Genomic DNA, 72089 nt, shown 5'->3' with positions numbered 1-72089 from the left:
CCACTTTGTAACATTTCCTCCTGCTGCCTGGATGAATGCTCTTCTCCTGGCAAGTTTCCCTTCACTAATTCCACTAATATTTTTATTCCTCCATTATTTAGATGTGAACTATTCAGGATCACTCAGGAGTTGAGGTCTCAAGCAAGGACTAATCCCATCTAGGTGATATTTTAACTATTTACAAGTTAGTATCCTTTCTTTCTAATGATTTCACATAAAACATTATCAATAAAGAGTGGGATTACTTAGTGCACCCACTGCTCAAATAACTTTCAAGTGATTTCCTCTGTAAAAATGTCCAAAGATTTCCTTTCCTAAATTATAGTAATCAGTACTTGCCTGAATACAGAGGTTCATTGGCACAAACTGGTATATGAATGCTTTGTTAAGATTCTTATTTTTTCCCCACTCGGTGTTTTAGCATAGCTAGACTGATTACTTTCTAGCCCAGGTATGCAATTCTTTCCTTTCTACATGGCTGCTTTTGTTTCATTTTTACATCTGTATAATAAGTACTTCTTATAGCTGAAAGGTTAGATCACTAATCCAAAGTCAACAACACCAAATCCTCTGTATTTCTTTAAATAGAAACCTTATTCTTCAGAAACTGAATTTATTTCTTTTTAAAACAATGAAATTAGTGGATTGGAATCACATTGCCCTTATTTATTTATTTATTTCCAGATCTACAATGATACAGATAATTAAATGAGGTTGGGAAATTTGATTCACATCACTTCTTCTCCTCCCCTAAATTCATTGACACAACTGTGGGAATAATTGTATTGAAATTATTAAATGTGGTACAAGGCATTGTTAGACCTCATTTTTATAAGTAATGTAGGATCTTCTCATTCATTAGTTTTCCCTGGAATAGGGATGTGTATGAATCAAGAATTCATGTAGCATGGCCAATGAACAAACCTTCCATGAAAAACGGTACAAACATGGAACTCAGTACCTCCCTGCATGAAACTACTCAGTTAGAAACACAGTAAGCACAGAAAATGGAATTGTATTAGAAGATAAAGAATCAACAATAATTTAGGACAGTGATGGAGAAAATCTACCAGAGTGAATTTATTATTTATTTATTTATTTATTTATTAAATAAGAGTCAAATAAAGCGGGTAGAAGAGCATTCATTAAAGACTGAGGTGAGACCTAGTGTAGAGAGTCATTACCTGCCAGGCAGTTCATATTTTAGGTACACTAAAATGAAAAGTTACTTGGAAATCTACCTTTTACATGACAATAATGTTCAGAGTCTAATAAATGCTAATCAATGGGCCAGTTGAAATGTGGATCCAGAAGTATTGTATGCTAAAGCCTGACTTTTGCTTGCTACACCATGATTTCAAAATACTGTAGGCAAAGGTTGGAGAGATGGCACAGAGTTTAAGAGTGATTGTTTCAGATCCAGAGAACTGTAGTTCAGTATTAGCACCCATAACTGCCTGTAACTCCAGCTGGGAAGGATGCCACACCCTCTCCTGACCTCTTAGAGCATGCCTCTTCAATGCACATATATTCACACTGATAAAATATATGCACAGAAGGTAAAATAATCTTTAAGAATTTGATAGGCAATAGGTAATTGGATCTTATATACTTTCATTTGTTTGTTTGCTTGCTTGCTTGTTTTCAAGACAGGGCTTCTTTGTGTAATCTTGGCTGTCATTGAACTTTCTCTGTAGACCAGATTGGCCTCAAACTCACAGAGATCTGCCTGTCTCTGTCTCCCGATTGCTGAGATTGAAGGCATGTACCACCACTGACTGCTAGATGAATCTTATATTTTCACAAAAGAAAATGGTAGATAGAAGATGTAGGAGGTGTGACATAGAATTCTAAGGGTACATAAAGAGGAGAGGCTATTTTAGACTACAAAAAAATGTTATCCATATATAAGAGACAATTCCTGATTAATAGTAATCATGTTACCGAAAATTTGAGGGAGTTCCACCTAGAATATCACATGTCACCACATAAAGGGAGTTCATTATTTGTGTTTGTAGTCTTACTTAAAAACAATTGAAAAGAAGCTCAAATGAACTTAAGAACTCTTGGGTTAGTAATTGTGGGGAAAAAAGCAGGGAAGGCATAATGTAAATCTCAGCAGTTGCTTGATAAGCCATAATGAAGAGCCATACTCCTTTGAGTTAAGACCCAAGAAATCAGAAAATGGGATTCAGAGCAAGATTGAAAAAGGACAAATTGTCAGGCCATTATTTCAAAAACAGAAAGAAAGGAAGGGGAAGGGAACACTTTTTGAGTTTAAATTGAGAACAGGCTTAGCGGTCAAGTTATATAGATAACTACACTAGAGGAGGGACTTCTGTGTTAGTATATTATCTTATTAAGGGTATAATTATTCCTCCCATTTTCCTTGTATCTTTTCAGTTGGTCAGTCTTCCTGAGGGAGATCTCCTGGTCAGATTATTAAGAAGGCCTACTGAGTTAACTCTCAATACAGAAGATAATGCTATGTGCTAGTCTTTGGGATAGATCAGATTGTCCACAGAGGATTGGAGGTATAATTTGGATTCCATTCCTTTGACCTGAACAACATAGATTTCCCTTAATGGGGCTCAATAAACCCCACAAACCTTTATCTCTTTATATAGCAACTTTTATTTTAATGACAAAATAATGATGTTTCCCTTTTTAGGACTACCAGAAAAGCAGAAAGGAGTCTCCAAAACCAATAATTAGAGATAGATCCATCCTCAGGGGCCTCAGAGCCTCCTAACATCTTTCTATCTATCAGCCCTCCATTTGGCAGATGACATCACATAAACTACTGGACTTGGGATGCTAGTTACGTGAACATGCTTGTTGCGTAAATTTCACTAAGATATACAATGGTGTACACGGTGCTGTAGCTGTGTTAGATGCCAATTAGACTTCTTTGTGAAAGGAGCTAATGTATGTGTAAGTCTTCACTGAGTGTTGATTTACTATCCCTGCATTCAGAATATTGAAATATTTTATAAGCCTTTTTGTGCTAGTAAAATAAAAGATGGTACAGAAGATATCATATTCACTTACTGTTTACAAAGGTGAGAGGGGTTGTCTGGGAAGGAAGTCAAGATTGTAGAATAATCTGTCTATTCACAGTATTATGGGAGAAACTGACTGGGGAAGTACTATCAAGGAGGTTGATTTTAAATCATTTGGGTTCAAATGTCAGCATCTCATTGGCAGCTGCAAGTGACAGTCACCAAAGGAGGACATCATTCATAAAGTAGATTATAATTTGTAAGACCCAGTCTATAGCTACATAAAATGTAAATTGCAAAGTACAATGAAAAAGAAATCCCCCTGGTTGTTGAAAATATTATTCTGAGTAGGGTTATCTTGATATTTAATAGTTCTATTTCTTAGCCTGATAAGTATGTCATATTTCTCTCCAAATAAACTTAATTATTCAGATAAAGGGATCTTACTAAACTACTTAAATGTATAAATTTCTTTATCTAGTACAACTTTAGTTTCAGAAGTTACACTTGAATAATCATAATGGATAGATTTTTAAATTAAATAGACGACACACTTCAAATCCGAGTACATCTGTTTGCAGCCTCCATAAATCCTTTCCTTCCAATGATATTTATTGTTTCTTTGATTTGATTTTATGACTTGATAAAATAAAAAAATTGTAGTTAGAAATGTGATAATGCACATTTGATCCCAGAACTTAGAAGGTAGAAATTGGTGGATCTCTGAGTTCATGACCAGCCTGCTCTACAGAGTGAGTTTAAGGATAAGCAGGCCTATAAAAAGAAATTCTATCTTGAAAGAAGAAAAGAAAACCAAAAATTATATATGATGATGTTAACATTCTTATATACCCACCAAATATGATTCAGCAATATTGTACTGAAAATATTTATTCATCATTCAAAAGATTTCTAGATAGAATGCTCACGCAATACCTCACTAATAGCACTGTCCTACTCTAGAACTAAAATGGAATAAAATAAAGTAGGGGTAAGTGTTCAACTTTAGAACCCAGGGACATTGTGTGTATGAGAGAGAAAGAGAGAAGTGAGGGCTATGAATATTTGCATTCACAAAGATATGAAGGAATCAGGAGAAGGTGCAAAATAAATTCATTAGCAATAGAATTGATTTTGCAATTAAACACTTAGAAAAATTATTAATGTTATATTTTGAGATAAGATATATTACATACATCTGTGTTAAAAATAGTTATTTAAAAATATTTCTGTTGCTCAAATGGTGCTTTCTTTTTTCCTGATTCAAGCATTAGCATGCTCATGTTAAGGTATGTAAGGAAACATAATGGATACAGTCATCCAAAAATAATAATGATGATCTTTTAGAAAATGCTTTGTCGGTTGTGCAATAAAATGTCTAAAGTAACTTAGATTGTTAGTGAGTATGCATTTGAAAGTCAATGCCCTCCAAATTCCCCCTCTTTCCCTCTGCCCAGACAAAATGCCTGTCATTCACTACTGATTACATCAATGTAATTTCCCAATTGCCCCCAAGGTCCATAGTCCTGCTGAGCAGTATACAAAATATAGATCATTTTAAGTTATACTCCTTGTCCTCAAACCCATGCTTTCTATCCATACAGACATATGTAAGGAAAACTAACAATATAAATCACTGACTAGAGGCTGTTGTGGCATAAAAAAATTGCACGATATAATAGTTTGGAAGCTAAAGAAGAAGCCAGTTCTGTTAAACCACCTTGTACTACACATCAGAGAGCATCATTTGTTCTCGACTGCTGTTTCTCAGTGTAGCACACTCAGCACCTGAGACAGCCCTTGGTTTGTAATCATTTAGTAAACACTTGATGAAGAAGGGAAGGAATGATTCTCTCAAATGACATTCTCTGTGCAGCTGACATTTATTTGTTTTCCATTTAAAAGTAATACAGTTTAAATCACATAGTGGCACGAGATGAGATTTAAACTCAGATCTGCCTGTTACCAAAGATTTCAGTTATGTTACTGAGAGTTGGTAGAAGTTGTAAGAAATGATCCACTTTGGTGCCAATTTGGACTAAAATAAGTAGCCTAAGAAAACTGCCCAGAATTCTGTTCAGTTTTTAATTATTTTTAAATTTGTAATTGGCTCCATTAAGTCTTATAATTGTTGAAACATGTGTACCTCTGCTGTAAGCTAGTAGACCATCACCACATCAGTACTCTATTGCCATGTGCTACAAGCATCACTAATAAAGGAATATTAGCACTTTCTTCTTGTTGAGACTGAACAGAAGAAAGAAATAATCCTCAACATTCTCCAGAATTTTACATCCAACAGTAGAAAGTGCAACATGTAATAGTCACGCTTGACTAGTGCCAACTGTAGCCCTAACAACATATAAAAATACTGACATAAAACATGGTAAACAGCACCATAAAATTTATGTGAAAATGTATCACTGAAAGAGCAACTTATGCATATTGTGAACTTGCACTCTTAGATTGTAATAACTTTCCCCTTCAGAAAATATTTATGCTATTTTTTGTGCATAGCCTAGCACAGATGATATTTTTAAAAATCAAGATCAACAAGAGAACTGCAAAGTTATAAAATAATATCATGTATTCAAAAGCAAGTCTTATTGTCCTATAATTGCAATGAAATTAGATGTCTCATTTGCTTATATAAAGACACATTTTTCAATGTTGCATATTTAGCACAATGTTTGCAGTATAATCAATACTGAGCAGAGGAGACACAACATCAGACATCTATTTATTCTCAAAAGTATGGATTTGGAGGACTCAGAATTAATATGGATTTAGTTCCACAATAGAAAATTGGAGAGCTTTCAAACAATTGTCAATGTGCATTTTGTCAAATCGCATCAGGGAAGACAAATGCGTGATGACATGCATGTGTTCCCTTTTCTTCTTCAAATGCCCTTGGACCTATGAACAGTGTCACTGCTCTCTACTGAAACAGTAGAGATATACAAGCCATGCCATGATATGAGTAGTGCTTTGCTAAGTTGTTTATGAATTTGTCTTTTATTATTTGCTCAACAGAAAATGAAATTGAAGCTTACAGGTGAACTCAGAAGATGAATAGAATACACATACTTAATGAGTAAATGAAGGAATCATTTTCTCAAACAACACTCTCTGTGCAGTAAATACTAGTTTCTCATTTAAAAATGTATTCAAACTGAGACTTGAAAAGTAACATGCTCTCTCTCTCTCTCTCTCTCTGTCTCTCTCTCTCTCTCTCTCTCTCTCTATATATATATATATATATATATAGATCTAGATATAGATAGATAGATATATAGATAGAGATAGATAGATGTAAATATAAATAGATATTCTATAAATAGTATAAATACTATAAATAGACTACTTGATATTAACAATATATACATATATAATTGATGTTTATTGACAATTTGGCAACATCTAAAGTCATCTAGGAGACAAAACCTGGATATGTGTGGTAGTTTGAATAAGTAGGCTCATATATTTGAATACTTAATCACCATAATGAAACTGATAGGATTGGATTTGGAGGTCTGGGCTTTTTGAAGAATGTATGTTACTAGGATTGGTCTCTGAGGAATCAAAAGCTCAAGCTTTTCCATTATCTAACTACAGATCAAAATGTAGCTCTCAGCTATGATCCAGCAACTGCCATCAAGCTGCCATGCTCCCATAGTGTTGATAATGGACTAAACCTCTAAATCTATAAGCAAGCCCCAATTACATGCTTTCTTTCATATGACTTGTTTGGGTCATGTTGTCTCTTCACAGTAATGTAACAGTGATTAAGACAGAAGTTGGTACCAGAGACTGTGTTATTTCTGTGACAGACCTAATCATGATTTTTGTTGGAGGACTATGAAATATTTTGGAACTTTAGACTAGAAAAGTGGTTGTATGCTTTAAGTAGGGATTAATGGACCACCAAATTACCATGTAACCTGAGACTCTCATTGTGAGCTAAGTGTTGCCTAGCCCACAAAGTCATAAATTGGTATGTTCACAGCATCTACCAATTATCAAATGGAACTAGTACATACATAATCAGGTCTAAGCAGGTCCTGAGGCACATACAAAGATACATAAAGAAGTTTCCCAAATCCTATGGTTTTTACTCCTGTTGCAATGTCATCTGCTGTCCAACATGCCCCTACACTCTCATGGAGTGTGCCCTATTACCAGTTGATTGGGGAGAAGAAGACTAGTGTCTGGTTTATTGAAGGTTCTTCAAGTTATGCAGGCACTACTCAGACATGGACAGCTATAGCATTATCTCAGGCAATCCTAAAAGATACCAGCAAAGGGAAATCTTCACAGTGAGCAGAACTATGGGAAGAATACATGATCACATATTTTGTTTAGAAGAAGAAATGGCCAAATGTGCAATTGTTTAATGATTCTTGGGTTGTAGCCCATGAACTGGCTGACTGGTCAAGGACTTGGACAAAAGCTTAATTGGAAAATTAGTAAGAAAGACATCTGGGTAAAAAATATGTGGAGTTTTCTCTCAAAATGGGTGAAGGAAGTGAAGATATTTGTGCCCCATGTAAATGTGCATCAAAATACAACTTCAGCTGAGTATGAGTTCAATAATCAAGTATATCAGATAACATACTGTGTGGATAGTAAGTCTCTTTGTCTAGTCATCTCTATCATTGGCCAGTAGGCCCACGAACAAAGTAAACATGGTGGCAGAGATGGGGGTTATGTATGCACTCATCAATGTGGTTGACATGGCTATAGCTACTGCTAAGTGCCAGAACTGCCAAAACCAGAGGCCAACACTGAGCCCTAGGTATGGTACATTCCTCAGGGAGAGGAGACAATGACATGGTGACAGGTTGGCTACATTGACTATATTGGACTACTTCTTCCATGGGAAGAACAATGCTTTGTTTTTAATGGAGTAGATAGTTATTCTAGATAAGGATCTGCCTTTCCTGCACATAATGTTTTACCAAAAACACCATATATGAACTTGAGGATGTCTTATCCACCATCATAGTATTCCATGCAGTATTGCTCTGGCCAAAGAACTCACTTCACAGCCAGAGTTATGGGATACCTACCAAGAAGATATGGAACCAACCTAAGAGAGAGAATTGTGTTGCAGTTAACAAAAACTGAAAGGAATTGGAGTTTTGAAGAAATCTTTGACATCAAACATGAAGATGAAGAATTTGAAGATTGCCCATGGGTTTTTGGTCTTGCATTGGTCCAGTATTATGGGGTCAGAATAAGAATGACCCTGTTACTAGTCTTTCTTGTTATATTTTTTGGGGGGGCCTGCCAGCTTCCCAATAATGACACAGAGACTTACTACTAATTATGACAACTTGTTATTATCTTAGGCTTGTCACACTAGCTGTTATAACTTAAATTAACCGACTTCGATTCATTTATGTTCTACCATGTGGCTTTTTAACCTCACCTCCATTCTGTAGGTCTGACTTCCTCCATGTCTTGCTGGCTAATTCTTTTTTTTTTAAATTTTTTTTAATTAAAAATTTCCTCCTCCTCCCCGCCTCCTATTTCCCTCCAGTCTGAAGAGCAGTCAGGGTTCCCTGCCCTGTGGGAAGTCCAAGGACCTCCCCCCTCCATCCAAGTGTAGGTAGGTGAGCATCCAAATAGGCTAGGCTCCCACAAAGTCAGTATAAGCAGTAGGATCAAAACCCCTGCCATTGTCCTTGGCTTCTCAGCAGCCCTCATTGTCTGCCATGTTCAGAGAGTCCAGTTTTATCCCATGTTTTTTCAGTCCCAGTTCAGATGGCCTTGGTGAGCTCCCATTAGATCAGCCACACTGTCTCAGTGGGTGGGTGCACCCCTCGCGGTCCTGACTTCTTGTTGGCTAATTCTGCATGCCTAGATTCTAACCCCAAGTTCCTATCTATGCCCATAAGTTCTAACTAACCTCTCCTGCCTAGCTATTGGTCACTAACCTCTTTAATAAGCAAATCAAATGCCTTAAATAGGTAATGCAAAACACTGACCCATCACAGAGTGCAAACAAATATTCTGAAATAAGTCCCTATAAGCTCATAGATTTGAATACATAATCATTAGGGAGTTGCACAATTTGAAAGGATTAACATGTTTACCCTTGTTGGAGAAAATGTGTCACTCGAGATGGGTTCTGAGCTTTTTCAAAAACCCAAGTCAGCAGCAATGTTTTGATAGAGGTTTCTGCCCCACCTAGTTCCATAGCCATTCAGTCTCAAAGAAACACACAGAAACATTAATTATAAAATGGTTGGCCTATTATCCCAGGCTTCTTATTAACTTTTATAACGTATGTTAACCCACAATTCTTGTCTGTGTTAGCCACATGGCTTGGTACCTTTTATCAGTAAGGCATTCTCATCTTGCTTTCTCTGTGTCTGGGTAATGACAGCAGATTGAGCCTTTTCCCAGATTCTCCTATTCTGGTTGCCCTGCCTACCCTTCCTGCCTGGCTACTAGCCAATCAACATTTTATTAAACAAGTAAAAGAGACAGATCTTTACAGGGTACAAGACCATTGTCCTATAGCACTTCTTTGTTTGAAACAAGAACTGTGAATCTAATCTCCTTTGTTTAGCTTTCTTCCTGATCATTATCCATAACAACTTGTAACCAACATTCTAAACAAAGACAAACATCCATAATATGTTTTTTTTAGGAATGTGGGTATAGTTTTCTAGGCTACTTCCTGATGATTGAGGGTGCTGATAATCATATGGGAAGCTAAAGAAAATTTAGAATTATGGTCAAGTCCTTACCAGAATATTCTGTGAGGTTTGATAATTTCAGTCAGCAGTCTTGAAGCTGTTCTGTATTTAGAACTCCATACAGAACATTTGGACCATCCACTTCTATAGGAGATTTCTTGGGGTGGGACATCTTCCTTGATCAAACATGATTTTTCTTAATCCTAAATGAATCCACAGCCTCTCATTTCCTGTGTAAATAAAAGCAAAACCTCTTCTCCAAAGTGACAAATCTTTTTGACTTAAATTTGACGCCAAGGCATTTTCAAAATACATATGTTGAATTAATCCAATAGCATTGATAATCAAATATCTATTACCAGTTGTTATTCTTTCCTTGGCCATCAAACAATTCAAAGACAACACAATAACATACAGTATTTAGATTCTCTGTATTTTCCCTCTTTCTGTGGCTCAATTTTAAACTCTATTTCTTTTATTTTAATTTTTAATTTTTAGTTTTTTTGAGCAGGGATTCTCTGTGTATCCTTGCCTGTCCAGGAACTTACTCTGTAGACCAGACTCTCCTTGAATCTCTATGAAGAGATCTTTCTGCCTCTGCCTCTGTTTCTGCCTCCCAAGTACTGGGATTAAAGGTGTATGCCACAACACCTGACTAATCTTTCTTTTTTAAAGGACTTTATCCTTTTTCTGTTCTTTCCCAAGCCTACATATATTTTTAACACATTCTAAAACATTTAGAGGTTTTTTTTTCCTATTTTTACTGCATACCTTTCTTTTTCTGACCAAATGAGGCTTTAATTTTCTAAGCAATATGGCTAGGATTAAAGTGATGGCTTTGACAGCTGGATCCACCCCATTTCTTAGCTTTCTAAAAGTCTAGCTTCGTGATGTAGGTACTGGCAAGAGCCATGTTTATTGCCACAACTCTATGGAGTTTTAAGGTCACTGCCACTACCAAGAAGCATGCTGTAGCTATTCATAAACATCATTTACGTATTTGGTGGTGAGGCCTCTTAAAAGAGTTGTAAGGTTTTTGCATCCAAAGCTGAGTCAGGAAGTCTCTCTTAAATGAAACACATTTGCCTCTACAAAACAGAGCCCATATGAGAAAATGCTGCTACCAAGAAGCCATGCTTAACTCTGTTCTTTTTGTGTCTAGAATTTCTTCCCTAACTCTCTCAGGTTTTAAGTGGATTTAGATGTCTACGTTGGCACCATTTGTTGACAATGCTTTCTTTCTCTCTTTTGCCTGCAGATCCTGATGTAGAACTCTCATCTACTTAGTCAACATTATGTCTGCCTACATGCTGCCATGCTTTTGACCATGATGATAATGGACTAAACCTCTTAAACAGTAAGCCAACCCCAACTAAATGCTTTCTTTTTTAACACTTGCCATGGTCATTGTATATCTTCATGGCAATAGAATAGTGACCCAGACAAGAATTTCCTACATTCCCTTTTCTCCCTATTGGAATAGTAATGTATATTCTGTGCTCTCATATAGTAAAAGTATGTAATCTGACCTGCTTTTTTTAATTTTGATTTTACAGTTAAAAAATTCCCATAAGTCTCAAATGTGACTTTGAACTTTTGGACTTTTAAACAATGGTGACACTGTAATAGACTCTGGGATATTTTAAAGGTGGACTGAATGTATTTTTTTATATTATGGTATGCCTACAAGCTTATGGTGGCCAGGGAGTGGAATGTGGTGGTTTGTATAAGAATGGCCACCATAGGCTCATCTATTTCAATGTTTAGTCACTAGGGAGTGGAAGTCTTAGATAGGATCAGAATATTTATTAGGAGGTGGAGCCTTGGTGGAGGAAGTATATCATTGCAAGTGGGCTTTATGGCTTCAAAAGCCTAGCCAGGCCCAGTATCTCCTTCTCTGCCTAAGGATCAGGATGTAGCTCTCATCTACTGTTCCAGCAGCTACCTGCTAGCCCCCATGCTTCCTACCCTGATAATAATGGACTAAACCTATGAAACTCTAAGCAAGGCCCCAGTTAAATAATTTATTTCATAAGAATTGCCTGGGTCATAGAGACGCTGCATAGCAATAGAACGGTGGCTAAAACAGCGTGTCTATAAGGGAACTTCTAGATTAAGTTAAACGATATGGGAAGACCCACCTGAACTGTTTTTTTTTTTTTTAAATCAGGCATTTAGTACACAGTAGAAGTGCAAGTAATACAGATAAATTGATGATTATAAATAGATTTATATGTGTATCTATATATCCTTACATATTAAATGTTCTGATACCATGCTATCAGCATTCTTTGTGCATCATGAGGAATTGGACTGCACTGAGAGATTCTGAACATCAATCCATGGTGTCTGGACACTAGAATTCTAGACTAAGCACTTGAGCCCCAACATTAGTCTGGAAACTCGAGAATCAGGAGCAACAATAATGAGAGTTTCATTTTTAAGATTATATAAGTTCCATTTCCAGTGCCAATGCTTGAAAACCAGGAAACCCTATAGTATACATTTCAAGTCCTAATGCCATGACTTATGTCCCAGCTTACAACTAGTCAAAGAGAATGAATCTTCTCTTACTTCTGCTTGTTCTGTGTATGCTTCTAACAAATAATATGACACTCCACACAGGAGAGCACCATAGGTTTCATTCCATCTACTAATTCAGATGTTAATGGTATTAATCAACACCTTACCTAAGTGTGATAATGTTTAATCAAATATCTGTATGTCCTGTGGCCCAGTCTCATTGACACACAGCATAACCATCATGGATAGTAATCTAGATGGCAAAGGGAAAGTGAAGCATGGGTAGCCTAGAAGAGAGTGTGGGAGAGCAGCCCTGCCCCATGTTGTTCTGCTTCTACTCCTGGGTTCTAACGACCGTTCTCTGAAAAGCCCCATTATGGAACTCTGGAGGATAATCACAAGTGTCAAGAAGCATACTAGAACAAATCATATTGCCCATCCCTGAACCTTATGGCCTACTCTGTATTTCAAGAAATAATACATAATAATTGTCAAGAGAGCTAAAAACATACAACTTACTTTAACAGACTAAAAGATAAGTAGAATAATTTGGAATCTCAGTGGAAGTCTGGAGAACAAGATTACCAACCTGTCCCTGAGTCGCCTAAAATCTCCTCATTTAACAAAAAGAAGTTTAATATCTTAGGAGTCTACCTGCTCCCTAATAAATGATAATGGTGACTTTACTGATGTGAGCAACATGTCTCAAATTATCTGTGGTAGCAATCAATTTTCATTTCCTGATTGATCAAATACCTATACTTGTGTCAACTATAATAATTGATTACTAGAAGAATGAAATAAAAAGGCATATAAAATACAAGGCTACAATTTCATGGCAAATTCAGCACTTATAAATTTCTCTAATAAATAATTACAACCATTATTAATGTGATTATTCTTGTGGGGAATAAGTTGCACATAGTTTGAGACTGACCTTGGCCACAGAACACACTGATGCAGGATGAAGACATGTTTCAGACTGAGGAAGGAAGAGGCAGCATGAGCACAGTGATTCGGACATGATAGATTGGACCTTTTCTAAAAGGACTCCAATTAGGATAACATCATGGTAATAGAAAACTACTATGGCAAAGACTGGTAGAAAAATGGTACACAAATAAAAAGAAGGCCAGTGTCATGGGTGTAGATATTGAAGAAATGGAAACAGGGTTGTATTGGTGAATTTTGTACCACTCTGACAAAATAAATTATATGTGCAGCTTAAGGGAAGGAAGATTTATTTTGTTTATAGTTTCAAAGTATTTGTTCCATAGTAGCTTTGTTTTTTTAATTTGACAGAGAATCACTAAAGTGGCAATATGTGGAGGAGGAAGCTTTCTTCTTCCTTTGGCCAGGAAGCACAGAACAAGAAAAGAGCCTCAGCAAGATGTACCCTTCACGGGCACGTCTTCAGCAACTCATTTCTTTCTTCTGTGTACTACTTCTGACATTTTCTTTCAGTTCCTAAGACAGGGACACTATCTGGGGACCAAACATTAAACACAGGAGCCTGGAGTGAACATTACATACTCGAACCACAATAAGGGATAACTTGTAACAAGTAAAATCTTTAACCTTAAAAGTTAAAAACAAGTGTATATTGAAGATAATAAAGCAAAAAGGAGTTGTAAATGCAAGAATAGTGGGCTTTGACTGTAAACTACTTTTTGTCACTAAGATACTACAATCTCCTATAAGAGTTAATTAGCTAGAACCATGATTAACCACTAACCATTTCAGTTATTTTGTCTGTATTGTGGCATTTCTAAAACTATCTGTTCCATAGAGTTTTCATATATATATATATATGCATATATGTATACAATATTTTAAATGTATTACTTATATATAATGCATATTGGTGTACATTTAGTATGTGATCCATGACTCTATCTATATATCCAAATGTGAAGATATATGCCTATCATTTAGTACCATAATTAACACACAATTATTGGTTATTTGTTGTTAACTGTAGCTATTAACTTTCTCAGCAATAATCAATTCAACCTCAAAACTTTTGAGCAATGTGTATCTTTAACTTGATGATGATTGGCAGTAAGATATGGAAAAGTGTGATTCCTTGTTTATATTGAAAGCATTCCTTCCACAAGCTGTAATCATTTTTAGGACTTCTCAAGAGTGTATGTGCTGCTTTCATGCTGGACTTGTCCACAACGATTTTATTCCATCCATAAGAATACATGCTGCTTGAAAGAAGAGCCTTTTGTCCGTAGTGACCAAATTACATTTATTTGTCTTGTGGGTATTTGGACTCTTCTTTATCATCCTTTCCAAAGCAGTTACTTAACTGTTCCACAACGTTGTTTCTATTTTTCCTTTAGTGTCTTCTCTATATTTTTCATTTCATTCTGTAGATGCTTGTTTATATCTTCTATTCAGGAATAAGACTATGAGCCTTGATTGATAGTCCTATTCCTTCTCTGTATTACTATCACTTTGTCTTTGTACCTGCTCAATGTAAACGGAGTCACATCTGTCACAGTTACCAAACAATGGACTCTGCTGTATTTGAGATCTATCAAGAGGAAGAAGCGACCAAAAGGGGCTGGAGAAAGGGGCATTGGTGTCCATTGAAGTCCAAAAATAGACAGATGGTCAGAGAAGGGAACCCATGGATCATGTCAAGGAATTCAAGGTAATTAACTTTGATGGAATTCATTTGTAAGAGTGAGCAGAACATGATATTACTTAATTAACTCATTTAGAAGACCATTCTGGCTGCTGTGTGTATAAAGTATTGTACACGAGCACATGAGTGAAAACCAGGACTGAAAAGCATTCTGTTTCTAGCGCCATTGGGTGTTCGTTATCAACCCAAAGGACTGTCAAGATTTTAGCCAAAAGAAAAAATATTTTACTCAAGTTTTCTGTAAACCATTTGCACTAAGAGGCAATGTAAGTCCACATATAGGTCAGCAACCGATATGAGAACCAGGTGCCCTGCATACACCTTTAATCCCATTACTCAGAGGACAAAAGCAGGCAAAGTCCTGTGTGCTCAATGCCAGTCTGGTCTACATGCAAGGTCCAGGCTAGCCAGGGCTGAGAGTGGTATCTTATCTCAATAAATAAAAATTTTAAAAAATAATATTAGAAACGTGAAGAGATAACTAAGAAGAAACTTGGTGAACACTTGATTTTGTTCCAGGGTCTACCTTGATGAGACTCAGATGTTGTTAGGTGTGATACAATGACCTTCTTAGAAAAGGAAAATAAATAAAAAAGAATAAAAGAATGAATAAAAGGAAGAATAAAATATTAAACCATACTTTGCTGAAAATAACCCCTGTTGTCAATTTCAGACAACCAGTTGTATCAGACATAGAACTAGGATATGACTCCAGAATACTAATGGTATATGTGTTAGATGTGAATGCTGCCAACGGATTTCTTACGTTATTAACCTCTTTGAGTGGCTGCAAGACCTTGGTCACTGACCCCATTTTACCTCTTTGGGCCCTTAATTTTCCTTTTCCAAAATTCCCCCAGTCTTCTCATCTTTCCCTTGCTTTCCACTTATCAGAAACCCAGGATATCTGCCAACACAATATATTTTTGATTCTCAGAATACTTGAAGTAGATCATGAGGGTTCAATGATGCTTTATTAATTAACCTGTAAAATCATTCCATTTTTTAGCCTGAACTCGCACTATTATGCTAGTAGATTCTTAAATAGATGCAACTATTCATGGAGAAGGAAAATAGAATCCTGTTCAGGACATGGCATTTATGGCACCAGTCAAATTACCTTTAATTAAAACATTATTAAACAACCCACACTGTCTATAAGTCAGAGTGTTTTTCCTGGAATCATTGGCTTTGCAGACACAAAAACACTGTATATTAAAAAGATTCTTTCCTATCCAGTTATTTCCTAGAAGTAGATGGAGAATAGCAGGTCTGTGGGGGAGCTGTTAAAATTAACTTCTCCCACCACACCACTAAAACTCTCACCTGTGAACAAGGGAACCGATCTAGCAAATGAGAAATGTACCATGAACTATCCATTACTCTTGCCAAACTAAATTATAGTCTTTCTTCGCTACTGAAGAATAAATGATTTCCTCTGGTTTCAGATGTGATCAGTAAGAATGACAGCAAAGGGGGAAAAAGGGGGAGAAGAGAGCCTGGACTGGACTGATACCTTTGCATGGCTAATACCATCAAGTCATTAAGTCATAGACAGGGTTGTGCGAAGCCTAGTGTTGTTTGCAGCAAGCAATATTTTACGTAGTCAAGGCTATCTGAGCTTGCAGCCCAGCTGCCTATGATGAGCTAAAATGCATAAATTCACACACCTCCAACTGTCAGCTCTTTTCACAAGCAGTGATTACTAAAAGTGCGTTCTTAATTGGCAAAAGAATCTTTGCTCATATACCTGCTAATTAAATTACTAATCATTTAACAATTCCTCATGTTACATTACCTGGAAAATAAAAAGACAAGGTCATAATCACCCTCAGTATTACTTTAAAAGATTTGGGGAGAGATGGTAAGTAAGCTATGGCTGGCTGAAGGGGTGAGATGATATGAGAACATTCAAGTGGGCATAGTTCATTAAGCTACCTTCCCGGACTGTTCAGAAAATTGTGTGCAATAGTATCTAGCTCATTTAATACCTGGAGTCTACCATTCAGATGGTTAAACAAATGAGATTCATACAAGCTTCGTCACCCCGTAATTCACACCTCATTTGCTCTTTCCTTTGTACTAACATCTGCTACATCACTCCGACTGTTTGAAGAACTCTTGTAAGTGCCCCTAGGAAGAAGTTGTGCAGCTGTGTTCAGACCCCTTGACATGATATATGTCCTGTCTTCTCTTTGAAATGGAAATGTAGGCACCTTTAAAATGTTAGGTAGTGCTAAAACTTCAGAGAACACCTTTGCAATTTGAAAATATTAAACCAAAAGACGACCTAATACCACTTTCCCAAACCTGAAGTCATATTCCTGCATCTCATATTATAGAAATCCGATTCAGCTGCATTCGTCTTCACACCCGCTGAACACTCACAGTGAAGAAGCATCTGGTATTTCAGATAAGCCAATATGCTGACTTTACAAACCATCGCAGATCTCTAAACAAGCTCATAGGTAAACACTGAGCAGTATTATTGTTCAGGGGAGTTGCTGACACTGAACACGGCTGAGTCTCAGCCCTTTACTTCCACTCAAAACCTATGTGGGTGTGTCTGATAAGCTGCCATATTTTACCAGCTAATAGAGACTACAGATCTTCTTGTGTAAGTTATAATTAAGTTCCCCATTTTCAACAAACAAATTTTAGAGCTGTAGCACCTGTTGCACTGCAGAATAACAAAGATGAATAATATCTACATAATGATAGCAATTGCCCTAATGTACTAAAGGATTCTGATTGTGGTATTTCTGGACAACCTAGATGTGATCAGATTTTTTTCCAAGTCGGTCTTCCTTTAACATGTTTCTCTTCAAATCCTCCTCAAGACTTTCCTCAAATACTAATGGAAATTTCGCCTAACTTTTAAAGCTATTTTTTTATTTGTATGTCTGCTGTGTATTGGTATTTGTGCACATATGTGTGAGTGTACATGCACAGAGACCAATGCTGCATATTTTCCTCTATCACTTTCCACCTTGTTTTTTGAGATAGAATCTTTCACTGAAGCTAGAGTTTAATGACTCAGCTAGATTGGCTTGTCTCAGTGAGCCCCAAGATCGACCTGTCTCCACTCTCAGTGCTAGAATTACAGGCAAGCATCAGTGTGTCCAGCTCTTTGGATGGAGGCATTGGGAGATACTGACTCGGGTTCTCAAATGTGTGTAGCAAGAATTTTTCTCACTAAGCCACCTCTGCAGCCCTCCAACTCCTAATAGTTACAGTCTTCTTTTGTGAAAATTTTATATTTTAGATCAAAATGATGAGTACCTATTCCAAGATGAAGGATCAGAGGTAATTATTAAGATGCTAATACTAATAATATAAAGGAGTGTGTTTGAGAAAACAGATACAAAAGCATATGTCCCTCTCATGTAGCAAATCCTTCGATATCACTGAAGAATGAGAAATACTTTGTTTCATTCTGCAAGTAGTTTCTAATTCTTATGAAAATACCCATGGACAAGGATTGCTTTGTTACAAATTAGGGGAGGAAGAAAGAATAGAAGAAGTATGTAGTTGTGGAATAAGACAAGAGCATTTTACTCAAATGCAAATGAAAATGCAAAAAAAGCTTCACAAAAGGCTTTATACCTGTGTAAATTCTTACAATAAAGCTAATCTGTTTTTCTGAATGAAGGAAATACTATGAACATGTAATCATGAGACAACAAAGTTGTCTAGAAATAGTTGTTTTTTATTGATTTTTATTGAGCTCTACATTTTTCTCTGCTCCCTTCCCCGCCTCTCCCCTTCATATGTCCCTCTGTCTCTGTCTCTCTCTCTCTGTCTCTCTGTCTCTCTCTCTCTCTTTCTCTCTCTCTCTCTCTCTCTCTCTCTCTCTCTCTCTCTGTGTGTGTGTGTGTGTGTGTGTGTGTGTGTGTGTGTGTGTACAGGCATGTCATGGTATACCTACGGAGGTCAGCATTTTCCTTCTACAACGTGGGTTCTAGGGACTAAACACTGGTTGTTAAACTTGGGGGCAAGTGCCTTTACTTGCTGAGCTACCTCACCAATCTAAGAAATAGTGTCTTCTATCTGAAAAGTGGAACTAGTTTGGTTTTGTCACAGAGTGTGAGAGGAAAGAGATGAAAGAGGGATGCTGAACCGAGAATGGTTGTCAGAGCAGCCTGCCTATTTGAAGAAACATGGAGTGCCTTTACAAAGTTCTCCCTTGCCTGTGTCTGCTTTGTGACAGTTCTCAGTGGAATATATCAACCCATAGGAGAAATGCAAGACTTCAAAGCATCAATATCAATTATAAATCTGTCTTAAGAGTCCCAGAGAGTTGTCAGGGACAAGAATGTGGGTTGTAATTACAGGCATGGGATAGAGAAAAATTGATAAATATTTCGGAGATTTGTGTGGGACTTTCTAATGAATGAAGAATGCTTATACAGGAAGGATGTATCCACCAATGACTAAGTTTGAGAAAATAAAGGGACTAGAGCTAAAAGGGAAGGTGATATATTGATGTTTGGTCATTTCTACTTGGTGGGTTTCCAATTTTCCTACAGCATGCTAAGCATACAATATTCTTGAAAGAGGTTAGATCTATATATAATAATTAGAATAAAGTAGTACCTCAATAAAAAGTTGAAGTCATGGGATGTTGTGTGAAGTAAGAAAAGACAAGTCCTAGCAGCATGGCTAGCACGGTAATAAAAGAAGATGGTAGGGAAGGAGGAAAAGGAAGAGGATATGTTCAAGGTGTTTCTTTTACATCTTGTCTAGTTTAAAACGGTCCTCTATACCTAGAGTGTTAAATGTCTTGGTCCTACATGAGGCTCACTCATCTATATGTTAAATAGTTTCCAAAAATTAGACCCATCTCTAATAGAACTTGGGAATCAGCGAAGATAGGCCCTTCTAAAAGTAAAGAATACTCAATTATCAACTCTTACAGAGAAGGTTATAAATTGGCATGGTCTCTTTGGAAGACTCTGGTAATCTCTGTTAAAGCTTTTATTTTGGCCCAATTCCAATTTCTAGAAATTCATCTCAGAAAAATTACACTCATGTATGCTCAGAGTAAACCTTAAGGGACCTTCACAGCAACATTGTTTATTTTTTGTGGTAAATATGAATTATCTAAACATCTATAAGGACCATAGTCCTTAAAATAGACATAGTATCGATAGAGTTATAGGAGAAAAATATCTAGATAGAAGTGTGATACGGGCTGTTATGGCATCTGAATGGAATTGGAAACACTAAGTGTAGAATGTTCTTCTGAATGCTTTGCCTAGATGCAGAAGGCACAGAAGACAGCAGCAGCCAAAAGAACTTACAGGTGGACTTCATGGAAAGTGGAAGGTTCAGGTATTGTGTCAACAGATCCAAAAAGAGATAAACAGAAAATACCAAACATGAACTGAAAGTGTTGAAACCATTGTGTTCATGCAATTCTATGTCCTGACGACAGTCTGAAGAGATCTGATATTGCTCTGAGTGGCTGCTCCATGCTCTGCCATAAAGGGAAGTACGTGTTCAACAAATAAGTTCATTCTCAGTCCCACTGACCACACAAACTCATGTAATTCACTTTTCTAGTAATCAGCTAAAAAGGGAAAACAAAAGATAGAATATCTATATTTTCACTTAAAGCTTTCAAAGTACCAATCTGTTGAGTTCTGAGAGTCACATACAAGGAACTATTTATACTGTGAATTCATGTGCCATGTGTTACCTTACATACATAAATGTCAGAAGAGACAGTTGCTCTGCCTTCTGGTATGACTGCACATCACACCAGGAAGCCCTGAAGACAATCAACCTCAGGCATCCCTGAACAAGATTCCTAGAAAATGTATGTTTTATGAGGTATGGTTATAAATGAGATTTTGTTTGCCATAAAAATAATGATCTCACAAATTGCTTTTCTGGTCATATACAGATATCATAAAAATAAGTATATAACACTATGCATCTCTGTAGTCAATCAAATTATTAACTTTTTATGGTACTATAAAATCATGACCATAATAACACATGATTACACTGTATAAGAACAGACACATATGCTTTCCTAATTCCCTTTCTTTTTAAAAATAAATAATATAGTATTCTCTTCAATTAAAATATATATTAATTTGTTTGTTTGTTTATTCTTCTCTCATGTATTGCATCCTGACAAGTTTCTCCTCGCTCTTCTCCTACCACATTCCATCTCTCCTAGATCAATTTGTCCTCTATTTCCACTCAAAAAAGAGCAGACCTCTCAGGGTGTGCGGGTGTGTGTGTGTGTGTGTGTGTGTGTGGGTACAAGTTGAAGAAATTTTTTATTCTGCTAAAATATACATTGGTATTCCCCTACTCTGATAGGGAAGTTGACCTTATTTGGTAGTAAAAGGAGCAGAAATAAGTATAATAAGTATCCACAATATGTGAAAAATACAATTACATTCATTCTTGTGGCTACTTGTAGAATAATTAAAAACTTGATAAACTTGCCTGTAATTTTAGAATAAGTGAAATTTTCATTTTTTGTTTTTTTAATGAATGAGTCAGATAGTCTATATCTCTTGGGTTCTGATCCAAAAAAGATAGTGCCAATGACTCCTTGCTCTTCGACTTGAAGGAAACTAATTTAGTGAAAAGGTATGTATGCATTTTTTCAATTATTAGTTCTTTTCTCTGTCTTCTATTCTCTTAAGAGCAAGAAAAAATGAATTAGATAGGAAAATTCCAATTAAAACAGAAAATGTTACCATTGAACAAACTATAAATGTAGCAAAACTATATGATAAAAATTTTATACCATTGAAAATAGTGTGGGATCTAGGATGCTCATATAGTACTGTTTGGAAATAGTAGCTAATTAATAGAAATCTACCTAATTGTTCTAAGTCTAACCACACATGAGAATACCATTAGGCACAGAATTTTCCATCTGCAGCAAATGCTGTGATTTTCTACTATGATGATGTACAATGTGGTACAGATAACTTCTTGCCCATCTCTAGAGGCAAGTAGGAAGAAATGTGTATATCTAATAGAGAGTTATTCTTCAGTCATGACTAATAATCTTTATGCATTGTCATACAGATTTCAAAAGCAATAAGCATCTTAAAAAATACCCTAAAAAAGCCAGGCAATCATGGCACACACCTTTAATCTCAGCACTCAGGAGGCAGAGGCAGGCAGAAATCTGAGTGTTTGAGGCCAACCTAGTCTACAAGAGCTAATTTCAATACAGGCTCGACAGCTACAGCGAAACCCTGTTCCAAAAAAACAAAAACAAAAACCTCTAAAATGATACTTGTCTTGTGCTATCATTTATGTACTTTAATATATAGGACAATTATATACATTATCAAATTCTCATATATTTGAATAAATATGTCTGAAGACTCATATAGCTAAATAAATCTATAAATGTGGATTAGAAGACATTTCTTAAATACAGTACAAAGGGTTACCTTTGCTGTCCTGTTCACATGATGTCAGAAACATAGATGGGCATGCTATATCCTTGTTATTTATTGAATAGCAATAAATTCACAAACTCTATTAAATTTTGGGCTGTAGCTAACCAAGTGTTCCCAATTGTACTTTATATGCAGTACTGAAAACCACAGTCTCTTTTATTCTAATTGTAATTACTAAAATGATTTCAAGCTATTTATTACACTTCAGACAGTAATGTGCTTGTGTGTTTACATATACATGTCTGTGTTACAGAGAGGGTTTGAAAAGGCTTTACTGAAGCAGTTAACTGATACAAAGAGCCACAGTGAGTTTCTAGTTAAATCGTTAATGAATCCAGTCACAGGTCTTGAAGGAAACAGACCCTATGGGAGGTAAGGCCAGGTGACATAATAAGTCACAAGATTACCTAAGTAAGAAAAGGATGACATTTGAGTTAAAATCGTAGGGGAAAAGGGGGAAAGATGCTATGACCTGTCAAGCCAACCTTATGACAGGTGCTCTGCACTGTCTGATGTGAGGTGTTAGTGTCCTTCTTTCTGTATGATCTAGGAGAGAGTTGTATCTTTTAAGTCCTAATTTTTATATGGTTTTGATATGTCTATGCCTGTGCATTCCTGTTTTAATTCTGTAAGTTCATAGGTGGTAAGAGAATACTTGCATGAATAAATTAGCTATGAGTATGTGCTGTGACTTGTGTTGGACAGATGGAGGCTGTTTACTTGCATAAACAGGATGCAGAAACATTCTGTCTCAGCAATCACACTAAAAATGGAGCCAATTTCTCTTTTGTAAAGCAGAATCATTTAGGGCAAGGGCCGGCTTGGAAGCCACTGTTCCATACAACATGAAGTAACACAACTCAGGATGTGGCCTGAGATCCACATGTGATAAAGCCAGGGGATCAGGATAGAGACACATAATGTGTATTACCTAAGGCAAAAAAAGAAGAGAGTGATGGTTGCTTCTGTTTCCTGAATTCATGCAGATACACAATTTAATTCTGTGTATCTTAAAACCAAATAATTTGCTTTAAAATTAAAACTTAATGGCAAATATTCTTCACTGTGTATAAACTGACATAGTGCTGTGGCTGAAGAGACAGTTCAAGTGATTAAGAACATCTGATTTTGCGGACGACCCAAGTTCCATTGTCAGCATCCTTTGGGTGATTCACAACCATCTGTCACTCAAGATCCAGGGTGATCCAGTGCCCTCTTCTGGGCTCTGCAGGTACCCGGACATTTGCAGCATACATACACATAGATAGACATATGCATTTTAAATTTTTAAAAATCTTTATAACCTCAATTCTAATGGAGATTGTGGAAAGCAGATGAGATATCCACCCCTTCCCCACAATTAAGCCCCATGATTCAAGAAAAAAGTTACATATGCCACCATAAAATGTCTACTTATGATTGTTGAAACTTCTGATTTTTTAAAGGAGATGTAAAATTTGATTGAAGATATTGTCTTCCAATCTTAAAACTTTGAATGTATTAAAACATGATTATAAAAGAAAAATGTAGCCATCCATGTTGTAACCACATAAAATGAGTCCATGTCAGATAATTTAGTTAATTCGATGATAGAGGAAACATTACATGTAATTACTAATTCACAGGAAAATCAGTACAGGAGATGCATACCCAGATCAGAAATGCTGGAATGAATTTGTTTAGTATGGGTAAGCTCAGTCAGTAGACACAGAGAAATAACAATCAAGTCTATCTCCTCTGGACCAAATTTGCATTTCTATGGAACTGGAATTATTTGCACAGTTATCAGTTTTCTACAGCTCACAGAGTTGTGCAATAGTTCAAAGGCGTGAAAAGAGATTTCCTAGAATCAGATAACCGAGTCAATGCTAGCTTTTTATTAGAAAAACAAAGTAACACTTTGTGATGAGCTTCTGAATGTTTCACACAGCCTCATGTTGTAGAGCATGAATCTATACTCCAGATGTGTAGTCTATGGGTAAGGCTTTCTGTATTCCTGGTGGACCATGAAGAAACAAAGAATAATATTTGAATCTAGTGAAGGTCAAAGGGTCCACAAGAGTGTTGCCAAACTTCTTTGTAAAAATCTCTCCGTTTCCACTTTCTCATATTCTTATGTTGACTAGCACTTACATTGTAGTTGTAAAACCTGTCAGATAAATGTGTAACAGAAATGCAGATGCTATCCACAGTAATGAAAAGAAGGTGCAATGTAGTATATAGAAATGCATGGCTGCCTGCACATTGAATAATTTAAGTCTTCTAACTGAACAAAGTCTGTCCAATAAGATCCAGGCTATCCTCTTCCAAGGAGAAGTGTGAGAGCTTGTAGAAGAGAGATATGATATAGGTAGAGGGTAAGTGGAGGAAGCAATAATGCTCCCTTATAGACAGATTAGTATGGAACTCTTGCTAGTCACTAATCTGTGGATTCTTTATATATGTTTTTCATGAATTATCTTTTATTTTATTTTCTATTTGGGAGAGGTGGAATGATGTGGGAAGGTCATATGTCAATTTGTTGATTTCATTGGTTAATAAAAAAACTGCCTTGGCCCATTTGATAGGCCAGCCCTTAGGTGGGTGGAGTAGACAGAACAGAATGCTGAGAAGAAGGGAAGTGAGCTCAGACGCCATGCCTCTCCTCTCTGGTCAGATGTCATGAAGCTCCAGCCCAAGATGGACGTACACTAGAATCTTTCCGGTAAGCCATCACTTCGTGGTGCTACACAGATTATTAGAAATGGGTTAGTTAAGAGGTGAGAGTTAGCCAAGAAGAAGCTGAAACTAATGGGCCAGGCAGTTATCTCCTTTCACTGTGTGAGTCCTGGAGATTGAGCACAAGTTCTCAAATTTGCTTGGTAAAGCCATTATCCCATGAGCCATCTAGCTGTCCCCTCCTACCATCACCACCCCATTAAAATTTTAACAGTAGGTACAAACCTTTGATTCATTTCTTTTGCTTCAAAGATGATTGAATATATGGAAGATTTAGTTTTGCAACGTAGTGCCTAACCATTTTCTGAATCTAGCTATGTTCATGAGGTTTACCCTTTTGAGATTATAGCTCAAAGAGAGCTGCTTTATGATTTTAAGATAACAGAGTTTTAAAAGTGTAGCCTACAGTGTGAGCTCATCTTTTTCTGGAAACCAGTGTTGGTATAAATCCTGAAACATTAACTTGAGCTAAGTTAATTCCAGTCTTGAATTTAAAATACCTACTTCATAAGCCTCCTCTCTATGGAGCAATAATTCCCATGGACTCTAAACCATTTTGTCAGGAAGTTAGGTGGGATAGGTAAATATACGATCTGAATACCTATTTCTAGTACCTATTTAGCCTTCCTAGTAAAGTAATTTAATACTTGCATATTTGTGTTAATTTGAATGGTGTGACCTGTGCAGTAGGCACATTTAATCACTAGCAGAGAACTCGTTGTGTTAAGAGTAAATTTATTCTGACTTAATGTTTGTCGTGACTTGTAAGATATCCATTTCCCCCAGTGTTTTGGTTTAAATCAGATTCATCTCTGTCTTACAGCAGAAATGATGTGAAAAAGCTCCAATGTGCTTCTTCAGCGATGTTTTTCTTTGGTCTTAAAACAAAGATTCGTTCTGCTTTGATTTCTCACTTTCTACTCATCATTGGTGGCATTTTCAAGGCTATCCACTGACCTGTCTCTAGTCAATATGAGAAATTCTTACCTAAGATGGCTTTTGCCTTAGAATTGGGTTTGTTCATGTCTTTGTGAGGAATTTCAGCAAAGCCTTCCAAGGCACGAGTTGTTTTGGGTAAGAATATTGTTCCCTGGCAGAATGCTTGAGGCCTCCAAGGATCTGAGCCTCCAAGCCAGCAGTGCTGCCTTTGGACATCCTGGGATGTCTCGCAGACCCCTTAACCTCTGTACCCATGAAATCAGTAGATTTACTCTCCCAGTGGTAACAAGAAAGTGTAATTTTGGAAATGACCAGATTGCACTTTCCCTTTAACTACCGCTTAAATTCAGTTGTGATTGTAAAAGTTTAAAATTATCAGTATCTATGCCTCTAAATTTTAGAAGCAAATAATGGGGAATCCATATTTCTTTTGAGTAAGAACAGGAAATGATGTGATATTGGCAATGAGAGATGCATTCTGTCCTAATATGAATTTTATATGAAGCACTACGTCCTGACAATTATGCATGTATGCCACAGTTTGATTCTTGGCCAGTTCCTCTGTTCATGCTCATGCCGTGAGTGCTGCATCCGTGCAGATTCCGCTCTCAGATTAGACTATTAGATTCTAAGCACAAATTGTAAACGTCCACTCTGTGGTGACGAGCAACCCCTCCAAACTCGACAGATCACGGATGCTGCCTGTGTGCCATTCCGCCTTGTTTCGTTTCTCCCTCATGCTCTCTCTCTCTTATCAAATTGCACAGAACTTTCTTAAAACAGGACACAGTTGTGAATTCTGTGTCAAATAATGGAACGGCTCTGTTTGTATGAACTAATCAGCTCCCTTATTAGGTTTGCCAATTAGTCTAAATTCTTTCTCATTACAGTAGACTTCAAGAGTGTAAACACTCTCCCCTAGTTAAAACCCCAAAGAATGTCAAGCTGGGCATTTATGATGCCTTTTTGCAAACAACGCAGCTGCAGTGATGGCTTAAATAGCTTCCATGTGGCTCACCTCATCAGAATACAGAGTATGTTCATGTGAAACTTGGACGTTACTTAAACTCACCTCTGGGGCCATAGAGTTAAATGTTATTAAGACTATGAATCAGCTTCATTCCAGTTCCGTTGGTAGGTGGCCTTTTGTACAGAAAGAAACTTGATTAAATGGCACTTTTATCTTTCGTAATTATATTCAATTTGTTAAGAAAAACAAACAAGGTAAATTACAACAATAAGATCCGGAGTCTTAACCCTTGCTGAATTGGAAAGCTTCTCAGAAAACAACTTTGAGTCATCCTTAAATCCTTTACAATAAAAGGAAATCTCACTCTAGTTCCTCACATCTACAGACAGGAAATGGAATCTCAGTGTTTCCCTCTTTTCCCACTGCTGATGCCTTCAGTCTGAAAACCACAGGCTCCAGATTCCAGCCTGAGAGGAGCCTGGGCTGCATCAGGGAAAAGCTTGGAGAAGACACATCATGGTTGTTAATGTGGACATGCATCCTGGCCTGCCCGGCTCTAACCTTCTCAATCAGCAGCCTTTTCTTACCTAATTACCGGATTCTGAGAGAACCTAATGAGGTGCTGTCAGATTTACATTGAAATTATTTTAAATGTTATCACAGTAGCCATGGTGATGATATATAAATGGACAAAATACCAAAGAGCTGGAGAAATGTCACCATTATACCCACATCCATTCGCTTTTAGCAAAGGCATGAAGTCAGCATATTGTAAGCTTTTTGTGTCCACAAGAAAGTGGGACGTTTTGGTTAAAACAATTGTGATGGAAATAGTTTAAATAATACTATGAAGACAATCTTTATTGTTTTAAAGTTTATTTATCTTTAAAAGATGGAACCTGGACCTTTGAAGGGAGATCGCACATCCATTCCCCCGCCACCCCCTACCCCTTCTTTCCTGTTGCTTCCTGGATGCAATGAGGTGAACTGTTTCCTCCATGGTGTCTTTCTGGTACAATGTTTGAAGCAATACAAACAAGATTCTGGTCTATTTCTGCATTGCTTTTCAATTCCCCAAGCATTGCTAGTTGACTTTTTAGAGGACTTGGAATGTAGGCTTTGTTACCAGAAGAATTAGCGATTTTGCTACGTTGATTGTACTTTCTACAGCCACAAACTGCTACAGAGAGATTTATCATGTGCATTTAGTTTTTTACAAAAAAAAATCTAGAAACAGCTGGCAGTGGTGGCACATGCTTTTAATCCCAGCCCTTAGGAGGCTTAAGCAGGCAGATCTCTGAATTTGAGGCCAGCCTGGTCTAAAGAACAAGTTCTAGGACCAACAAAGCTACACAGAGATATCCCCTGCCAAAAAAAAAAAAAAAAAAAAAAAAAAACCTAGAAACAAAATGATTATCATAATTATCATAGTCACAAATTCCAGTTGTTAATGGAACTGCTACTTGTGCCACTTGGTTGTTTTAGATGTATTTTGTTTTCAATTGTGTGTGCGTGTCCATGTGTGCACATATGCATATGTGAGTGCAGGTACCCATGATTGGCATTGTATCCCTTACAGCTGGAGTTCTAAGTTGACAGTTGTGAGCCAGGTACCACGGGTGGGTGCTCTAAACAGAACTCAGTTCCTTTGTAAGAATAACAAGTGCGCTTAACCCGTGAGCCATCTCTGCAGCCCAAGAGCTGCCATTTATAAGCTTGAAGTTAAAGTTCACTTGAGGGAAACTTTCATAGCCCCATTGGTTAAAAAAAAAAAAAAATTACAGAACAAAGAGAACACTGTGGAATTTTTTACTTCTTTGGATGCTTTCTTTCATCTGTCTTCACATCTGTGTCACAGAATCAAGACAAAACGTGAGCTATTTCCATTTCTATAACTTCTGAAAGATAGTATTTCTTTAAAAAAAAACATACCTTAGTCAGTCATCTTTTGTTGTGGTGATTCGGGATAGGCTTAATGAATCTGTAGACCATGTAGCATTGCCATTACACTAGTTGGTTCAGGGTGATGTCACAAAATAGAGTGATTACAGTAGCTTAGAAAAGATGAAAATTTATTTCTCGAGGTTCTAGAGGATGGAAAGTCCAAGACAAAGTTTCTAGTTTAGGCTAATTCATGAATGTCACCCACAAGCCTTAAGTTGGAAGATTAATTAGCTCATGTTACAACTCGGGGGGGGGGAGGAACTGAGGATGCTGAGGGTATATTTTGGAGAACTGGCCTAAAAAGTGATTTTCTCTACCACGGACTTCCACCCTGATAGACTGTCTAACTGTGGGGCCAGAGTAGCAATGTCAGCTGACCATCAGCTGCAACTTCTGAACTACATGCCAAAATATAACCTTTTGTTTAAACTGACTCCCTATGATATTGATTATCAACTTGACAGGACCTAGAAAGACCCAGAAGGCAAGGATGTGAGCTTCGTCTAGATTAGGTCAGTTTCTGGTTTTGCTTGTGAAAAGACTGTCTTGCTTTTGTCAGCATTTTGTCATAGGAATGAGAAAAGTTAGCAAGTCAGCACCTTAGATGTGTTGTCACAGTGAGGGAAAGCTAGGTAAGTAGAGTGAATTTGAGAAGTTGACATCATACACAGCCTATTCTTACTGTATGCTTCCATGAACACAAAGTCAACTCACGAGGGTTGTAACCCTCTGACATAATCACTTCTCAGTATTGTGGACTCATAATTTCAATGTATGAGTTTTAGAGACAAACAGTATTCAAACCATAGCAACTGTGCCATCTGGAAACTATGACAAATAGTGAAATTTGGCTTTTGCTCATGCTTTTATGCTCATATTTCTTTTCAACTCCACTGTGCCCAAATCTAAGTCTGCATCCAAGTTGCCATGCAGGAAGAAACCAGCCTTCAGAGAATAACCTACCCTTAAAAACATGTCAACTTCCTACCATAAGAAATATTCATAGGCTATTATATCTTTGCTGTTTAAATAATTTCATACGTACTGCAGTGCTTTTGCTAATGGAGATTGTTCATGCCTTGCTTTTTGTTAGTTGTACCCTGTGTAGTTGTATGGACCACTGTAGTCATCAGTTTCAAACTAATTAAAATGAACGTTCTTGTAGTCTTTTATCCATTTCTGCTCACCTAGATTTAGATAAAATATTATAAACTTGGTTGAGTTTCCAACTTATCAGAATTTAGGAGTTCAACAGTGCCACAGGAAGTTCTGCTGCATAGATAAGCTTGGAATCCCTAGTCTCGTAATAAAGGGGGTTCTGGAAAATATTGACTGGATATCAGTCCTTGAATTAAACCAAGTTCCTTTTTCTTTGTTACTTTAAGATCACTGTTGACAAATCAAGGCTCACAGTGATATATCTAATTTATTGAGAAGTTGGAGCACAGATGGTCTTCATTTATTGAGATGTTAAATCACAGATGGTTTTCAAGAACCACTTAAAGATACAATAGAGCATTTTCAAACTTTTTTCTGAGTTGAAATCTGATGAAAATTCTCACTTTTTCCCTCTTCCATTCAGTTTTACCTGCTGATTTATCCCTACTGCTTCCCGAGTTCGTCTCTGCATTTAGAAATTGTATGATAATGTTGGGTGTCCTGTCTTCTCCACAATAAACATGGAACTTGAAGGATAACTAGGTTCAAGGTTTACAACAACATTCAACATTCACAGTGAGAGTCCAGATGAAGCACTGGCTAGCATTACACAGCCTAGATTCATGGAGGCAGGGGTACTCCTGTTTGTCGAGTATCTGACCATAGGCCGAGTTTACCTCCTTTCTCAGTTTCTCGGTTATAAAAAGATAGAATAATTAAAAAATGCGTTAGAATTCCTGTGACAATTGAATATATTTATAATCCTAGAACAGTGTCAAGACTCATGCCAATTGTGTAAGAAATATGAGTCCTCATTATTACTAGACTTGAGATTTTATTAGTGTGAAATCGATAATAAATATTAAATGCCTCTGGAACATTTTATTTCTATTATTTATCTTCGTATTATTAACTCCAAGAAGACAGTGACTATGTCTTTCTTTCTGAACATTATGCAGTCAGCTCTGGGTATTCGCCATTTCCTTCACTGTGAACTCCACCAATCTTAGATTTAAAATAATATGTGAAAAAGTTGCAATGTGCTGATCATGTAGTGACTTTTTCTTGTCATGATCCCGGAAACAATGAGGAATAACAAATATTTACATAGCATTTGCATTGTGTTTTACACTAAAAGTAGTCTAGAAATGATTGAAAGTATACAGGGAGAGGATGTCTGTAGGTTATATGCAAATGCTTGCCACTTTATGTTAAGAAACTTGAGTATCCACAGATTTGGGCAGTGGTGGGGGAATCCCAAAACCAATATCCTGCAGATACCAAGGGACAACTGTATTCACGTCTATGAATAAATAAATATAAAGAAGAATAACAATGGAAAGCATGAATAATAATAAGACAAAGATAAGTCTGTGGGATGCATTGATCTACTTGAGATTCTTTCATATCAACTCAGATTCAACTACTAGACCTGTGTGTGTGTGCAAGCGCATGTGTGCACACATGTGAATGCGCTTGTGTGTGTGCGTTTGTGTGTGTGTGTGTGTATGCACATATACAGAGGTCAGAGACAGACAAAGGGTGACTTCCTCAATTGCTTTCCACATTATTGTTTGAGACAGGGCCTTTTAGCTGCCTGTGTTCCATCAGTTAACTAGATTGACTGGCAAGTGAAGTCCAAGGATCCATCTGTCTCTACCTCTCATCACTGGAACTGCAGGTGTGCTCTACTATGCTTGCCTTTTTGCATAGGTGCTAGAGAAACAAACTTGGGTCCTAATGCTTTTTAAGAAAGCCTTTTTCCAGCTGCTAATTTTTCCAGCCCTTTTTATGTCTTAACAGTTATCCAAACCTATCATATAGAAGTATTTGCTTCAATATTCTGTTTCTAGAAAAGAAATAGAAGAGAAGGGAACGCATGAACTATTTCTTAGAAAGGCTAATATTGTACCTGGACAAAGGCAAACTAGACAAAAAAAATTCCCATAAAATTTGTTTATTTAGATTTTAAAATTTAATTTACATGCATAATATGAAAACCAGAGCTTTCCTAACTAAGTTGGCCTTCCCGCAGCGCTAGGAGCTGACCATACAGGTTCAGAAATGCACCGCACAGATGCAGAAGGCACATTTTCATGGACAATGTGTGACTGGTCTTGTTTTCTTTTTTTTTCACAATGTGGGAATTCTTCAGGTGTGTGTGTGTCAGCTGACAGGGAGCACTGGGCTGTGTCCTGGGAATTCAGCAAGGTCCTCTGAACAAGAATAACTCTAAAATGAGGTCAAGTAATTACACTAGGCAGAGCATCTGATGACTCCATTAGATGTGCTTACCTTTCCAGTAATTCAGAACCATACTTGAGGGTAAGAGAGACATCAGCCCAGAGCACCAGATGATAAACATAAAATGTGACATGGCTCCGTAATACGCCTGCTGGGAATAGGACATAAAATCCCATTTCCAAATAGTGTAATGAGGTCCTTCATTTATTTGTCCCAATTCTTCTTCTCTTCAACAGGCTGATTGCTGATAAGGAGTCAGATGTGAGTATGAATGTGCCAGTCACCCAAGCCCCTGCTGCTTGGTAATGATGTCCAAATCAATAGCTTAACTGACTATGTTCTTTCTCATTCAAAAGAGAGGAAGCTTATAACAAAAATGAGTGTATTTTCAAAAAGTGATCAAAGAGGAAGAGCAGGACAATGAGAGATAAGGAAGAGAGAAAGCATGTGTGTGTGTGTGGTGTGTGAACTTGTGTACATGTGTGTGCAAATGTGCATATGTGTGTGTGAATGTGTGTGTCTATGAATGTGTGTATGGGCATGTGTGGTGAAGGCATTTGTGGAGCTGAAAACCACACAGAGAAGGTGTTACAAAACCTTTGTCAATGATTATGAACATCAACTAGGAGACTATCCAGAGAACATTTGGTCACTGAACTGAAATCCTGTTGAAATCAGTTTAACTTGAAGTAAATAACTAATCAAGTAGTATTTTCACTGAGATTTTGTAATCCTCAGTCAACCTCTGGCTCATTTTTTGTTTTCTCCACACAGTATACACACACACATCCGCACACTGGGCTATTTCTGTGAGGAAGTACTCTAGAGCTATGCGCCAGAATTGCTTGCTGAAAACTGCACAAGTTGGCATATTTTTTTTCAAAACAATATTTGTAGCTGATGCCAGGAGAATTTTCCTGAAATCCTTGTGCTGTTGACTGTTAAAAGTCCCAGTATATTTGCCTGAGCTCCAAAGGGGACATTCCCAAGCAACCGTCAGGTTCTCTTCAATGACAGCATCCCAAGCAGGAGGAAATTGGTAATGGGGTCAATCTAGATTGGTGGAAACATCCTTCAAAAATCATCCCTTTATAAAATGCATTGAGTTTTTCAGAGTGGCTCTCACCTTTAATCCCAGGACTTGGGAAGTAAAATCAGTTAGATCTCTGTGAATCTGAAGCCAACTTGGAGTACATGGCAAGTTACAGACCAGACATGACTACATACTATGACTCTATCTCAAAATCAACAAACACAAATGCACTGTCATTTAGATATCAGTTCTCTGACGCGATTCCTTGGTCCTTGAACATACTAACGTGATTAGTCTAACTCCCATGACATCCCATGATCGTACCCTCTCCAATATCTTATTAGATGAGTACCTCATTGTCAAGTATTAACATATTGTATCAGAATTAGACACAAAGTCCAGTCTGTTCCCCATTTTAAATACTATAAAGTAAACAAATATATGAATAGTGACACTCACGCCATGTACTAATGTGTATTTGATTTGTTAAAAAGAAGTCAACTTGATAAGGGTTTAAAATGAATAATAGTTTCCATTCATAAAGTGCCCAAAGAGGACTATCCAGTCAGGATGCTTCCTTCATGACTGTAAACAAAGCTGCTCCAGCCTTGATCTACCCTATGTGGCTTTCTTATGCTGTCATGTTTATTCACCCCTACACATCCCTTTCAGAAGCAAACTTCTTTTCTCAGGAATTGTGACTGGACATCCTCTTCATGTGCCCTGATTTAAGTTCAAGCAAAATGTGGTAAATGCATACAATGGGTATTATTTATCCTTAATTCTAATACATACCAGAAAATGGCACTCCACCCAGGGCTCTATCCAAGGTAGATAAAATTTTAAAACATGATGGTAAAATAAATACACATAAACCACAAATATTATAAATCCTAAATGAGGGACATACAGTAGGCAAGCTTATAGCTACAGAAAGCAGTGTAAAGGCTATTAGTGAAAAAGGTAGAGGAAATGGTCAAGGGAAATTATGATTTAATGGGTACAAAATTTATTTGGGGAATGATAAAAAAAAGGGTTCTCAGAATGAATGATGTTGATGGTTGTAAAACAAAATTAATGAATTTAATGTCATTTGAAAATGATTAAATGGCCACCAAGTGAGATGGTGCATACCTTTAAGCCCAGCAGTTTGGAGACAGAGACAGGCGTATTTCTGTGAGTTTGTGTCCAGTGTGTTCTACATGGTGAGCTCCAGGACAGCCAGTTCCATGTAGAGAGATCCTGCCAAAACAAACAAACAAAAAGTAAAGGTTAAATGGTGACATGTGCTGCATACATTTACTACATACTAAGGTCATTAAGAATCTACAGAGTAAAAAAACTTTACATTTAATGTTAAGTAAAGAGATATAAATTAATAAATGAGTAGCCAAATTCTTTATTAAGTATGATGTTCAATACTCACAGCATTCAGGTTTTGTAGACACTAACACACTGTGTATACAAAACAAATACAAATAAGTAGCTGGAAAGGATTGTGAAAATATGCACAGAATTAAGGATATCGATCTTAGCTGGGTGGTGGTGGCACAAACCTTTCATGTCCTGACTCGGGAGGCAGAAACAGGCAGATCTCGATAAGTTCAAGTTCAGCCTGGTCTACAGAGCGAGTTCCAGGTCAGGCTCCAAAGTTACAGAGAAACCCTGTCTCAAAAAACAACAACAACAACAAAGAATATCAATCTTTTTTTTTTTTTAGTTAAGTCATTTTATGTATTATAGGCTGGCCTCCCACATGGAATATCCCTGCCTCATTCTCCCAGCAATTACGACTACATGTACAAGCCACCACATCCAGCTCTAAAAGTATTTTTTTTAATTTAAGAAATTTAATTTCACTAGTGAAATTGACTTGAGTGAACACAAAGATATAGGAATTAAAGGTTCCTCCAAATTCTCATTGCCATTTGTTGTCTGTTGTTACTAACCTTCAAAAAATAGTTGGGTGTGTATGCTATGTCAGCATTTTCAGGAGATGGATTTTTTCTATGTTGTTCAAACCTTCTAATAGGAAACAGGGAAAGGTCATGGGTGTATAATCAGAAAGTTGGTCTGATTTCTTCTGTTTTCAAATACTAAAATATATAACCCTTGAGGTTTGTGTCTCATGACCTGCAGATATAGTTGTTATAGTGTTTATATTTCATTAACATGAGTTCTATAGCCATATTACTTAGTAATATTAAATAAAAATTAAAAGTGTCATAGTACTATATGAATAACACACTCACACACATAGGCAAATTCTCATGGACTTGTTCAGAGTCCCAGTTCTGTTAAAAGATCTCCAAGCTTTTAATCATTTCCAGGGCAATTGGTTTGAAAATTGAGCCTTTACTTCAAACTCCTGACCTATCCATTTGTTCTTTGTAAGTAAAACTAAAAATCTGAAGTGACTGAGATCAGACACAGAAGAAATAACTGTCCCGTTCTAGTTTAATAGCCTCGCTTAGCAGAGTCTTTTCAGCACGCGCTTGAAGACTTGGAGCTTAATGTTGAGAAATTTGAAATCAGAAAAGAAAATTGAACAGAATTGGCTTTATGTCACTGCTAAATAAGAGTGTGCAGGGCCAGAGAGATGGCTCAACAAATAAAGGCATTTGCTACTAAGCCTGAGCTTGATCCCAAGGACTAGCATGGTAGGAGAGAAATGATTTCTGCACTTTGTCCTCTGACTCCCACACAATACATGCCTTCACAAAAGCTAACTAAATAAATGCAATTTTCAAATTAAAAATTCAAGATTGTCATTTCAATGCTTTCTTCTGAGCCTCCCTTTACTGATACATTGTACAGATTTATACACATAAATTTCGTGTGCAATGAAATATTTGTTGTGATTAATGTTCCATGTGCTAATGAGCTAGCATGTTCCAGAGCTACTAGGAAGACGTTATGAATCCAATAGTTTGTTTCCTTAATGGGTTTGGAAAGATTTCATTTATAAGATTCTTGAGAAATTTTGCATACTATTTTTAAAAAACTCACGAAATTTCTTTATGTAAGAGACAAGAATCCTTTTCAAATTGTTTATGTAATTATAATAGGGTTGAAGTATGAAAATTATTGAAAGTAGAATCTCATTTTCACCCATTTTGTTATCATAAAGTTGCTTAAGAATGTCATTTTTGACACATACCAAATATTTGAACCAAATTGCATAAATAATTTGAAAGAAAAAAGTTACATAAAATTCATAAATGATTTAGATTTTCCTCTTATGATAAAAATGAATGTTGGATAAACTATCTTTTATATATTCTATACTATAGTATGATGTGTTGGTATATTCTTCATCCTTAATAGCAAACCAGCCAAAATCCATATTGGTGTGACCAGAATTTACTGTATTCATATAGGGAAGCAAGAATAGCTAATTTAGCGGGGCGGTGGTGGCGCACGCCTTTAATCCCAGCACTCGGGAGGCAGAGGCAGGCGGATCTCTGTGAGTTCAAGGCCAGCCTGGTCTACAAGAGCTAGTGCCAGGACAGGCTCCAAAGCTACAGAGAAACCCTGTCTCGAAAAACTAAAAAAAAAAAGAAAAAGAAAAAAAGAAAAAAAAGACTAGCTAATTAACAGGGACATGAATCTTACAAGGCACTGGTAATTAGTATGGAGCAAAATTATTTTTAAAGGTAAACATATTCAAAGATTGGCAGTAAAGAGTCAGTACTTCATGTGACGTATTCAGAAAATGTTCTTGTCACTGATCAATAACATCTGTTGTCACTTGAAGATTTTCTGATCTTTTCTTGTTATACAAAGTTGCAAAGCAATGTTTCTAAAACTTGGTGTCTTAAAATGATAATATTATTTTGGTCATGCTCCTGCAACTGTGTTAGAGTCCTGTGCATATGACTCCTCTCTGTGTCAAAGCTCTGTCACTTAAACATCTTGTCCCTGAACTTGGAAAACTCGAGCAGCTGGGAACTATAATGGTTTGGTCTCATCAATCAATATTCTGTTCTCTCCACATAACAGCTTCAGTATGAGGGCTTCAAGGTAACTCAGTATCCCACATGTTGGCCAGAGCAAATCTGTGAAGTCATTGGAGAAGCCACACAGCTTTGCCACGCACGGCTCTATGTCGTCATCTACATGCTCTTAGTTCATGGGAAAAGAAACAACACCAATGCCCTAGAATAGAAAAAAAAAGAATAAAAGTATTGTTGTAGTTACTGTTTAAGCATGCAACAGGATTTACTATTTTATTTACCTTGAACAATAGGAAGTACAGCTCCCTCCAGCACCAACCCCTAAACCACTTATCAAGATAAGAGGGGTGACTGTCACAAACACCACACTGCAACTCCACTTCCAAATGTTTCCTATAATAGTAACTGTTACTCTGACCCTTAATGCAGTCAAATTGCTGGCATTTCAAATTTATTTTATAATGTCTTACTTTTAATATGTTTTTCAAGAACAATGCATAGTCATGTAGTATATTCTCAAAACTATACATGAAGGGCCAGGTTTGTACAAACTCACATATTCTAAATAAAATTGAAAAACATTATAACACAGACTTGCTATCACTTTCAGATTTGGAAAACCTTTAGCAAAAGACACAAGAAGGGTATAAAAAAATGGTAGCTTAACAAATGCCACCCAGCTTGTAACTCCAGAAAAATAGTGTCTGTCAGTCATCTTTGAAGTATTTATTTATGTAGCAAAGATGTTTGTGACAAGTGCCATACAACCTTTTTAGAGGCTTAGATCCTCAATTCTTTGTCTGCCAACATATGTTCCTTATGTTTTTTTTTTTTTTTTTTTTTTTTTTTTTTTTGGTTTTTCGAGACAGGGTTTCTCTGTGGTTTTGGAGCCTGTCCTGGAACTAGCTCTGTAGACCAGGCTGGTCTCGAACTCACAGAGATCCACCTGCCTCTGCCTCCCGAGTGCTGGGATTAAAGGCGTGCGCCACCACGGCCTGGCCTTATGCTTTTTTTTAAATTAAGGTTTGTATAGTGGGAAGTATCTTGTGTGAAGTTCATCCATTCATGCTTTTATCTCTCTTTTTAAACAGTCATTATCAATTTTTACCAGCCACCAAAGATAGTATTTGCAAAACCTCATTGACAAGAAACATTTTAATGAATGCCAATTAGATATGTAGGAAAAGGATTGATATGCTGAATTCCATGGCATAAACTCAATGGAGCCCTTGTTTCCCAAAGACGACTACTTCATTTTCCTTCTCAATAACCACACAGAATCTCAGGGTTTCATTAATCCCAGAACATATCAAATTTCTGTCTATTTACAAACCCACTCATGTCTTCTCCCAAGAGTGTCTAAGTTCTACAACACAATGGCCTAGCTGGCATTTCTTTGGCAGTACCTTGGAGAGTTCCACCTCTTGCATAGGCCCTTTAGTGGTCTGCCACAATGGCTCATTCATTATGCACTAACATTAGATGAGGTTTTCAGACTTCACCCTGCGATGATTAGTCCTAATTGTCAACTTGAAAGAATCTCAATCCACCTCAGAAGTTGGGCTCTGGGCATACCTATGGGGATTAGCTTGATTACTTTAAGTGAGGAGGAAAAACCCACCCACTTTCCCTGGAATGCCAAACTGCATAAATTGAGATAGGAAACTGCGAAGCATCATGAATTCATTACTTTCTTCTTTCCGAAGATGAATATGTATCTATCTACTCCAAAATCTCACTGTTTTGACTTCCTCACCATAATTAACTCTTTAGGCCCCAATAAATAAATTTTCTCCTGAGTTGCTTTGTCCCAGTGTTTTATCACAGCAACAGAAGAGAAACTAGGACAAAAATGGTGCCTGGAAGTGGGGCAATTTGCTATGGTAAAACTGAATGTTGGTTATTAGACTTTTGGAACTCTTTTGTGCCCGGAATGTGGAAGAGATTTTGTTTTTCAGACAGAAAGGCCATATCATGCAGGAAAGCATACCCAAAGACTTGTCTCCAGATAATGCTAGATTATTTCAATTTGGCATTTAACATTGAAAATCCTAAGCATACATACCGAAACTGAAGCTTGCCATTGTAGACACAAGTTTCTTGATGCAAATGGATAGAAGCCAATAGCATCTCTCTTACTACACAATCATCTGTTACCTCCAGTACTTCTAAATCCTTTATCTTTTTCCTTTAATGATATAAATGCAACCTAACTATGCTCCTTTCTTTCCTTGGTTCTGCAGGAATATCAGTTCTTTACCATATTTACCTGGTCTAATAATTCTCATAACTATGCACTCACTTAGATCTCTTCCCATCGTCTCTTTTGCACATGTGGATTCCCTCATCTGCTCTTGCAAAATATCTAAGCATTTCCTCCTACTTTCCAGAAAACTCCATCTGCTTCTCCCTTTTTCTAATTAAACCTGTTGTTCATTAAACACTAGAATTTTTTAAAAAAATATAATTTTGCCTAATTGCCATTATTTTGGCAACATTACCTTTGAACTGGTGAGTATGTAAAGAGTTTCATATACAGTATATGCAGGCATGACATGGGGAGAATACTGGTCTTAGTAACAAAAGTATTAAGTTGAAATCATGTTTTGTAAGCTAAAGTAGTATGCATTTATGTGCTCTAATACCAATGTCAATAATAATATGAGACATTTAATGAGAATCCCCGATTAGTTTTATAATTCAGGCTTAATAATTAAATCAATTCAACATAAATTCCACCTTGACTCACATAAAAGTAAGCAATAAATTCTGGAAAATATTTACAATATAAAGATTTTTATGTATGCTATATAAAGCAAATGTAAGATGTAATAGATAATACACTACAAGATTATAATTTATATGGTATTGAATTGTCATTATTTTCTAAAAGCTTACTGTTCTATCTTCCACGCCAGTGTTCCTAGACAGAGCTTGTACTGTATTACTATATAGCTGGTTGGATTCTAAAAGAGTCAAACCCATGGAGGCAGAGAAGGAGTGGCAGTTGTCATATATTAGAGATAAGGATTTAGGAGGTATCAAAAGATGCAGGGTTCAATGAGGAGAAATAAATATTTCAGGTATTAACTAGCTCAATTCGGTCATGCTACAATGAATACTTATAACTTTACCTCTTACCCCTAAATAGAAAAAGTATTGCTTGTCAATAGTCAACAAAATTGTAACAGGAAATGAAGCACATGAAGGTTGGTACACCCCAGTCACATAGACTGTGATTCAGGAGGTTTAAGGATTTTAATTTGTAGGTAGTTACCAAGTGGCGGTGATGCTATCAATTCAGTGATTCTTCTTGGCCAACTATTGTTTTAGGCTGATCTATATCAGGGGCTTTCATTCATCTTCTGGCCAGAACTGTGACTCTCTAGGACAAGGAGACTGCAGAAGAGAAAGAGAAATAAAAAGCACAGGTTTAATCAGTTCTTATTAGAGCTACCTGCAATAAGTGAGTGTTTGAGTCAAACTCGGGTCCTCATGTTTGCCCAGCAGGCACGTCCCTTACTAAGTTACCTCCCTAGCACCAAACCCTGAGCTAATAATCAGATTTTAATCAACTTTTAATTATTATCAATAACTCTCCCCATATACATTAAAAGAAATCACAAGACACAACGGAATGAGCACTTTCCCCCTCCTGTTGCTGATTCAAGGCTTTGATTCTGATTTCTGGTCCCAGAAACATTCTTGACTTTGCCATGGGCCATTATCTCCTCACTCTGCCAGCTTGCTCTTAAGCTGGCCCAGGTTGACTCTGGGCAAAGTGCCCTGATGAGGCAGGAAGTGGAGTTGATTGCTATCAAGGAAACTTTGCCCTCTTTGTTCCTGCAATCAGGCTGGAAGCAGTGACTCGAAACTCATTCCTACTCACAGTCAGAATATTCAAAGTTGCATCTGGAGTTTTATTTATTCAAAACTAATGAGCATCCAGCCATACTCACTAGAGTTTTCCTGAACCTCAGTAATATTTGTCCAGCATTGCCCTCTAGTGCTTGTGGGTATATTCCTAATGATGCCTCAGAGTTTCTAATTAAAGTCTTTGGAATTAATTTAAAGTACTTTGACCATGATATGACTGTAGATCATAGCAGAAAAAGGAAAATGTAAGACTCAGACAGCAGAAGAAAATTCAAGAATTTAGAGTAATTCTTACTTGATTAGCAAAAAAAATTACCCGAAAAGCATATTTATTGATACCTTCTTTCATTCATATTAACTGTGCTGACGGATGAGATTATCTACACTTGGTCCTTGCCTACAGAACAGCACAGGGGCACATGGTGATATGAATGACATTAAGATACATTTCTGCTCCACGGCTTATAAATTTCTTTGGCTCTAAAAACTTGTCCTTACATGTATATTTTTCCCTCGACACAGAATAAGGCAAGTTGCACCTTGGGATATGATGACCACATTTAAGATTAATTAAGGGAGAAGTCTAGCTAAATATTTCTACATGGCTATTCATGCATGGAAACTTTTCCCTTTCTGCCTCGAAAAAAAAAATCAAAGGAAGATGAAGAAAGCCAATCCTTGTGGCAACTTTTGAACCCTTTTCTTCCTAGACTGTACAGGTAGTTCTCTGCACAGATATGGCCATCAAAGGTCTCAGAAAAGCCTGCTATTCCTGTCGGTTACATGATAAGAAAAGTGCCTGCATTCAGGCAAAAATGCAAGTGAATAACCGTGAAGGTCTCCTGAGTGTGACTCTCTCTCTCTCTCATCCTTTATTTCTCTTTCTTTCTTCCTTCTTTTCTTTCTTCTTCTTTTTTCTTTGACAGCCTTTACATCCCCAAGGGGTGAGAAGTATAGCCATGTCTTAGGCTTTGTTCAAGACTGAGGGTAGAGTGGGGTTTTCTGATTGGAATGATCAGAAACCCACACTCCACATCATCCACATCCTCACGGCCCCAGGGACTAGTGCAAAATGCTACAGAGGGATGGTAGTTCTGAAAATAAAATTTCCAAGGAAAATTCCAAACCAGTCAGCTCTCTGCATAGTCATATGTAGCAACAGGAAAAATAAATTTCTTTATGAGCACCACTTTTAAATAATTAAAACCAACAGGGAATGATAACACTGCAAAGGGAACAAATAAAAATGCATTTTAAGTGATAGAATTATCTATAATAAGTAGACTCTATGCTTATCTTCATCATCTGCATGTTCTGCTGAAGCATATTTAATGGCTTTATTAAAATATCAATCATCCACCACAAGATTTGTCTCTCTAAAGAAGATGAATGGAGGGTTTTAGTAAATTGTAGAAGTTGTGTGAGCATCCTGCAGTTCAGTTGGAGCATTTTGCATCCTCACAAAGAGAAACCTGACATGGATTTTTCGTCACTCTCTGTTGCCCCTTCCAAACTGTAGGAATCCATGATTTATTTTCAGTCTCTCCTTTCCTTGACAGTTCACATAAATAGAACGACAAATTTGCATCTTTTGTGCCTGGCTTCTTTCACTGAACATTACGTCTTCAAGGCATAGCCACACTGGGGCATGTAATAACTTCTTGTGACTAGATAATATTCTATCATTTGCATATGCCATATTTTATGTGTACGTTCATTGCTTGATGGACGGCTGGGTTCTTCCTGTTCTGTCTGTTCTGGATGGTGCTGCTCTAAGCAGACATTGCAATTTTTCTTGAATAGATAAGTAGAAGTGGATTTGCTAGGCCATTTTACCAAGCAAAGCTTAAGATTTTAAAAAATGCTGACTCTGTCTTCGGCACCAGCTTCCACCTTTTATCTTCTCAATGGAAAGACTAGGTAATATCCTTTCTACACATCCTCAACTGCACTCTCTATCATCACTATTTGGTTTCGCTTCCACTCTTCCAATATGTGTGTTGTGACATCCAATTGCACTTCTAATCTGCGTGCCCTTAATGATTATAGTGATGAGGTGTGCTAAATATTCTTTTATTTTTTTTCTTGCTTGGGGCCATTAATGTATTGATTTCAGAGAAATGCTTTTTTGTGCTTTTATTAAATGGGCTTTTTATTTTGGAATAGTTTGAGATTTAGCACAAATTCTATCAAGCATTCTTGTCTACTTCTTACCCAAGTTACCCTGCTATTGCAGATTCCATGTTCATGTGACACTTGTCACAGCTAAAAAAAGAGAGTCTAATACATTATCATGAACCAAATTGAGTGTTTTCTGGAATTGTATTGATCTCTCTCTCTCTCTCTCTCTCTCTTTCCCTCTATCTGCCTCCCTCCCTCATTCCGTGTGTGTGTGTGTGTGTGTGTGTGTTTTCAGATTGAAAGTACCTGCTTTAGAATATATCTTTGATTCATTTTTCTTCTTTGAAAATTTACAACTGTTTTGTCAAATGTTCCTAAAAATGAAAGATTTCTATAATTTTGTTGTATTGTGGTGTATTAAGCACCTTGTTTTAAACTTCCTTATGCTCAGAAACTATTTATTACAACAATGCCATTTTTAAATGAGTGATTCTGTGGCATCTGAGGTATTCCTGGCTTTTGGCCAGTGTAGTAGGAGCTGCAGGCTGTGTTCCTGCTGCCCCAGCTCTGGTCGCCTGGCTAGCTTATGCCCTGAAATAACAACACACAAACTGTATTCTTTTAAACACTGCTTGGCCCATTAGCTCTAGCCCTTACTGGCTATTCTGATATCCCGATCAACCCGTCTCTAATAAACTGTGTAGCACCAATCTTACCGGGAAAGATTCAGCATGTCTGACCTGGCGGCTTGCTTCATCGCGTCTGCCCCAGAGAGGGGAAGCATAGCATCTGAGCTCACTTCCTCTTCCTCCCAGCATTCTGTTCTGTTTATTCCACCCACCTATGTTCTAAGCTATCAGGGCCAAGCAGTTTCTTTATTATTTAACCAATGACCTTCCTCCATCATGTGTGTGTGTGTGTCTGCACATATGTGCATATGTGTTTTGGACACCAAATCTTCACTGACCTGGTACTTCTCAAGTAGGTGAGATTCTTCAGCCAGGATGCCTCAGGAATTTTTTTCTCTAGATATCTCTACCATTGGTGTGACCAACATACACCATGATATCTAGATTTTTAAAAGCTTGGGAGGCAGAGACAGCTGATTGTGAATTTGAAGCCAGCCAGGTTTAAATAACAAGTTCCAAGCTAGCCAGCACTACATACATAGTGAGACTTTATCAAAAAGAAAGTAATAAATTTCAGGGCGCAGTTACTCTTGTTACGTGTCCTTCCTAAGCACAGTGTGGATGTTGGCTAAGGCTGATTTCCATCTGAGTACCACTAGGGGACTCTGATGGCGTGGTCCCTCACAGTCTGTCACCAGGGAATTCAATTCTTACTCTGTGATCCCCTTCAGCGGTCTACTCATAATAGGGCCACACTGGATTTCTCCAGAGCAAATGATCCAAGAGATCAAGAAAATAAGTGGAAGCAAACTGACTCTCATGACAGGGGGTTTGAAATAACATACCACCCTTCTACGTTATTTCAATTCATTGGGAATGGATCAACTTAGTGGGACATGATGACATATGCCTATATATGCCTATAGTACCAGTGCTGGGCAGGTGGAGGCAGAGGATTGTGAGTACAAAGCCAGCCTACACAACAAGATCCTTTCTCTAAATATAGAAGAAAAAAAAGCAGAGAGAGAAAAAAGAAATGAATCTCCCTACATTCATGGGTTAAGTCACTCTTGCTAAGGGGAAGAACATTAATGAAATTATAGATATTTAAAAACACAACAGAAGGGGACTGTTTCAGAGCCAGAGTAGAAAAGAAGGGAAGGAAGGATCAATGTGTGGAAATAGATATATATATAAGGAACACTGACCTTGAACCAGAGATCTGGGAGTTGTTCCCTCATACACAGCTAGTGCTTGGTAAACATCTGTTACACTGCTGGTTAAATGTTAAACAAATGACAAGTTTTCTAAGCCATGGGTAAAAAGAGTCCCCACATTACAGGCTCCCCTTAGTGGAACAGCAAGTGGTAGAGCTCTTTGTCAAGTGAACTTTTGTGGCAGATGATGCCTAGAGAAGAACATGGGGCAAGAAGAAGAGGCCCTGGCATTCTGGAGTCCTTGACCACACCAGGTGTCTTTTCCGCCTACTCCCTGTGACAGTACTATGACTCTAGTTCCCCATTTTAGATCTCTCATCCCAGACCCCTTACAATGTCTTACTACGAATGTGATGAGTTTCATTTGATGAACAACTAAGTGAGTCTAGTCCTTCTCCTTCTGACAAAGAACAACTCCACTTCCCCCATTCTCCCATTGCTCAGGCCCAAAGCTCGTGAGCTCTTCAGTGTGTGTGTGTGTGTGTGTGTGTGTGTGTGTGTGTGTGTGTGTATGTGTGAGCGTGCACACGCTTTCAACCCTAACTTCCAGTGCATGTTCCAATTCTTATCATTACATCTGGAATCCAGATAGTTCTCATCCCTTTTGTCACTGCTACATTATTCAGGTCCCCACCCATGCTCCCACCAAACATGTCACTTTATATACCTACATTTCTTTTAAAAGACAACTCTTTTTCAATTAACCATTTACCTGGATCTAACATCCAGCTCTGAATTAAGTTTCTGACCCTGTGTAATGGTTTTCATGTTTAATGTTTCCCAAAGGTCTAGGTATGAAGGGCTCAGTCCTCAAGGTTGTATTATTGAGTGTCTGTAGAACCTATGAGGGGTAAGGTCTTATGAGGCAGCCCTTAGGTCATTGTAGATTGATACCTTCCTACTAGTTAGAAAGTTCTCAGCCTTTTGATCTTTTTTTCACTCCTGGACATGAAGTAAACAATTCATTCTCCATGCACTCTGCAACATTGCCATCTAGAACACCTACAAAAGAACCAAAGCAGGGGTCTGTGTAGTCACAGGCTGCAACTCTGCATGTGCAATTCAAAATAGGTATAAATAGGTATATAAGTTGATTGTCTCGCAAAGAGGACCCTAAAAGAGACATACATGGAGCTAGTCTACATGGGAAGTAGAAAAAGACAAATTCTCCTGAGTAAATTGGGAGTATGGGGATCATGGGAGAGGCCAGAAGGGTAGGGGGAAGAAAGGGAGGGGAGTGTAGAAAAATATATAGCTCAAAAAAAACAATAAAAAAAGAAAAAAAAATGTGGGTTCTGGGAACCAAACTCAGTGTCTGATGGTTACAAAGCCAACAATCAATACAACTATCTTCTCAGGCCCCTGTTTTCCCTTCTCTGTGTTCAGGGAAACGTATTACATTTAATATCTGTGCCTTTTAAGAGTAATTTTGTCTATAATATCTTATGCATCTCTAACTTTTTCATATGTAAATCCCCTAAGGAGTCCTGGTCAAGAGCATATATGTGAGTACATACAATGTTTTTCATTGTGATTAGATTGAGGCTATGAAATTTTAGAAACATTTTAACAGAGTTTTACCCACTAGAAAATTGGTTGTTTTGTTATCACTGAATTGTGTGCTTTATAGCATTTGATGCAAGTCCTTTGCAAATAATTGCAAATGCATTCCAATGGTTTAGATATGTAAGTATTTTACATGCTATAAGATCAAAAAGTATTATTACCTATCTTAAAATGTTAGATACACTTATTTACTCTTTACTCATTTTGGAATGTAATTATCACCTCAGAAGTAATATTGAGCAAGCCTTTAGGAAGTCATCTGCATCACCTCCTGTTATGTTTAATCAATTTGTTTTTCTGTCTCAAAAAACAAACAAAACAGAATAAAACAAAAATTTAATTAATTAAATTTGGTTTAAGCCAGTTTCACACATATACACATTACTGACCATTCACATGGCCACCCTCCTAAATTTCTTTGTGTGTGTGTGTGTGTGTGTGTGTGTGTGTGTGTGTGTGTAGGTCAGAGGACAACTTCATGCACTCACTTTCCTACTTCCACTTTTGGTATTTGTAAGCTGAATTCAGGTCATCAGGCTTGGCAGCTGGGCATGGTAGTGAATGCCTTAATTACAGCATTTGGAAGGCAGAGCCAGATGGATCTCACTGGAATTGTTTTTAGTGCCCTTAGTTGAGTACCAGACAAATTTGAATTTCCTTCAGGTGTCATTTTATCATCTCTCTCTCTCTCTCTCTCTCTCTCTCTCTCTCTATCTATCTATTTATCTATCTGTCTATCTATCTATCTCACCGACCTATCTACCTACCTACCTATCTATCTATACATCTATCTGTCTGTCTATCATCTGCCTCTCTCCTTCAATGTAACGGTATCATGCAGGATTTTTATAAAAATGCATGTGAATTGTAAGTTTTATCAAGACAGGAGCCTCATAACTTCTACCTCCTAAGTGCTCCAAACATTGACTCTCTTTGTTTCATTCATTACAGCTGAGATGAGATAATGCACATGTGTTTGTCTGAGTTCTACTCTCCAAATGACATGAGATTTTTGTGAGACATATTTGCACTCTAGAAAACACCACATACAAACTAACAAATGCTTTCAACATGTGCTAATATGTTTTCCCCTAATTCAACAGGTAAGAATGTAATTATATTTGGACTTAGGATATTCTTTTCCTTTAGGTAATCATACTAAGATAAAAACTTTAGGATGATTGATATCCTCCTATGAAAAGAACATATAGACACGAAGAGACAAATGAAAGATAGTGAGATGATATGCGGAGAAGATGCCTGTCTACATGCCAAGGATAGTGTCTAAGATAGACCCTTCCATGGTGGCTCCTACTCTGGTTACATCTTGATTTTTGATTTCTAGCATCCAGACTTAGGAGACATAAATCTCCATGATGAAAACTTCCCAATGGTACTTTGATTTGACAGTACTAGAATGTTAAATAATCCACTAGATAGTAACTTCTCCAGTGGTGTTCTTCATGTACTTGTATACTTGAATGGAGAACCGATGTGAAGTGAGACTGATTATAACAAAAGCTCTCGTTTTACTAATTTTTCTAGTGTTTGGTCATACCCAATACTAAGTATTATAAAGAATGGTCATTTCTGGGAATTACCAGGCATTATGGCTCAAATAAACATCCTTATGGGCTCAGGAAAAATGTGGTTCATTTCTCTCTAGGCAGAACAGTCTCTTCTTGTCCTTTGACCTTTCCAGACTCTTCAAAACATCTTTAATATCTAAATAGTCATCAATTCTTTCTGTCAGAGTAAGTCGTTCTAATCTATTTTTTGGAAAGTTCACGAAGAAGTGAGAGCGGTGGGGAGGAAAGGAAATAGGGAAGGAAGAAGACTCTTCTGGTAAACTGATAGAAGTAAATAGTTTTGTATAATAGGGGAGTTTCATATTAATACTTGTAAATAGTGTTTTATAACATTCTAACATAGATTTTGGCAGTGCAATGTGAAAATACATAAAGAACACACACAAAACACACATACACACAGAAACATCTGTACATAGATCTTTATTTCCTTTTCAGTTAATAATTTAGTCATTTATTTTTATTACCAGTTATTACCACAAGCTAGTAGAAATGTTAAAATAAAATCCACTTAGTGTGTTATGACACTATGTCAAAAACACTTTCAGCATGCCCAAGATTTTGTACACAGAGCCTTTAGGACTTCACTGATGCACAAAATCAACTTGTAGTAGAAAATATTATTTTAAAAGGATCCTTTGTAGGGTAAAGGTATGGTTCAGTTCCTAAAGTGTGCAAAGAATCTCCATAAAAACCCACATGTGGTAGCATACTCTTGTAATCTCAGTCATGGAAAAGAGGAGACAGGTGAATACCTGAGTCTCGCTGGTCAGTCAGCCCAGCAAAATTAGTGAATTCTAAGGGGAAAAAAAATGAGAGAGCTTTTCTTACAATACAAGATGATTCTCACTGAGGAAGATAGATGTTGATTTCTGTACTCCCCAAGCAATTTCATGCATGTGTACAAACACCTGCCTCCTATAGAAGTACACATATACATAAAGACAATGTACATTCTTGTGAGATGATGAGGTATATGTCCAAAAACTGAAAGAAGAAGAAAAATACATCCAAATGAGAATGAGGCAGATGGCCATACACTTTACACAGAAGATAAGAGCTAAGAAAGAAATCAGAGAAATATCACCCTTCACAATAGACATAAATAGCATAAAATATCTTGAAGTAAATCTAACCAAATGAGTGGAAGACCTCTATGAGAAGAACTTTAAATCTTTGAAGAAAGAAACTGAAGAAGACATCAGAAAATGGAAAGATCTCCCATACTCTTGGGTAGGTAAAACATAGTAAAAATGGCAATCTTACCAAAAGCAATCTACAGATTGAATGCAATGCCCATCCAAATCCCAGAAAAATTCTTCACAGACCTAGAAAGAGCAGTACTCAACTTCATATAGAAAAGCAAAAAACCCAGGATAGCCATAACAATTCTGTACAATAAAGGAACATTTGGAGGCATAACAATCCCTGACTTCAAACTCTACTACAGAGCTAAAGTACTGAAAACAGTCTGGTATTGGCATAAAAACAGACAGGAGGACCAATGGAACCAAATCAAAAACACAGATATTAATCCACACACCTATAAACACTTGATTTTTTACAAAGAAGCAAAAAAATATAAAATGGCAAAAAGAAAGAATATTTAGTAAGTAGTGCCGGCATAACTGGATATCAACATGTAGAAGAATGAAAATAGACCCATATCTATCACCATGCACAAAACTAAAGTCCAAATGGATCAAAAATTTCAACATAAATCCAACCACAGTGAACCCCATAAAAACAAAAGTAGGAAATACAGTTGAACGCATTGGCACAGGAAAGAACTTCTTGAATATAATTCCAGCAGCACAGACACTGAGAGAAACAATTAATAAATAAAACCTCCTGAAACTGAAAAGCTTCTGTAAAGCAAAAGACACAGTCAACAAGACAAAATGGCAGCCTACAGGATGGATAAAGATCTTTTCCAACCCCACATTAGACAGAGGTCTGATCTCCAAAATACACAAAGAACTCAAGAAATTGGTCATCAAAAGGACAAATAATCCAGAAAAAAAAAAAAGAACAGACCTAAATAGAGAACTCTCAACAGAGGAATCTAAAATGGCTGAAAGGCACTTAAGGAAATGCTTAACATCCTTAGCCATCAAAGGAATGCAAATCAAACCAACTCTGAAATTCCATTTTGTACCTGTAAAAATGGCCAAGATCAAAAACACTGATGACAACTTACTCTGGAGACGATGTAGAATAAAGGGAACACTCTTGCATTTCTGATGGGAGTGTAAGCTGGTATAGTCCTTTTGGATGTCAGTATGGTCATTTCTCAGAGAATTAGGAAACAACTTTTCTCAAGAACTAGAAATACCACTTTTGGGTATATACCCAAAGGATGCTCAATCATACCACAAGGACATGTGCTCAACTATGTTCATAGCAGCATTGTTTGTCATAGCCAGAATTTGGAAACAACCTAAATGCCCGTTGACCAAAGACTGGATAAGGAAAATGAGGTACATACAATGGAACAACAGAAAAAAATATTGACATCTTGGAATTTGCAGGCAAATGGATGGAGCTAGAAAACATTCAGTGAGGTAACCCAGGCACAGATAGGCAAATATCATATGTACTCACTCATAAGTAGCTCGTAGACATAAAGCAAAGAAAACCAGCTTAGAATTTATAATCCCAGAGAACCTAGACAACAAGGAGGACTCTAAAAGGGACATACATGGGCCTAATCTACGTGGGAAGTAGAAAAAGACAAGATCTCCAGAGTAAATTAGGAGCATGGTGACCATGGGAGAGGGTTGAAGGGGAGGAGAGAGAATGGGAAGGGAGCAGAGAAAAAAGTATAGCTTAATAAAATCAATTAAAAAATGAGGCAGATGGCCATACACTTGAACAAAGCAGGCTGAGAGAGCCTTCTAAATATTGAGTTCACTAGAATATTTAAATACTTAGTTTATAATGAAAGACTCAGTGTTTAAGAGACAGATCTTTTTATACAGTCAGAATCCCTCTCAACTAGAAATACTTCATTTTAAACATTCAGTGTGTTGCATATTGAGCTGGCGCTGAGCAGCAATCACCAACAGACTTAAGCGTTTATTGCATGATGGAACAAAGATAGCTTCACTGAGTTCTCATTCTGTGGCAGTCTGCAGAGGGATATGAAAAGATGAAACAATTTGGAAAGCTTGCAAAAAACAGGATAAGCTAAGAATTGGTGGTTGGCAAGTGCCATGGTGAAAAGCAATAACTAAAATCTGAAACTATGAGGTTGGTAATCTAGCCAAAATTTAAAAAAAAAAATGTACTGCCATATAGTTGACAGGCGGCAACGTTTTCCCAATGAAAGTGAATTCTTCAGTGGTATTGTGTATGCACCATCAATCAACTATAACTGAAGCTGATTTGATAACATTTCCATCACCCTTCTTAAGAAATCTCATGTTCTTTAGCACCAACTCCCATTTCTCCCAAACTCCCTCCCCATCCACCTTTGGAAGCTACTATCTCATAATAATATTTATTTCCATATTTTGCTAACTGTGGGCTTTTCATGAAAACAAATTCATATAGTATATGATCTTTTTAACTAATTTTGCTCTCTTAAATATACTATATATCAGCATTTCTCTCTTTTTATCATCCAGTGAATAGTTTATTGTGTGTATACACAAGATTTTGTTTACTAATTCACAAATAAGGAATAGTTGGCTATTTTTCTATGATCTGGTGTGTGAGTCTGGAGATTTAATTATAACAATGAAGAGTCAGATGTCAAAACCTGATGTCTGAGTATTCAAATGACTCTTAGAAGTGGAAGGATAACCCAAAGTACCACTTGTGGATGGTGATGTGGCTTCTCTGACTATGGCTGGAGTGTAAGGAAGTAAATATGTCATCTGGAAGTTCATGGGCAAGTTATTTAACACATAAAGTCATGGTTTCTCTCTTAAACAAGTACAGAAGTACTGCTTGTCTTCTCTAGTTGTAGGGCAGTAGGCCTAATGTCAGTGTTTGATATTATTCAGTGATATAGGCCATGTATGGGAAAGACCAAAAGATTCTGTATTTCAAGTTTACAGCTTTTCCTTTCCTAGGGAGCTTAATTTTCTTCTTTAATATTGCATGGGATTGAAGAGGAATTTTAGTTCAATCATTAAAAAAGTCAAATTGACTTATCTTTAATTGATAAAATATATTATGTATTTACATACATTGAACCTTTACATCACACTTAAAATTTACACATAATCACAAATTGGGTTTTTAAAATATAAGATTTGAAACCAAGGAACATGAAAACCTCCAAAGGGAAAAGTCTAGATGGCTTCAACCTTACACATACATTAAAAACTATAGGCAAAGCCGGGCGGTGGTGGCTCACACCTTTAATCCCAGCACTCAGGAGGCAGAGGCAGGTGGATCTCTGAGAGTTCGAGGCCAGCCTGGTCTACAAGAGCTAGTTCCAGGATAGGCTGCAAAGCCACAGAGAAACCCTGTCTCGAAAAAATGAAGAAAAAAAAAACTATAGACAATTGAGAAAAGCTGTGAGCAGGAAAGATAGCCTTCTCCAAGGACAAATACACCAATTGGTTGTCCAATGTCTGATGGTCAGCCCTGAAACATATCTAGGAGAAACATTATGTGAACTTACTCAACAGGTTATATTTAGGATTATGTGTGTGTATACAAATACACATATACATGCAATAACATTGATGTAAAAAGAGGTCAGAAATTTGAACGGGAGTGATTAGGGGTGTATGGGAGTGCTGTAGGAACTCCTTCAACCAGTAGACTTTAAGATACCAGCCTACTTGAACATGCCCTCTTATACTTTAAAAGCTCATATAAGGTGTGTGCTCACTCTCTCTTCCAGCTGCTGGATTCAGTTCCTGTTCCATGTTCATGAAAAGGACTGTGATCTGTGAGCCTACCCATAAATAAATAACCCTTTATTATCTTTAATTCTGAGCTAGTGTGGGATTTTCTTTTATTGTCCATCTTCATCTAGTCTGCATGTGGATCCCAACTCCATGCCTACAAAATGTCCACAGCCCAGAAAGTCTCCCACCCTCGCCTAAGTGGCTTGATTTCACCTACAAAGTATTTTTTTTTTTTTTTGCAAAACCCCACTACACTAGAGCTAAGTACAGCCACTGGGAAATTTCCCAAGATTTCACATGCTTCCCTGTTGAAATAGGGGCAGCGGGGCTGTGCCCCGCCACCCGGCTAGCTTTACCCGAAATAATTACACGGAAACTGTATTCTTTTAAACACCGCTTGGCCCATTTCTATCTAGCCTCTTCTAGGCTAGCTCTCGCACCTGGACTAGCCCATTTCTAATAATCTATGTAGCCCAAGAGCTGGCTTACCAGGAATGATCTTAGCCTGCGTCTGCCTGGACTGGGAGAATCATGGCGACTCCCTGACTCAGTTTCTTTCTCCCAGCCTTCTGTTCTGTTTACTCCACCCACCTATGTTTTAACCTATGAGGGCCAAGAAGTTTCTTTATTGGTTAACCAGTGAAATCAACATATTGATATATGACACTCCCACATCACTTCCCCTCAACTGCTACTTTTCTTGCTATGCCGCAACTTTCACAGCTTTTGGTTTGTGCTCCCTACTTGTGAACTCTGGGTTTCTTGCTCAATATATAAAGTTGATTTAATTGCTTTTAATTTGTCAAGAAAAGCATATTTGTCAGTATTTAACCAGGCAACAATGCTCAAAACCAAAGTGGTGCAGGACTGTTGGTGCCGCTGTCGCTTGTATCTTCACCATGGGACTGAAACCATGATACCTGCTGACCAATAAAGATTATTAGACTGACAACAATTTACCAAAATCTCATAACAAAGGTAACTATTTGATTAATAAATAAATCAATAAAATTGAAAGTTATATAATTACAGAAAATATTACCATCTAGGAAATTAATAACCTTTTTGTTTATACTATAGATGATATTATGCAAGATTTATATGGTTTTTCTGATATACCCACTTATTTCATATTGGGATTTAGTTTTATATTTCATAATATATCCTTAAGAAAATGGTTTGATAACAGAGCCAAGAATGAGGCACTTTTAGAAATGATACAGCCTTTAGAGACTAGTTGACAGAATTAATACCATTGAAAATCAAAAGTTAGCTAAAATAATTTATACTATTGAAAAGAATAACATTAATTTGAAAGATAAAATTCAGTCCATGTCAAAGTGCACTTAGAAATTATCTGAAAGAATTCATGCTGTTGAATTTGATAAGAAAAATGTGTTTAAGAGTTATTATAGGTTAGCAGATGGACTATCTCTTTAGGAAGGCAATCTGCATTTTATCCAAATAATGTCCAAGGATCAGATGTTTAAAGAAAAAACTTCATACCTTGGAATCATGTGTACAGAATGGGGACCAGAGGCTAGGAGCCTCAATGAGATCACTAGAAAAATATACAGGTCAAGAGATTCAGGCTTTAAAAAAAGACAGTAGTGAAAAGATTTGAAATGATTGAGGAAATTATCAGAACTGATAGGTAGGGAAAGAAGATACAGGAGAGTTTTTAAGATCACCAGTACCTCTCAGAGTCAGAAATGACTTGCTCAGGATTTATTATTCTACCCTGTAATTAACTCTGAAACAGCATCAAGTTCTAAACACTCAAAAGGATCCAAAAATGTAGATCAATACCTATAGGTATGAATGATCTAAAAGAAATTAAGCAAGCAGTATTATCTTATGGCTTGCATTCAGCATTTGTTAGCAAGATGGTAAAGACATGGACTTCTAGCAATAAGGCTACCCACACAATTGGCTTTAATTAGTTTCAATGGTTCTGGAATATAGGCCACAACTACTGTGGAAAAGCTATTGGTGGGAAGAGGCAAAAATTTTAAAACAACAGGGAAAAGTCTTTTTAGACTTGAGGCTCCCAAAGAGCAAATTCTTGGCGAGGGCACTTATGCTGATCCACATGATTGTTCTTTACAATGTACAAATCTTGTCCCTATGCTACACAGCAGCCTTAAATGCTTGGGACAGGATTCAAAAACTAGAAAAATGAATTGAATAATATACCAGGGCTAAACAGATTCTGAGAGAACCCTTTAGTGACTTTTTTACAAGATTAACTAAGGCTGTACAAATAGGAGTAACAGACCTAGATGCTAGATGAGTACGTATTGAATCTCTGGCTTTTAAAAATGCCAGCTTAGAATGCAAAAAGATACTTGAGCCCTCAAAGGTTAGATCAACACCAGTGGGTAAATGGATTCTGCATACAATAAATGTTGAGACATTTGACTATAATACTGAGGTTAGGAGAAGCAATTTCCAAAGGTATGAGAAGACATTAAAATTCCAAATGTTTTAATTGTGGTAGAATAGGACATCTGAGAAAAAATTGTAGACAAGGAATTCCTAGAAATAATGTTTCCTCTGGGAATAGCAAAATTAGAAGTTCTCAACATTTTGGATTATGTAGCTGTGGCAAAGATCGACATTGGACTAATGAATGTAATTCAATAAAAGACAGACAAGGCAATCTGATACCACAGGGAAACTCCTTGGGGGTCCTCACGCAGTTCCACAATTCAAATGTGGTCCAGTCATTCCCAGTTACTGTGGAAAACATGTCTCACCAGGAATTGCCTGCTATAAAAAAATTATACTGTTCTGGGTGATGGAATAAACAGTAAAGATGAATCAGAATTCCAATAGGAAATAGGAAGTGTAAGCTTTGGCAGACTTCTATAAATGATCAAAGACCAAAGCTAAGAGTAAGTATAAATAACATTGTAATTGAGGGATTACTAGACAGGGGTATGGACATGAGAACCATTACTCCAGAATCTTGGCATCTGAATTGGCCTCTTTAAGAGGCAGATGTTTAATTCCTAGGAATTGGAACCCTATTTCAAGTGAAACAAAGCATGAGATGGGTTGAATGCATAGGACTAGAGGGACACAGAAGAAGATGGGGGCCTTATTTGGCTAATATTGCAGTAAATTTATGATGTTATGACCTGCTGTGGCAATGGAATACCCAGGTCAACATTTCTGCCATCCCATCCCAGAAATTTATGTTTCTGGGAAGGATATTATAAGGTACTATATACAAAGGTCATCAACCATTCAAGCTATACAAAAAAAAAAAAAAAAAAAAAAACAAAGCACCTAGCAAACATTTAGAAGTACCAACAGACCTACCATTCAAATAGGTAACTGAGAAACCAATATAAATTAAACAATGGCCTTTAACAGAAGAGAAATTGCAGGCTTTAGAACAGCTGGTACAGGAGCAACTAGATGTTCACAATATTGAAAAGTCAACCCGCCCTTAGAATTCTCCTATATTTATTGTTAAAAAGAAATCTGGAAAATGGAAAATGGTGACAGATCTAAGAGCTGTCAACAAGGTAATTCAAAATATGAGCCTAATATGAGCCCTCTACAATCTGGAATTCCTTTGCCTTCCCTATTGCCTAACTGATGATAGTTATAAATAAGGGATTATTTTTTCTTGTCCCTCGAACTCCTAGTGGAATTTAATTGTATAGATTTATTTTTCTTTATGTATTTATTTAAATGTGATGCTATGTATTTTCTTCTGATATGATTTCATTATCATATTAAATTGGTAGACAGTATTTTTAATGTCATTTTCCCCTAAAGATTTAAAATTCTTTACTTCAAACGTTTTTTGAAATCTAAAGTTTAGATTTCTTGATTTCTTTTATTCTAGAACAATTCTAATTTTTCTAGTGCTATTTTATTTCTAATAATTAATTAACTTTTAGACATTAAATGAAGATATATGTTCTGTTGGAACTATTTTTACCAACTTATATTACCAAGATCCTTTGAAACTTTTCTTAGATATTATATGTTTTATCTGCTATGGGCTTTCAGGGTTTGGTTGATATTTTCTATTACAACATATTACTTTTCTCCTTATAATTTCCTTCTACACTTCTACTTCTCTCACTGATCTTTGGCTTGGAGCAGAAGTAGAGGAAACGTATGGGGATGGCATGGAGAGCTAACTACTGGCATTTTTTTCCCCCAGAGAGACAGTAATTGGCACAGAAAAGGCAGCAGAATTTATTTTAGAATATTATTTGATTTTCAGGAAATTATCATAAAACAGATAAAATAATCTGGAGAATCAAAAAAGTTCTAAATATGTAAGATGAAAAGCTAACAGGCGTCACAGTAGTATAGAAGAGTTCATCAGGACAAACTTGATGGTTCAGAGATATGAACGCACAAACTTATGTCCACATGATTTCAAGGTTCAAATGCAGTTCAGTGGGTCAAAAGGAGGGAAGTGAGGACAGTAGTTTTGAGGCATTGGGATAGCCATATGCCCATGTACAACATAAATACATTAAACCCATCATCAAACCACATAAATTAACTAAAGGTGAATCACAAACATCAAAGTAAAAGCCTAAATTCTAAAGTTCTTAGAGAAAACTCTAGGAGTAAATCCTAACCATGGTTTAAGTAGAAACTCCTCAAAGATGCTATCCGTATATGACTAACCAAAAAAAAAAAGTAAATTATCAGACTTTATAAAATTGAAACTTTTCTGGTTCACGGTGCAATATCAAATAAATAAATAAATAAAGTGGGAGAAAAACCTCACAGAAGTAAAGAAAATTGCTCAGGATTTTTGTTTGTTTGTTTGTCTGTCTGTCTGTCTGGTGTTTTGCTAGTGTAGCTATCCTCTTCAAAGTAAAATACCACAGTATCTGAAGTGTCTGTTGATAGTGTTCAAGAACTTTCAGCATCATGGCCCAGTTTCTCTAGTCTTATCCCCTCCTTTGTTATGTGTATAAATTACCAGAAAAGGGATACACGCCTACTCATCTGCATACTAAAGTGACCTCGCCTGCAATTTGTGCCTTTTATCACTAAGAGTAGGTAGCTCTGCCCCTGTCATGTGGCCAGTACCTCTGTTGAACACTGTAGAGCTTCCCAATGGGTCCACTGTGATGGAGGAAGGTCGTTGGTTAATTAAATAAAGAAACTGCTTGCCCTGATAAGTTAGAACGTAGGTGGGTGGAGCAAACAGAACAGAATGCTGGAAGAGGAAGTGAGCTCAGAGACGCCATGCTCCACTCTCCCGGGCAGACATGATAGCTCTGCTCTCTGAGGCAGACGCATGAAGCTCAGACCCAGGATGGACATAGGTTAGAATCTTCCCGGTAAGCGCACCTTGGGGTGCTACACACATGATTGGAAATGGGCTAGTCCAGGTGCGAGAGTTAGCCGAGAAGAGATTAGATATAATGGGCCAAGTAGTATTTAAAAGAATGCAGTATCCATCTAATTATTTGGGGTATAAGCTAGCCAGGCGGCCGGGGTGCTGGGGACACAGCCCCGCCGCTCTTATTACTACAGAATGGTGCCCAGACCTGTGGACAACTGAATCCACTGAAAGCCTGAGAAAGCTTGGGAAAGAGTAAAGCATGTTTTCTTGGTAGCAGTAATTTCTCGGGTCTGCTCTACTTGCTAGAGGCAAGCAAGCACCTCATCTAAGAGAGGCTTCCTGACTCAGCTTCAGCTGCAAAACCCTGCAGCTCATAAGAGGTCCTGCCACGAAACATTTAAATGGTGTTGATGAAAAGCAGACTGAATGCTTGTTTGTTTTCAGCTGTAGCAGGAAAAAAGTTGTGCTGCCCTATATGCTCAACTATGTTCATGGCAGCATTGTTTGTAATAGCCAGAACCTGGAAACAACCTAGATGCCCTTCAATGGAAGAATGGATGAAGAAAGTATGGAATATATACATATTAGAGTATTACTCAGCAGTAAAAAACAAGGACTTCTTGAATTTTGCATACAAATGGATGGAAATAGAAAACACTATCCTGAGTGAGGTAAGCCAGACCCAAAAAGAGGAACATGGGATGTACTCACTCATATTTGGTTTCTAGCCATAAATAAAGGACATTGAGCTTATAATTCATGTTCCTAGAGAAGCTAAATAAGGTGAATCCAAAGACAAACACATAGGCATCCTCAGGAATATTATTAACCTTCATCAGACGATGAAAGGAGACAGAGACAGAGACCCACACGGGAGCACCGGACAGAAATCTCAAGGTCCAAATCAGGAGCAGAAGGAGACAGAGCACGAGCAAGGAACTCAGGACCACGAGGGGTGCACCCACACACTAAGACAATGGGGATGTTCTATTGGGATCTCACCAAGGCCAGCTGGCCTAGGTCTGAAAAAGCATGGGATAAATCCGGACTAGCTGAACATAGCGGACAATGAGGAATACTGAGAATTCAAGAACAATTGCAGTGGGTTTTTGATCCTACTGCACGTACTGGCTTTGTGGGAGCCTAGGCAGTTTGAATGCTCACCTTACGAGACCTGGATAGACGTGGGCAGTCCTTGGGCTTCCCACAGGTCAGGGAACCCTGATTGCTCTTCGAGCAGATGAGGAAGGGGGACTTGATCGGGGGAGGGGGAGGGAAATGGGAAGCGGTTGTGGGGACGAGGCAGAAATCCTTAATAAATAAATAAATTTAAAAAAAAATAAAAAAATAAAATGCTGGCTTTCTGGGCCATCCTGCCAGGGCAAACTCTGACTGTTTGAGGCAGGAGGACCAACTACAGAGAGAGGACTTGGGTGTTGTCTGTGGACATAATGCTGCAGCTTACTTGCTCGCAGGGACCTTGAAATGCCATAGAGTTGTGGCAGTAAACATGGCTGCAGCCTTTATATCCACCATGAGGCTGGAAAGCTAAGGAATGAACTGGATCTAGCTGGCAAAGCCACAGCTTTAATCCTACCCATATTGCTCAGTAATTTAAAGGCTCGTGTGGTCAGAAAAAGAGAGATTCAAAGACAAAGAAAATTTCTAAATGGCTTAAAGTGTGTTAAGAATATATGCAGACTAAAAGTTAAAGTTCTTAAAGTAAAAAACAAAATAAAAGGAAGAAAGAAAGTAGTTGGTTGTGGTAGTACACACCTTTAATCCCAACACTTGGGAGGCAGAGGGAGATTGACCCCTGTGACTTAAAGTGTGGTAGCACACACCTTTAATCCCAATGTCTAGAAGGCAGAGACAAACAGATCTCTGTGAGTTCAAGGTTTAGTAGCAGACACCTTTAATCCCAATGCCTGGGAGGCAGAGACAGGAAGATCTCTAAGAGTTCAAGGACACCTGGTCTACAGAGTTAGTCCAGGTCAAAGATATACGCTCAAAAAGCAAAAAGATAAAATTAAAATAAACGAAATAGAGGTTAAAACAAAGCTGTACAAAAATGGAAAATAAACAGAGAATTTTGATACTGTATGCTATTATGCTCTCTTTGAATTGTTTGAATGCTGAGGAAGGAGCAACAGATGACAGAAGATATTTGTTTATAAATGCTGCTGAACTAATCCAACATAGATATTTTGAAAATGCCTTGACTTTGAAATTTGGATCTAAGGGACATGATGCTTTGGAAAGGAGCTTCTATTCCAATATGGTATGATGGACCACGCCCTCCTGAAGGGTTGCTGTGAAAACCTTCAGAAAATTGCTTCGCTCAACTGCCAACTGAGATGAAACTAGCACACAGGTTATACCATGAAAGACCTAATTAACGATGCCCCCATTCAGCAGGAAGCAGTTTGGAGAGAAATAACTGTGCCCATATTCCCAAAAATTGTTTATAAATGTTCTTTTACATTTAAAGGGGGATATGATATAGATATGAATAATTTGCATTAGTATAGATTTTGCTTTATTGATAGAGATTTAAGGTCAATTTTGTTATATGTATATGAATTTCTGATCTTTATTAAGGTACTATGATTGTGTAGTTCATTTAAAATGTAATGTATATAGGTTGTTAATGGATAATCATTAATAATAGTCAAGTTTGTAGTCAGCTTAGTTAGATTTTTTAGATATATAGATATATATTTCAGTTAGATCGGCATTCTTCATATCTTTCAGAGACTACGGAATATGCTATTAAATGTTTTAATAACTTAGGACTTTTCATGACAATGAGACACTCTACTCCTGGAAGCACCTATCTACTTCAAGAAGAAGATGGGCATCGAAGAGGATCCTTATGGAGTTTGATTGCCATTTGGGCAAGAAATTGTTCTTGCCTGGACTATTGCATAAACTGGATACAGAGAACCCGCAGAGAGAGGACTACTGAACTTGCCTAAAGGTGAGATGATCTTTCGGGGTTCCTGATTCATGAAGGAGTCTGCAAGACATTCTGCAGGACACAATAGATAGTAACTGAACTGACTTTGAATTTTCCTGCTTCATGGAAATGTCTGTTGGATACCATGGGTCTGAAGGCTGAAGATGGATGCCCCAATGGTACAGAGGAACTTTGGATGACTGTCCAGGCAGCGAGATGTCTCTGTCATTTCTAAAGTTTTGAAAGTTGCTTATTTCTTGTTTACTTAGGTAATATTAAATCCTTCTGGAGTGTTTGATGCAGTTGAAGAATAGATAGATAGTTAAGTTGTTTTCCTTTGTTATGATAAAGATAAAATAGATGTAAATATTGTGAATTTTACTTGATAACTGTTTTGTTATATGTAATTTTGCTATGTTAAAGTTAAAGCCTTCCTTTTTTGTTTAAACAGAAAAAGGAGAAATGATGGAGGAAGGTCATTGGTTAATTAAATAAAGAAACTGCTTGCCCTGATAGGTTAAAACATAGGTAGGTGGAATAAACAGAACAGAATGCTGGGAGGAAGAGGAAGTGAGCTCAAAGACGCCATGCTCCACTCTCCTGGGCAGACGCGATAGCTCTGCTCTCTAAGGCAGACGCATGAAGCTCAGACCCAGGATGGACATAGGCTAGAATCTTCCCGGTAAGCGCACCTTGGGGTGCTACACATATAATTGGAAATGGGCTAGTCCAGGTGCTAGAGTTAGCCGAGAAGAGGCTAGATATAATGGGCCAAGCAGTGTTTAAAAGAATACAGTGTCCGTGTAATTATTTGGGGTATAGGCTAGCCAGGCAGCCGGGGTGCTTGTGACGCAGCCCCACTGCTCTTATTACTACACCCCTGAACTTTGATACTTTCACTTTTTCATTGAAAATTCAAAAAAAGAAACCTTGTACGAGGAAGAGAGTGTTCAATGTCTGGAGATGTTTGAGACATAGAGAAAGAGAGGTAACCCATAGAGAAAAGATGGTAAAGAAAGTGCAGCCAGATTCTGGTTCTATCTATCTGAAAACTGTGTTGCCTGGAAAAGGGTATTTGGAAGTTATGATGAGAAAAACATGTCACCATGGGAGAGGGTTGAAGGGGAGGGAAATGTCAGGGAGGGGAGCAGAGAAAAAAAATGTATAGCTCAATAAAATCAATAAAAAAAAAGGAAAAAGAAAGAAAGAAAGGGCTTAAGGGAGTCACACACTCATGTGTGGTCTTGTAATGGGATCAAAGCAGTTAACTCATTTTACTCAGCCAATTGGTGGAGATGCTATATGCAGTTGCATTCATCTTGGCTTGGAAAAAGGACCTTTTGGAGCAAAACTGATAAATTTGGGAGAGGGAAAGTGAGACCAAAACTGCTCGTCTCAGTCCAGCCCCTACTTGCCTACCTTGGCTCTTCACAGAACTACTAGTGTTTTGGGATACAAAAAATTTGCAGGTAGTCTTAGATGCTCAGGGAAAATTTCTGCATTGCTTACTGCTATTTCCTGAAACAGTAAGTGCTTGGGAAAAAGATAGTTATGTCTTGCAGAAATTTCAAAGCAAGAATGCTCATGATAGTGTTCACTGAAGCTGATCTCCCACTCACATGAAGAGATATTTCTGGAAGAATCACCTTTCAAAATAATACTAAAAGAGGCCAGGTTAATGAATTTAATGCTTGAGTTAACATGAAAGTAGATGCTGATAACAGACAAAAACAAACACAAAACAAAAATTTCTGTCACCTGTGAGCCCTGTTGCTTCTCCTGCTGAGGCTATACTGATGCTAATGCTGCCATTGACCACACTGCCCCAAGGACCACCACATTGCTCCAAAGGCAACAATATCTGCAGTTTATCACACCTCAAAAATAATGAGTCAAATGTTATGGCAGCTCCAGAATCTTATACCAAAAGAAGATAACATAACAAATTATTGCTTTTTTTCAATAATGGGTCATTCAATCAAATAACCTATATTCATTTGTTAAGCTAGATAAATTTAGCTTTTACAGTGAAGTCTAGTTGAAGAGAATAAAAATTCAAATGTAAATCCTCCATCTCTTTCTTCTCTCTTTCCCACCTTGTCTTGCCTCTGTCTTCCCCGTCTTCTCCTTTCCTTCCTTTGGTCTTTGTTCCTTGGCTATGCAAATCCGGTTGGTCATTAATATTTATTGAATTAAATGATAGATACAGGCACCTTTAAAAAACACCTTCTTCTCAGCTGGCCCTAACACAATGATGGGACCATTTTATCCTCATGATTTTTTGGCAGAGAACAGGCTGAAACTAGAGGTAATTGACGATATATCCCTTTGGCAAGCTGAGGGTTGCAGTGTGCCTGACCTCATTTTGTTCTACATTGGCTCCAGCTCCATTTCTAAATCAGTGAGCACAGTGCTTCTTCATTCCATTTATCTATACCAAAATTACCAAAAGCTAGCTTATAGTATAGTTAAACTGTACTGCCTTGCAATATGTTTTCTACCTATAACCAAATATCAAAAATTTGGATAGTATATTTTTAAAAGCAAGCTTTGGTTTTGAAGACTGGATGTCCAACGTCAAGAAGCCACATCTGGTAGGCTTATCATGTTATTGGCAATTCTTCAGAATTCTAATACAGAATAAAGCATCACAGGGTGAGATTAGAGCATATGAGAGATGGAATGAAGAAAGACTCATCACTTGAGAAAATCTTGTAACCCTTACATGGACTGTAACTCAACATGTTCTCTATCTACATCCAGTTCCAATCACCTGCCTCTATTTCATTATTTTTCATGTTTTGTAAGCACTCTATACATTCTATGTATAGAGCATTTTACAGTAAGCAAAGTAAAAAATGGAGAAAGGGGGCATTAGAGGTAGGAAAACAAAGCTTTTCAAATGCCACCTTGTGCTTTGGGATAATTGCATCATTTTGAACATCTGCTCTCTGAAGTAGAGTTAGTATGTACTTTCTAGGCATGTGTATGATACCCAATATTAGCCCACACTCTGTTGATTAATATCACTTAATATGAGTTATCTGGATTAGTTTTCAAAGGTTACAGGTTAATTTTTTGGGAGTGGCAGGAAAAAATTGTCTTTCTAGTTATTTCCATTTGCCCAACCTAATGGTATCATTCATTTTGCTTTCCTTTGTTTGTTTAAAGTTAAAAAAAAAAGATAGGCATAGATGGGCAGTGATTCACACAAAGTACTTTTTCTTCTGTACCCCTCCCACTTGTTACGGATTTCAAACATCTAGGAAACTGCCTGACTTAATTTATGCTTGAAAAGCAATTCCCAAATAAACAAATTAATTAAGGTTCAATTTTAAAGCTTTAGCATAGAACATGTTTTCTTCAGAAGTGAGGCTAAATACACTGAGTTTAGAAATAGAAGCACTTTGATTTCTAATACATACTCAGCAGTACTTAAAAAATAATAATGTGTGAAGAGACACTCTCTTTATAAAATGAGGGGAAATTAAAGTCATCATTCAGAAAGAATTATACAGTCTCAGAAATATACCTCCATTTGGATATTTAGCTCATGGGTACTTTTTAAGCACGGATTTTATGGCCATGTACTTGAGAATCAGTAGTTTCTGTCAGTCTTCAAATTTATGATGCTGTTTATAATGCAATTTACATACATCACTATAGGATTCAGATCAACATGTTTTACAGTATGAAAGCAGTGTACTCATTATGAAAACTGATAAATGTGAAGTATCTATATTTTGTAAAGCTAAAAAATGAACAAATACAAACAGATGATCAGTCTTTCTAATTGCTACAAGATTTAGACATTTGAAAGTGGGTTTGACGAGTTTGTTTCCACACTATTATGCTTGATGATATGAAAGGCATTGTGTCTTAGTGCTTAAAGGACCTTTCTTCCAAGTTTGATGGTGTTCACAGAAATCATAAACATCATTTTTACAGTGAAAATAATATGCTAGGAGTGATTAGGAACCTCTAGCTAAGATGTTACCCTATGAAGAACTGATTTCCTGAAGTCCAACATCAAAACGAGAAATGAAATGCAAAAGGTTTTCTGTTATCTGATGCTAATCACTGAGAAGCCAGAGACATCGAAAGCCTTCTGATTTCAAATCAGATACTTGAGGAAAATTGGAAGAATGAGCAGAGAGACATGCTTGTCTAGCCAAGCAATCCTGAGAATCCCACTGCAAGTTTGTATATGTTGCTGCTAAGATGGTGAGAGGACATTATCATTTGCAAACATGTCTGCAGAGCCTGGCTATAACCATCTTCTTTTTTCTTAGAATTTTTCATATCTAGTACTCCTGAAAAGTTGCAGAGAACTTTGCAAAGTTGTATTAGCTGATAACCAAAGAGGGGAAAAAATCTATATAAATTGTATAAAAGTGTTTATAATGGCAGTTGAACATATTTTGACTTTCCAATGATGACTAGAAGATGGGTGTTGCTGTATGTGGCAGGATTGGTAGGATGTAGCAAAGTACCTGTTAACTAAAGGAGCTCTTTCAAAGTTGCTCACTGTGTGTAGGAGGGAATCAGGCAAGTAAGGTTAAAGGAACCAGAGCCATTTTGCATGACTATAAATCAACCTCTGGCGCTCTCAAACACATTTCAAAATTTATTTGACACTTGGGAGCTGTAACTCAGAAACTTTCCTCACTCTTACACTTTGCTTGAGCTCAGATTCTGATGAGGGTCCTTTGCAACACCCTACAGTTAAAGAGCACACACCTAAGTGGCACATTGCACAAAATTTTTACACCAGCAGAGCTTAGCTATTAGTAGGATTTATCTATTGGAATGGCTCCAGAAGTCCAAAAAGAAAAAGAAAAATCTGACTGCTTGGTTTCTACTGTAAGAGTAAAAGTGGTGAAAATTAGTCTTGGGCTGCAAGTGTTCCTAACTTGTGGGGGAGAGACAGAGCACAAACAAGGTGGCTATTTAGACAATTTTACGCATTTTAAAGGTTCCTTTTCCCATCCACAAAGCTTTTTAAACTCTTTCATTTGTGTATGATTGACTTGCAGAAGCTGAATATTGACAAAAGACTTTAGAATTGCTAGAACTAATGTGTAGGGTTTGTGTTTTAGGGAAGTGTTTGCTTTTCATTGTGTTATTTTCTTCCTTTTAAAAAAAATAATTTGGTTTATTGCATGACTATTTAATTAAACTGAGAACCCTCAAGTAAAACAAACTTCATCAAATTACCTAAGTTTGTGTTAAGTACATTCATGATAGCATTACTTGTAATGATATTTCATTACGCTCCGAAGGGAACATTACAACTTCCAGGTGGTTCTATACTTGAATAACTTCAGCAACCACTGAACTATAAAAATACCATCTCTTCCCATTAAGGCTTTTAACCCAATTAAAAAACAAACATCGTTGGAAACGATTATTATTCCCATTGCCAGTGTTTCACAACTGACTGAATTCACAAACCACCTATCTATACTCTCAGGCCCCTGTTTATTTTGTAAGAATTTACTTATTTATTTTTTTCTTCCACAAACTGGTAATTAATTATTATTCAAAGTAAAATCTTTCTCCCGCTCCCTGGTCTCTTCCTCTGCTTCCTCTGTGTTTCTCATCCCACTCCCTCACAAAAACAAGTTCACAGCTGTGTCTCTGGGCCCAGGAAAGTACAACATGAGAAGTCTGTACGTTATGTGTAAGATACATATATAGATATATATGTATAAAGATTCAGCTCTGTATGTCACTTGATTGGATTTATTGAATTGTAAATTAAATATCCATTTCTAGTCTCTTTTTGTCTTCAGTGATTTGAGTAGTCCTTGACAAAATGACATAGTAGCCATGGGATGAATGAGTTCAGCAAGGAGATGTCCTGAGAATAAATGGATGTTGCAGTCACTGAACTTCTAATTATGAAGAATGCTACTGCTAAGCCCTGGAGATGCCCCACATCCAAGGCAGATGCACAAAGAACTAGCGCACACTTTAAAACATGCGGCCAGGCAGTTGTGAGAGGATACAGAACACAAAAGGAGAAGGAAAATGAGGAAGTTTGGCTCATGCTAAGTGCTCATTTGGCCCTATAACAAATTCTTTCATATAAAAGCAGCCTTTAAAAGATGATATTTGTTTGCTTTTTAATTGCTTTTTAGCAATATTAATATTTTATGGCTTATTGGGATAATATAAGACCCTTTCACCACATACTAAATTATTTCTTTCATTTCACTGACGACTTTCTGATCCACTGTTTAGGAGTATTAGTCCATGCCTTTCTTCAAATGTGTATAAAAGCACAGGAAATTCCAAGCTGTACCTCTGCTCTGTTTGGGTGGATCACTAAGACTCAGCCTTTCATGTGTTGTTATTGTCAGCGGATTTGTCATTCTGGCTCTCTATGCCAGTATATTTTCAGTTTGTTTTGCTTTTCAGGATGTTAAAGTTTTTCCAAAGTCTCCTATGATTGTGGCAAGAGACTGTCAAAATCCACATTAATTTTCTTTTCACTTTGAATCTACATGATTGCCACTGAGCACTTTATGATATTTCTGAGCACTTTGGAAGTCTACAACCTGGCCTTGTATTGAGACCTCATTACCAATGATGCCTTATTAACTGGGCCATTAAAGCAATGCTTTTCAGAGGACCGTGGTAGATTATCTGTACTCCACGAGTTGGAGGTTGCAGGGAGCTGCTAGTCACTCTTCGTTCCTTACATTTGGAAAGAAGGAAACCCAATTAGATTTTTGATAAGCCAAGATAAAAAGCTATCACTCCAAAGTATTCTTGCAAATCTTGTCAAAGAAAACCGGTTTAAGAGCAGCCTGTGCTGTCTGCTCCCAATGTGACCTTGGACACACAGGAGCATCTTCATTTCATTTATGCTCCTTTCCCCTGCTTTCAGCCACAGCCTTGATAGAAGCTCTTTCACTTCCTTTACATGCTTACTTTCTAAACATATTTGATGGAATTTGGAGCTATTTGCAGCACACAGCACATCCCATCGCTTGGCTTGTCTTCCTTTCCTTCTTCTCAATCTTAGATGGTTCGGGTCTTGTCAACTCATGTCGTGACTCATTACTGGAGCTTACCTTTTCTGCCCTTTTGCAATTTCTGTCTCTTGCTTTCATGCTCCAGCCTGATAAATCCTTTGCTCCCTGTAGGGCCATTTGGTGAAAATCACAGAACCAGAACAATAGACAAACCACGGTGTCTTGTCCAAATCTACCCTTCATCATCCAGTACCATTTCCACTCCAGGAGGCCACTGATCTCCCACCCACAATCACTGAATTCTTATGAAGCTAATTTACATAAGATGATGTATAGATAAATGGTTCAGAAATACTTCCAAGGGCAAGGAAAGAGTAAGAGTCTCATTTGTAAAATTTGCCAATACCATGGTATAAACATTCCAGTTATTGGAAATATCAAGCTAGCGACTTGACTTCATTGAACATGAATGCTGTAATATTTTATTTTCATTGCTCAGACAAAATACATGATGAAATCAAATTAAGGTGGGAAGAGTTTATTTCTGCTGCCAGAACAAGGATACAGCTCATCATGATGAACAAGGCGTAGTGTCAGGAGTTGGAGGTGACCGTTCACATTGCACCCGCAATCAGGAAGGATGCATGCAGGTACAGTTCATCACAATGGACGAAGCATGGTAGCAGGAGTTGGAAGCAGTCAGCAAACACATTTCCCTTCCGAAAAGAGCAGGCCTGCAAGAGACAGCAACCAAACAGGGCCAAACAAGTACAATAAAACAAAACAAAAGCCCTCACACCAAGGCTGGACAAGGCAATGCAACCAGAGCAAAAGAGTCCCAGTTGGGTATTTGTAAAGATATTGTGCTAATTACAAGATACCTTGTTTTCATTGTTTGGGTGTGTGACTTTCTATACAGTCATCTTTTGTTACTAGTGGTTGTAAAATAAATTCTTTAAAGTAGAACTGCTAACTCAAACTAGATAAACATTTTGGTTCTGAAAGCTGTCACTCAGCTGTCTGCGACAAGTCCTCCCCTTTTTATCCCTATGGAAACTTTAGGAACCTTTTTGTACACACACTTGTTATTGAGAGGGTATCATTAGCCTGCTGTGTCTTTGCCAAGTAACAAGACATAGTGACAATTCTATAAATTACATTTGTGTTTTTTTCTTATGAATGAAAGTGACTTATAAAAATATTTTTAAGTGTCTCATTTTTACTATCTACAAAATCTCATTTCACATGCATTGCCAATGTCTCTGATTGCATTGCTCACATTGTGTTAGCTTTTGATGCCACTCATTAATTCCCCTACAAAGAGTACATTTGTGCCAAGCGAGATTGGTAATTAGAGCCCTGGACAGTTTTTAAATACTTTATTTTTATTTTTAATTATGTTTATGTATATGTGGGAGTGGGACATGTGAATGCAGTGCCCATGATGGTCAGAGGGAACTGTTGGATACCCTGAAGATGGAGAGACAGGTGGTTGTGAGCCATCTGACCGAGGTGCTATGATTCCAACTCAGCTCCTCAGGATGAACAGTATGCCCTCTTAACAGCTGTGCCATCTCCCCTGTCCATCCTTCAGGCTTTATTCTAGAGCATGTTGATGCCATTTATATGTCCCCTTTAGCTTTAGAGAATGACTGAATGGCATGACTATTATTTCTGAAATATCCAGCTGACCTCACTGGCATGCTCTGGCCACTTTACCAGACACTAATGCCAGTTTACATGTATTTTTAATCTAATTCTTTACCCTGTTTTCTATTCCATTGAGCTAAGACAGTAAGTTTTGGGTGATATGGGGGGAGATCAGAAAAATCTAGCATGATTGATTATCAGATGAAAGGGAGAATATTATTCACACAAATGCTGAGAAATAAAGTATGATTATGTGAGAGTAAAAGCAGAGAAAACGATATCATGATGTGTGGGAACAGCAGCCCCGAGTTATGATATCCCTGCCCCCACTTGAGGTACTTATCTGGAAAGAAAAACATGTTTGAATACCCTCTGCTCCTGGAGTGGGGGAAGGAATTTTGACTGTTCTTTGAACCCTGCCGGGGTCACGTTACAGTCCCTTCACAGCCCCCTCCTCATTTGGTGCCATGGTATAAAAGCCAGACCCAGCAGAAAAGTAAAGAAGCTGTTCCACTTCAACCTCATGCTCTGTGCATTCATTCAATCCTGACACCCTTTGCCAATTTTCTTGGTTTTCCAGGCTGTGCTGGCATGGCAATGATGGAGATTACAATGGGTGGGGATGGGGAACTTTAAACAGTCCCAACTACAGAGCTTCCAGAGATCATCTAAGCCTTTATGTCCCCTCTAGGATCTCATATCCTTTTTTCCTCTGCTCTTCTGCTCTTCCCCTACCCTCCTCTCCTCCTTGTATCTTGAATGTGTCACCAACTTCTTAAGTGCTACTACAGTCACTGTCTTAGTTTAAGTGTTTATTGTTGTAATGAAATGCCACGACCAAAACAGCTTGGAGACAAAATGGTTAATTTGGCTCACATTTCCCTATTGCTATTCGTCATCAAAGGAAGTCAGAACAGGAACTCAAACAGAGCAGGAACCTGGAGGCAGAAACTGATACAGAGGCCATAGATGGATGCTGTTCATGGACTTGCTCATCCTGCTTTCTTATAGAACCCAGCACCACCAGCTCAGCGATAGCATCACCCACAATGGGCTGGGCACTCTCCCATTAATTGCTAATTAATAAAATACTTTATAGGTTTCTCTACCACCCGATCTCATGGAGGTGTTTTCTTGATTGGGTTGCCTCTTCTCAGAGGACTTCAGTCTGTGTCAAGTTGACATTAAACTAGCCAGCACTCTCACCAAAGTTGAATCCCTTGCTCTTTTGGCTGGGGGTTTCTGATTTTCTGTGTACTTCTCCTCTAGTCCCTTGTCTCCAATCATTTTGTGTTGCTCTAATAGAACACCTGGTGAAGGGTAATGTATTAGGAAAGAAAATTCGTTTGGCGCATGATTGTGACAGCTACAATGTTTAAAGAGCAAGTTTGTGGAACTCGGAGGAGGTAATCTGTCTCTAAAAAATGTGAATGGCACCACGTGATTAGGGCGACTTCCAGGCTAACAGTCAGTAGCACAGGTAACAGTCCTATGTAAGGCAGACATAAATGGTAGAACAGAAGGTTTGTGGGCCTTTATAATAATTCCTGTATAAATAAAAACTCATTTTATGAGAAAAGCTTTAATCTGATATCAATATCAAATTTCTAGCACATGAATGCATAGAATTGAAAACTGTTTCCAAAATACAGCAGTCCTGTCTTCACAGACTCTTGAAGGAGGGTCTTTACTGCTGTCTCCCAAACTCAGGGGATATACACGTGTTGGCATGCCAAGGAGTACCAGCTGAATGGGGGTCAGGTGGCAGTCAGTGGGACAGGTGAATGGGACACTCTTGTCAGTAACCGTTTGGGTGCTCATGTACTACAGCATGACACCCACCAGGTGCTCACATGGCAGATGTGGTAGCCTTCTTCTCATATGTGCTTGACCTTGAACATGTTAACACTGAAGAAACTCACTAATACTTCATGAACTTGAATACTGGATTTTCTGGATCAAACCATGCCAATCGGTATGTAAGAAACTATGAACTTACAATGC

Source organism: Microtus oregoni, unplaced genomic scaffold (genome assembly GCF_018167655.1).
Source record: "Microtus oregoni isolate MIOR12 unplaced genomic scaffold, Mior012 000002F_ref0000024, whole genome shotgun sequence".
NCBI lineage: Eukaryota > Metazoa > Chordata > Mammalia > Rodentia > Cricetidae > Microtus > Microtus oregoni.
This window is presented reverse-complemented; position numbering follows the sequence as displayed.